Genomic DNA, 61,487 nt, shown 5'->3' on the forward strand with positions numbered 1-61,487 from the left:
CAGTTCAAACGAATTAAAGGTGAAGAGCATCTTCATCACTGAAGCTAAACATAGCAAGACCTCACCAGGTTGTATGTTGGGTGGCTGATGACCTTCGACCTTTGAGTTAAAGTCCTGTCTGTGACCACTTTCTGACTTTGACACGAGTCACTGTTTGGTTTGGTCATAAAATGATGTTATTCGGTTTAGGGAAGAAAACTCGTTCTGGTTAAACTGTGTCTTTTAAACTTTGGCCACTGGGTGGAGGTGGGTTACAAAGTGGCTTGCAGACTGTATGGAGGCTAATGCCTGAGTCACACTGCAGCAACAACAGGAGGTTGCTTGGTGATTGTATTCCTTATTTCATCGATTAGAACGAACGGCTCAATCTGAGTGACCTCTTTCAATCGTGAGGCGCACAGGTCAGCTTATGGAAGGTGTCGTGTGACAACAGTGGCAGTCAAACTCGGATTGACTGCAGTTACAAGTAACGCGATACTGTAATCCGATTACTTTTTTCAAGTAATGATTAAAGTAAGGGATTACTCTTGCAAAATAGATAAAACCAATTAGATTATGGTTACGCTGCATTACTGCATTACTAAACCATGATTTTGTCTGCCAGAGTGTTTCATGACAATGATGTAAGCGCGTGCGACGTTCGTGGTAACAGACGTGTGCAGATCAACAATGGATGATATATCGAGTGCGGGAGAGAGTGCGACCATGCAGTGTTTAAAAGCGTGGGAGTACTGACATTACTTTGAGTTTGATTCTGTAAAAAGTGACAAAAACATTAGCGTCTGCTGTTCACTGCGTGGGAAGAAAACTTTCTACAGCGAAAAATTAAACTTCAAATCTGAGCGAGCAACGAGCACGCTGCCACAGGCATGTGCCATTGGTAAATGGTAAATGGCCTGCATTTGTATAGCGCTTTACTCAGTCCCTAAGGACCCCAAAGCGCTTTACACTACATTCAGTCAGTCAGCTTTATTCTGTATTCAGGTCGTGTATCATGTTTTTAAAAGTAACTAAGTAAATAATTACTTTTGAGAATAAGTAATCAGTAAAGTTACGGGATTACTTTTTTGAAGAAGTAATCAGATTACTTTTTTCAAGTAACTTGACCAACACTGGTCTGCATCAATGAGGGCCACCCGTCTGCCACACATTACAGAAGGCGACTCGTCTGGTTCCAGGATGGATGGATGGATATCCATCAATCGATCTGCTCATCCTATTTAGAGTCGTGGGAGTGCTGAACTGTGTCTCACCAAAGAGTTTTTCCAGGTGGAAACGATCAGGGGGAAGACTGAGACAGGAAATAAAGCCATTACCAAATTAAAACAGGCACAAACGCAAACATAAACGTCCAAATTCACTCCCTGTCAGGTCATGGCAGGTTTATCTCAGCCCGTACTCTGAGTACATTCAGCTGATTGATAATTAAAGATCAAGAAAATCTTTTTTTCCCAGCCTATGACTAAACCAGTTAATCACCTGCCCAAGTATCAGGATTAATCTAACATCACAGCGAGGTTATTGTACGGCCATAATATATCTGTTTTCTCTGCTTACACGGCTGCTGTGCATTCATCCCGCCATGTTTGACTTCCTTCCTCCATGTCGGCATTTTTCCAATAAAACCTAAACTCATTAACTACCTTTTTAATTGAGAGGGAAAGAAAAGAGGAGGAAACTGGGAGAGAGAGTCTTTTTCTTCTCAAGAGCTCCTTACTTCTTTTCTTCCTGGCAACTTAATGGAGCTTAACGCAATTAAATTTAACATTTGCCAGTTTAATCCAGCAGTGTACCAGTCGCTTTTATTCTCCTCTCCATTTCCCACACTTCCACTTCCCTTTCTCTCCCTCTTCATCCGCTCTTGCTGCCTCTAACTTGGTACACCCTTCAGTCACTTCTTTCTTGTCCTCATCGGTCCATGACCTCACTGGTCTGTCAGGATATCCTCAGCTCATTGGTTGGGAAGAATTTCATTTCTTCAGCAGCAAACATGCTGATCAGAAGTGCCAGCTCAGTCCTTGGGGTTCACAGAGGAGGGGGTGATGGAGGAACAGCAGTCAGCGGGCGGCTCCATCCACAGTAAACATGGAAGCACTGCTGCAGGTCTTATTCAGCTGCTCAGTTTCTACCTGAGAACCAGCGTAATCCAGGGATTATAAACCAGGCAGGAAACCCAGCTATTGCTCTCGACTGCTGTCGGCTTTAACAAATATGAAAAAATACTCATTTCATTTTCTCTAATCAATACATGCAATCACTGAATTTTCTTTGTATCATCTCACAGTGATCAGCTTATTAAAGAAAAGTCTGTGTTCTGCTGTGATTTGCTAAAATACATACAGTAGAGAATAAACATGCATGTAAAACGTCTTTTGATTCAGTGGGTGTAAAAGGACACCGAAGCATCACTAAAGAGTCCAATCAGAGAACCAAAAACGAAGAAGTGCTGAAAAACATAAAAAAGGAAAAATACAAATGTCTGGGACTGTCACATACACATTCACTCATTTTAAAAATGACATTTTGAAGTCTTAACTTTAGCATTTAGCTGCTGCCAGGAATGACTTTTCACAAGAAAGGGGAGCGTTAAGTTCTCAGCTTAATTAACGCTCGCTAACATCCAAATGGTAGAATTTCACTCACCAAAACTGGAGCTCAGATTTCTCGGACGGTCTTTTAATTACAGCATGGCAGCTGTCAGCGGCCACACCTCTAATTAAGCCATTTAAACAATTTACTTATAAGCAGCATCTCCAGAACTGAGGCCCAAACCTTTTTTGTCTCAGGCTGTAAAAGTGTTCATTTTAACATGGGAGTCTATGGGGCCTGAGTCACTGCTGGACGTAGTGACTCAAAATACCAACCTTATTATTTAGGTGTGTATTTTACATTCCTGTGGAAAGCCTGAGGAACTTCTCATCTCCTCATCAGCTGTTACCTGCTGGGAATACTCGAGTATGTAAGAGTGTGCGAGGTCCCAGAGGACCTCAGGGTAACGTGCAGGAAGCTAAGGACCTGTCACACTCTGGCTAATGTTCATGACTCCACAGTCAGGAAGAACACTGAAGAACAACAGTGCTGAATGACACGCTGCGACGAGTAAGCCGTGCTCTCCATAAAGATCACCACTTTCCATCTGCAGTTTGCTGCAGGAGGATGCCGATGACAGAAAGCGCTGCATTCCTGCACGGCTGATATCACTGATAGAACATCGAACTTTGAATTACAGCAGCCGGTTCTGACAGAAGATGTGAGGACTTCTGTTTCTGAGCTGAATCTAGAGAAAGAGGCTATGCAGCAAAACCACAGCAGCCCAAAGAACGATAGTGTTTCCACTGACCTGCTTTTAAAATCTGACAATGTTTCTGCTCATTTATGTGCACAACAGAAAATTCTGATGAGTCTACATCATTTTATCTCGTGCATACATCAGATTCCTTATTTTAAATTATATTGTGCATGAGACATTGTTGTCTCTGTGATTACTGTAACTTTCTTGCTTTGCTTTTCTTATGTCACGACAATGCACAATTCCACATCATTATACAGTATTCATTAGTTTAGTATTCATTCTAAAGCCAATATTTTTTTAACTAATCCCACAATTCTCATTAGAGTTAATTTGGACTAAAGCTGACACTGATTGTTGGGAAGACTGCAGCTACTGTGCAAACCCCAAACCCCTCTGGGTGAGGAATAATATCAGAGTTGGGCTGAGAGAGATAATTTTCTGCACGTCATCCACCTCAATCAAGTGCTTAAAGACTGTAATCACAATAAGAGTAAATACACAGCAGAGTGCTGCCAATCAGGGTTTGATTAGAGCATTCACAAACAAGGTTAGCAGCAGATAAGGCGTTTAACTTTCTGTGTGAGCATGCATGCTTTTTCCTGGTGTTAATTATGACTAATATGATTTCCAACATTTCAGTGAATCTGTCTGCAGGTTTCATGTTTTCCATCCTCACTAACAGATGTTGGTTTATGAAAAATGAAGCATTGGGACTGAGGCTGACTGACAGCCACTTAACACCTCTGCAGACAGAATAATGTTCGCCTAGAATAATGTGACAGAATCACCGAAAAAGAACAATTTGCGTGCGCCGAATTAACCGTCCATCAAATTTCAGCTTCTATACAAACAAATGCTTTTGGCAAACACTCTTAGTCAAACATTTGTGGCTTTAAGGACATGTCTGAGAGAAAACTGTGGAGGAGGAAATGTTTTCAGGATTTTTATATAAATGTGACTCATCACAAACACTAGAAACACCCTGATTGTCTCTCATATTCAGAATCCCGTCTTCATTAGAGAACTCATGATAAACGATGAAGACTGCTGAGGTCAATACAGTTGGACCAGAGAGCAGCTGAAGGTCAGGTGAATCGGAGTTTAATTTCCCCATTCGACAGTAACGTCTCATTCACAGCCATTCAACAAAACTGTACACAGTAACCAAGAGCTCAGCATCATTCATGGGGAATGGTTGGAAAAGACTTGGCTCAATACGAGAGCTTTAAAAGATTCATACGATTCAAACTGATTTGGAGAACGAAACCAAACATTCTGCCAGTGAAGGCCAAAGATCTGTCCCTGAACTTTAATACAAGAATAACTTTGGGCATATTGACATTCAGCGTATTCAATGTCAGCAGTATGGGCTAGCACTGTCCAAGCCCACCCAGAAAGGTAAAGTCTGAAAGGAAGGTTAAAACTTCTTAACAGCCTAAAATAAGCCATGTTAGGGTTTGGTAATCTGACAGCCATCAACACAATGCCAAACTACAGACTAACTGTGTGTAACGCTCAAGCATCGAAGTTACACTAATGATAGAAATACCACAAAACTTTCCTTTCACCTGTGTATAAACTCTGCATGTAGGCCTTTGCCCCGATTCAGAATCACAGCCCAGCCTAGCCAATCAAAAACAACTATCAGCTCCACGATGGCTAAACACTTAGCGTTATTTACCTCCACAGGTGCTACCAACCTGACACTTTTACCCAGTTTGGAGTTTAACAAAACTGGCAGTCAGTCACAGAACAAAAGCCGTTCTGGTTTATGCAGAACGGCTTCAGATAAATCGAAGGTTTGAATCCTACTGAGACATGAAGCCAAGTGTACGATGGTGCTGCAGCGATATGTCCGGCGGGACAAACTTGGCTGGGAGATCAAAATCAAGTCAAAGTCAAAGTAAACTTTATTGTCATCTCTGCTATATACAGTACAGTATATAGAGAGACGAGACGACGAGGCTCCAGTTCCATTCAGTGCAAAACAACAACAATAAATATAGGAAGAGTAAGAAATAAATATGCACTTTAAGGTAAAAAGGATCAATAAGAGTCTAAATTTACAATTTGCAGTTGACGATTTAAAGTGACCTTGAAGTGGTTTAAGATGACCAGCGTAGCAGCTTTCCAGTTTACAGTATGACTGATTTAAAGTGACCAACATGAGCAGGATTCCTGAGAGTAGGACTGTCCAAAGAGCAGCATCTGTATTTACAAAGGCAGAGATATGTAGAGTGCAATAGAGTCAGTTAACGGTTTGTTTGTGTGGGTGTGTGTTTTGGGGGGGAGTGGGGGAGCCGGTAGTGAGTTCAGGAGTCTGATGGCTTGTGGGAAAAAGATGCTTTCTGTCCACTGCCTGAAGCATCAGTTTCATCTCATGCAAATCGTCAGTGACTTCTTCAGTATTTGATTATTCTTTAGAGGGCAGTGAGGAATGATGCAGGAAGGGAGCTGAATAACCTGAAGAACTATGAACACAGGTGAAACCAATCAGAGCAGCACACAAAGTCAAAGTCAAGATGTAATCCACATAGTCTCACACAGCATCTCTTCAGAATAAAGAAGTAGATTAGGAGAGAAGACAGATAAAACCAGAGGAATATGAAGGGACAGGAAAAACAGGAAATGCCAAACAACATCAAGTCTTGCCGCAGAGACACTAATCCCTGATATGAGCTCAGTTTCTCACAGAGCTGGACCTCCAGGCCACGATCTAAAGAAAAGAGTGACAATGGACGCAGTCCAGGGGTGCCCAAGGAGATGACCCTGAGGGGAAGATTGGATAAAAATAAAAGTTGTGCAGCTTTGAACAGCGACTCATGTTTGATTTCAAAGTAAAGGAAGGAAGGCTGACTTGTTCCAGAAGGTGATTTAAAGTAATTTTTCACACTGACACAGGATCTATTAAAATCTTTTGACTTGTTTTCTTCTGGCACAAATTTCACACGTTAACAGGAAGGACAACGAGGAGCTGCTGATCTCATCACAACAAAACGAGGACATCAGACGTTTTCCTCCTCTCAGTTTTTGTGCTCAGCTTTCTTGCAGCCGCCGGTGAGAGGTAATATCTTTGAAAAATTGCAGATGTAATACTTTCTGTGTAAATGACACCGATGGATCATGTAATTTGCCCATGGAGATTCATCAATGGAGATGAGAATGAAAAGATCCACGATTACCACTGAGCAGAGCCCTCCAACCACAAATACAGCCGGGATGATGTCTGTTAACGTCCACTGTGTGTGTGTGTGTGTGTGTGTGTGTGTGTGTGTGTGTGTGTGTGTGTGTGTGTGTGTGTGTGTGTGTGTCAGGGTAACAGGTAACATGATACTTGTGCATGCATGAATCTGATTTCAAATGCATGAGTGCCAGCATGTCTTTTTGTTTTTGCCTCTGAAAGTGCAGAAGATTATAATCATATCTGTAATTATCAGATATGCTGCAGGGAATAAAGTTATAATTACTGATGAAAACAAACAAACTCATTTCCAAACAAGTTGGTTTGTCATGCAAAATGTCACAAAAACAACAATGAAATCACTAAACTTGCACAAAGGCAGAAAAACTAAAACTAGATTTTTTGCAAAAGTAACACCAACACGTTTCAAAAAATTCAAGGACAACAAAAGACTGGATTGGTTGTTCAAAGCTAAGGAAACAGCTGCTGGAACATCTGCCAGTTAACAAGGTTAATTAGTGACATGACTAGGTAAAAAAAGAGCAGAGCACACAGGCTGAGAGCAGAAGGAAAGATCGAGGCGGCTTCTGTGCTTCAGGTAAATGGTTCAATAATTTAAGAACAATGTCAAGTTGCAAAGATTTTGGGGATTTCATCATCTACAATTAAAGATTCAGAGAATCCACAAAATTCTGTGCACATGTGAGACAAGACTGCACACCTTTGCAGCCCTGCATTACAAACACAGCTGATTCTGAGCTAAAAGCACTGCATGGGCTCAGGGACCCGACATGAAGCTCACACTCCACCATGCAAAGAAGAACAGAGGGACAAAATCCAGACACACCACCATCTTCTCTGAGCTCACTGGAAATCAGAGCCTTAGCTTCTCTTTAGATCCGGGATGCTGCGCCCTCCAGGCGTAAAGATGAGAGGGAAGATCTGCGAAGGCCTTATTAATGCTGGACCGGATTTACGGGCTTTGGAGGAACCTCTGCTGCCAGCTGCAGCACATGTGTTCGGGAACATCTTTTGTGTTTCTTTTATAGTAGTCTGTAGTAACAACGATAAACAGAAAAGTTGGATGTGAGTCCTGAAATGTGACTTGAACATTCTGATAATGTCTTTAACGTCTTTTGGTTTCATTTAAAAATGAGTTTTATTTTGAAAGTTTGTCTGTTGGTTCAGTTAATAACGCAGCAGCAGGAGAGGCCAACAGGAAGTGAAATCATGCACACTGACCAGGAACGCAGTTTCTCCTTCCACAGTCGATTGTGAAACAGAAACTAGATTTCACAGCTCACAACAGAGGCCCGTGAGCTTTCTTAAATAAGCTACTTTAGGTGTTAAAAACTAAATTGGGGCAGTAAAACGAGTCGTGCTGACTGCACCAGGAAAGCGGGACACTTGGGTCCATAAACATGACCAAACGGACTTTTCATGACTCTAACATGACATCACTTGGCTGCACGTTTACACATTAGCTGCCTTTTCTTCCTGTTTCTCGCCCTCCGTGTTCAATTCAGTCTTTTCCTTCTGTTTTCCACCTCTCCTCCTTCCTGCATCCTCCTCCATACTTCCTCCCCTCTGTTAGACCCCAACCCCCTCCTCCTCCTCTCCCCTCCCATCCCATCCCATCTGTAATGGTAATGCAATGTTCCTCATTCAGCTCATCAGCAGAGCAGCGCCCTCCCTGGTGCTCCGCCCCTCCTTCTCTGAGTGTTTAATTGCATTAGCATAGGCCCAGTTGTATGTGTGTGCACGTGAGAGCGTGCACGTGAGAGCAATCGGAGTCATTTAAGAAGCGGGGGTCCTCTTTTACCATAGATCTGTCTCTTCTAACTGAGAAGGATGCCTTCCTTCTCTCCTGTTTTTCCTCAGGTAGTGAAGCTTTGAGGACATAAATCAAATGGTTTTGGCAACAAGAGCCGTTCCATGTTCCAAGAATGAAGGAGGAAACTTTGTGATGGGGAGAGCGGAAGGTGGCAGATGGAGAGAGAAGCAGAGATTAAAAAATGAAAAAAGGAGGTGCCCGATGACCACATGAGGAAAAACACCTCGACTGCTACCTGTGACGTCTTTTACAGTCTGTCCTGTTTATTCCTGTGATGGAGGAACTCCCACAATACAGTTTATTTAAGGTGGCCTGCTGCTGCTTATCCACCACAGTGGAAAGTATACAGTCCTCATACCACTATATATTCCCATATTTCTATCAACATAGCTCAGAAGTAAGAAGTTTAGATCCAGTCATCATGGGCATGGATGTCGAGGTATTTTGGGCTTTTGATCGTTTCTTTGAAATGTTTTCAGGGTTCTTTGTTCAGCTCATCAGCAGAGCAGGCTGCTCGGGTACAGCATACATCTTTAATAAGTTTGAAAAACAAGAACTGAGTGCACAAGTCTGATTTCATTTTAGATTTTCTCCAAATCAGAAGTATACCTGCAGACTCAAACATATGCATGCGGTCTGGAAAGTACTGACAGCGCTTCACTCCTTCTACATTTTGTCATCTTACAGCCTTATTACAACGAGGATTAAAATCATTTTCACCAGAAAAATCTACACACGATATCCCGCAATGACAAAGTGAAACAGGTTTGCTGGAAATTCTTTATTTTTATATACTTTATTAAAAACAGAAAAATAAAATCTAACATGTACATGGGTACTCATAGCCTGTGCCATGACACTGCAAACTGAACTCAGCTGCATCCTGCTGCCACTGATCACCTGTCACATGTTTGATTGGAGTCCACCTGTGCTAAATTCAGTTGATTGGACATGATGTGGAAAGGCTCACACCTGTCTCTATCTGACAGTGCAGGTCAGACCACAAACCAAGCCATGAAGTCAGAGGATTGTATTGAAGCACAGATCTGGGGAAGGGTTTCTGCACCTGAAGGTCCCAACAAGCACAGTGGCCTCCGTCACCCACACATGGAGAAAGTCTGGAAGGTTCTGCAAAGGAGGATGGGAGAAACGAGGGGTATCATAGTCTGAAAAGCAGGAGTTTAATGTGATGCAGAGGAACAGAAACCAGCGCTGGTATCCTGAACGCTTGATCTGTTTCTGATGATTCACTGGAGAAAACTTCAAAAAGTGCATTCAGGGCAAACTTTGAAGGCTCATAGCAGCATGCAGGTGGCTGCTCAGAACAAGCTGGAGCAAAAGGCCCTCATTTTATTTACATTTGATACCAGGATCAGGTTCTAGTCCTGATTCCTTTTGTTGTTCCTCTGCATCACAGACATTACACTGTGAAGGACCCTGATGCTGAAGCCCAGTGTTATAAGAAACACTAGATTTGACACTCAGAGTGGGTGTAAAATTAAGATGGTTGCAGTGTTTAACATAAATGTGTTTTCCCACTTAAGTTTGAGGAATCAAAAAATACCCTGAATTAAAAAGCACTTAATGGGAACCCACCTTGGTGGTGTTCGAGAGCCTGTAGCTCTGAGGATGTTGATGAGACGAAGGGAAAATGCTGCACGGCGCCATTAAACACGATACTGTTAATACACAACCTGATTAAGTGGGTGAGGTGGCAGCACTGATTGATTTTTAATTTTCTATTTACCTTTCATAACTCCAACAGAGGCGATGCAACACTTTGAAATGTGCCTCTTTCCCAACTTTCCTTAAACTGTTGTTGCACCATCATAACAACACAGTAATGTAACATTTCCCTTCAGAAAAAAGGGAAAAAGCATCCCCTAACTATGGTTTCTGTCCTTTTACAGCCAGAATTACCACATAAGTCCAGGCGGCCTGTGTGACACCTGGGAAATAAAGGGTTAAATAAGTCCTTATCAAGGTTAAGCGCAGGATATAAGCGATTTTCAAAAACACATTTCAACAATTATGTTGTTTCGGTGCTATTTTCGGGTAAAAACTGGGTTTAAATGATTGACTAACCTCTTCGTAGTGTTTTAAACTTTTTTGGATCGGGGTTGTGCATCCATCCATGCAATCAAAAAGCATGTCTGTGATTGGAGCTTTACTCTGCTGATTCTGACAGTCGTGTAAGTTCAAGGATAAATATGCTTTTCTTAAAGCGTTGTTCACACAGCAGAGGGAATTCAGTTTTAACTTCTCCTTCAATCACGTTCTTTTTGGAAATAATTTGTCCCGCTTCGGTGACTGCGGTAAAAATAGCATTTTCAGATGATTTCCCTGAGCTGCCCAGGTCCAAACCGCTGCCTTTTATTCCGAGAATTTACTTTGATGTACAGCTCGGAGTCAGTAATTATATTTTAAACGCACACATCCAGCTTTCTGCTCAAGGACAGCTTTAAACACACTGCCTGTGACATTCCACTTAACACCGGTCTCTATAACCACTAATCCACGCCGGTGCTCATTACATCTGTAGTCATGCTTGTTCTGACTTTATTTTATTCGAAGCGAGCTCAGCTGTGGCTTTTGACACTTATTTCACGATCACATTATTCAGACTGTAGGCAGTAGCTAGATTGGGACTGCTGGGCAGATGAATCGGGAGGTATCAGAGATGTTTTGAAGCCACCTGAAGGGATCTGGCAAAGAGAGCGTTTCCCTGCAGGGGTCAATAAATAATCCCACAATTAGCGGAGCCACTCCATCTGATGGGAAGTCTAGACAACAGCCACACCTGAGGCAATTCAAATGATTTGCCAACATCTTAGCTGGAATGAAGGGAGATTCTGTTTCAATTACACCTGCACACATCTGAATATTTTGATTGGTTTTATTCTTCAATTTATTAGATTTTTTATTCCATTTCATTCCTGCTTTGTCTTTAGTTCAAACAAGTAAATCTGGACCATTTTGAGCAGAATGGATTCAGACAAGCTGCCAAATGTGAGTACAAACTTTAATTACATTTTTGTAATGACACGTTTCCCCTCCATGAAGGAACAGCTTGTTGTGATGAGGCCTCTGCACGCCTGGCTGATCCCAGGAACTGTTTGTTGCTCTTGCTTCCTGTATGGATTCATGAGGCAAGTTTGTCCTGGATCACAGGCCAGACCAACTGCAATTCAGAAAGAAAAGTCCCAGAAACATCACCTGCAGCAGAGGTACCAGGTGGGGTGCAGCCCTAAAGCACTGAGGGTCTTGTCGATGAGCTTCTGGTGACTCTATTAGACTTAGCCTAATAGACGTGCCCATGCTCCTGCAGGGGACTTAAGGGTGATGGGAGTTTGCCCAACGAGTCTGCATGTGTTTTGTGAACTTGAAGATGGACCTTGTCCTTCAGTGTCCAGTTGGTGGTGCTTCAGGGGTTGGAGTGACAGGCCCACTGTTGCAGGCTGTGAAAGCGTGGGCCACATTGCCAGCACTGAGTCAGACTTGGATTATGTTAATACTCCTCATGGATGTAATTTGTAGGTGAAGCCAAACGGTAAAAGGTTTCCAGTTTGGGCTCTCAGAATGGCGTCCTGTTATCTTCCACTATGATAGTGGGAAAGGACGAGCACCTCCTGGTAGACGTACGAACGTGAGCTCGCCACATCGAAAGCAGCGATTTGAGGCGCACTGGGCATCTGACTCGCTTCCTAGATTAGGTGTTTTGGGCATGTCCGACTATAAAAAGGCACCAAGGGGCGCATGAATGGGGAGAGGCAGGTGACCACTCCTTTAACACATGGCTCTCTAGCACGTCACTGTTGCCACGGAAACGCAGGCCACATTTGCCACTAAAAACAGACCTCTGATACAAATGTATTTAGGAGCAGCGAGTGAATCAAAAGTTTGACAACATTAAGCTCACACAGCCATGATGATGATGCTGGCACAGTTTCACATGGAGGCGGAGTCTGTTTACACACTGCGAAGAGCAAAGAGGCGGGGCCGTTACTGAGTCGGTGAGCTTTAAAGAAAACGTGTTTGTAGCGTCCAAAACAGCAGCTCTGTCCCTGTTATGACTATTAAAACCTTTACTGGGAAAAAATGAGCAGCAGTCCTTCATCGACGCACCGGATCAACCAACTCGGACGTGAAGAAACGCAAACTTTCATCCACCGCCGTTTATTTTACACGGAGAACAGTCTGCAGTTAGCTAAGGCTGTACATGTTTAAATTAACTGTAGCCGTTCCGGTTTACATGGAGGTGATGCCTGCAGCTAACAGGGTTGAGTATAAAGGGGGGCGTGGGGTGCTCTGGACCAGATTCATTTTAATGCTTATATCATTTTATAGATTGAAAGTGAAATAATATAAAATATTGTGTTAATTAAACTTTGTTGATATTCAAAAATAAAAAATACAAGCTTTTTTTCTCAAGCCAGTAGAAATGTACATGTTCATTAAAACTGAGAGTAAAGTTAGTTTTTTATGCCTTAGTTTAGATTTCACATATCTTATTTTATTGACTTTGACCTTTGACTGTACTTGAGATTTTTGTTATTTTTTTCATTTAAAAAATGTTTTCTTTAAATGTAATTTAATTATGGCATGTGAACTGTCTTTGGGGAGCAAATCATTTTAAATATTTATTATTGCCGATTAATAAGACAAATGTATTTCTTATCTGATTACTCGATTAATCGATGGAATAATTGATAGATTACTCGATTACTAAAATAATCGATAGCTGCAGCCCTAGAATGGATGGACAAAGTCTAATCATGAGAGCTCTTATCATTTAGGGCCATGATGTGATGAGAAACCTGACAGATGTTAAAGAGAAATAGTCTTATACAAGCCCGAACTCATTTTTGTCATTTTGACCATCAGTGCCATTTGTAATATCGTTTATTAACCAAGTTAAAGTCTGTCATGTGGAAAGAGCCCGTCGAGGTACTTTCCTTATCAAACGATCAAACATAACCAATTTAGAGGACAAAGTAAAGGTTATCTTCCATTGTTAAAGATATCTCATTGAAAAGTATAATAATTGTGGTAGAAAAGGGAAGCAGGAACACTTAGGCGCGTGGTTCAGAGGCTCAGACTTGATTGCATGAGCTGAAAACTAATTAAAGAGTTAAAATAACCTGAATGAAGAAAATCTGAAACTCCCTTCAGAGCTTCCAGACCTGAAAACCCTTTTGAAGAAAAGTTTCTGTGACTCAAGTCATCTCGCTTTTAGTTATTGCTGTACTTGTACACAGTGGAAAATTATAACTGAAACTGTCCCACAGTGTACATGGTGTAAATACTGAGGTTGACTTCAGTTTTATTTATACAGTGCCAAATCACAAAAACAGTTCCCTCAAAGACCTCAAGGACCGTACACTAACACAAGAAAACAGAGACAACCCCAACAACCAGACGTCCCCCTATCAACAAGTACTTTGGCAACAGGGGGAATAAAAAAGTAACTTTTAAGAGGAAACTGGTTCTGGTGGGGTAGTCATCTGCCACGACCAGTTGAGGGTGAGTGTATAAAGACAGGATAAAGACATGCTGTGGAAGAGAGACAGAGATTAATAACAAGTATGATTCAGTTCAGAGAGGTCTATTAACACATAGTGAGTGAAGAAGAAACACTCAATGCATCATGGGAATCCCCCAGCAGCCTACACCTAGCATAACTAAGGGAGGATTCAGGGTCACCTGGTCCAGCCCTAACTATATGCTTTAGCAAAAAGGAAAGTTTGAAGCCTAATCTTGAAAGTAGAGATAGTGTCTGTCTCCTGAATCCAAACTGGAAGCTGGTTCCACAGAAGAGGGGCCTGAAAACTGAAGGCTCTGCCTCCCATTCTACTTTTAAATACTCTAGGAACAACAAGTAGGCCTGCAGTGTGAGAGCGAAGTGCTCTAATAGGGTGATATGGTACTACAAGGTCATTAAGATCAGATGGGGCCTGATTATTTAAGACCTTGTATGTGAGGAGCAGGATTTTGAATTCTGGATTTAACAGGAAGCCAATGAAGGGAAGCCAAAACAGGAGAAATATGCTCTCTCTTTCTAGTCCCTGTCAGGACTCTTGCTGCAGCATTTTGGATCAGCTGAAGGCTTTTCAGGGAGTTTTTAGGACATCCTGATAATAATGAATTACAGTAGTCCAGCCTGGAAGTAATAAATGCATGAACTAGTTTTTCAGCATCACTCTGAGACAGGATGTTTCTAATTTTAGAGATGTTGCGCAAATGGAAGAAAGCAGTCTTACATATTTGTTTAATATGTGCGTTGAAGGACATGTCCTGGTCAAAAATGACTCCAAGGTTCCTCACAGCATTACTGGAGGCCAAGGTAATGCCATCCAATCACAACTCAATTTAAAACTTCTATATAATAAGCTCTCTAATCCTTCAAAAAAAGGCATTCAATTACATCAGCCAGCTAAAAATGATAAACTTCTTCATGGCTTGTTAAAAGAATTTTCTTTTCTGGCACTCTGAACTTTCCCAAAAAAGCTTCCAGGATGTGTAGATGTGACTTGTAGGTCCTGGTGAAGGAGAATGTGAAAGTCATGAATTTAAAATCCAACAGGTGGAAGAGACAACACACGGCTTTGCTGACTTTGAACTCATGCTAAACCCTTAAAACATCGCCTGTGCCGGCACGGTGGCATGCCGGTTAGAACTGTTGCCGCACAGCAAGAAGGTCCTGAGTTCAATTCCACCATCGGGCCGGGCTCTTTCTGTGTGGAGTTTGCATGTTCTCTCCATGTTTGCGTGGGTTCCCTCCGGGTACTCCGGCTTCCTCCCACAGTCCAAAGATATGCAGTTTGTGGGGATAGGTTAATTGATTAATCTAAATTGTCCATAGGTGTAAATGCCGGAGTGAATGTGAGCATCTGTCTCTGTGTGTTGGCCCTGCGACAGACTGGCGAGCTGTCCAGGGTGTACCCTGCCTCTTGCCCTATGACAGCTGGGATAGGCTCCAGCACCCCCGTGACTCTGATAAGCAGAAGCGAATGGATGGATGAATTTCTGAAAATGAGAAAATGTTGGAGATTTACAAGTGGACAACCCTGTTGCTTTTATTTTAAAAGTTCAGTCACTTGATCACATAGCTGCACCTTCACCATCATGAGCTGTACCTGGTGATGTCAGCACTCATCCTGCTCTGAAGCTGCAATGTGAGAAGGAGAGAACTTTAAGCAGAACCCACAACAGCTGAAGAACCCGTTCAAGCACTGCTACATCGAATTCACCGAGGATGTAAAGGAGAATAATGACTGGCATCGCTACCAAAACCTCACAATGGTGGATCTGATGCTACGTCCACACGTATCCGGGTATTTTTGAAAACGCAGATTTTTCTATGCGTTTGCACCTTTCGTCCACACGTAAACGGCGTTTTCGGTCACTGAAAACTGAGATTTTTAAAACCTCCTGTCAGGGTGGAGATTTTCGAAAACTCCGTTTTTGCATTTACGTGTGGACGAGGAAAACGGAGAAAACGCAGCGTCAAAGGTGTGCGCCTTTTTTGACATCACACTGTGCGCCACGTTATTGTTTCGGTGAAATGAATTTCTACAATACTGTTACTGTTAATTTTACTCTCTGCAGTGTTTAATTGCTTACATATAGACACACAGTTACTGTCCCTCCACACACAGGACTCGGTTCTGCTTCTATGCGCCATCTTTGTTTACTATTTCCCACCCAGGCTCCTAGACTTCTGATTGGCCAACATTTCTACACGGTTAGGAATATATCACCACCTGTTGCTTTGGCATGTTCCTGGCAGCGTTTTCCTTAATTTTTGCACTTACCTGTGGACAGGATTTTAAAAAAAACCCAAAAACCGAAAATTTCCATTTTCAAAATCCCCATGTACATGTGGACGTAGTCTGAGTTTTAGTCCACAGGATGACACAGTATTAAAGAAAGTGTGGGTGTACCTGCTTTAGTCTCGTGCACATGCAGGCCCCAAACTAATTCTGTACAAACACTGCAATCATTTATAAAAGAAAAAAGATCCATGCTGAACTTAGAACAGCGTCTACAAGATCATATTCATTCGGATCAGTTTCATATTTTCCACCACCATCCATGCAGTGACTGACAACCAGAGGTTCTGCCCGGCACCGCCAGCTTCACAGACTTGACTTTTGGCATCTTATGAAAGTATTTTTTCCCCAAAAACCTGAATATATTTTTCAGGCGCTGCTGCAGATGCACTCTGCTGTGAAGAATGGGCATCAGCATTTGGACTAATCTCCTCCAGACCACATCAAAGAGAAGACAGATAAAGTAGCAAAGAGGGTCTCTGAAGGTTTTCTGGAAGGAACTGGGGGGTTAATCTCAACCCGATGTTCATCAACGTAACTAGACCAATCGACTCAGGTTCCCTCTCTCTCAGAATTCCCCCAATAAAAGGTCCAGATGGACTTCAGTCTCTGTTCATGAGAACTGTCCTTAAAGCTAATCCTTGAGTTTATTAAAGAGTTTATTGAAATGTATTTGTAATCCTGTTCATGCCGTGCCGCATGCTGCAGTCTCAAAGTTTGAAGTGTAAACTCTTCAGCATGCCCAAAACTCCCTCACACCACTAGACACGAGCGCTGAAATGACTCTCTGTGTGGACTAATCCTCTCCTGGCTCCGTTAGTGTCCACGTTGGATTAGGTTAATCAACATGATGCACCTCCATCACGTCAGCCTCTCCCTCTTTGCTCCTTCCGTCGATTCGTTCTGCTTTTCTTTCCAAACCACGAAGTGGCCGTCTTTATTAACCTGCTGTCAGTGCGGCTTGTTGTCATGTAGACTAATCCCCCTGCAGTGCAGATAAGGGACCATCTTTCCTAAAGATCCAACAGATTGGTGCTTCATTTGTTTTCCTATTGACTGAGCTCATCGACAAAGCGTCCCGTTCTGTTTTTAGTTTCACTGATTCCTTTTCTCCTTTTTTTCTGCACAGCTCAGTTTCCTCTCAGCTTCTCTAAACTCCACTTTCTGTTACCTGAAACACATAAAAACAGTGGGGTTTGTGTTCTCTTAAGTAGAAAGTCAAATCCTGAATATTTTAAGTTGAAGCAGCAGAGCTAATGTGTGTGGGTCCATCAGAAAAACTGTATTACAGTAATCACATCACTGTGTCATTGTTCTGCTTTACAGAAACGCACACAGTTAGAGGGAAGCACGCACACACACACACACACACACACACACACACACACACACATCGCCTGTTTCACCATCTTTGTGGAAACCTGTCACTACAACACAGATGTGACATTTAATGTATTAATCTGCGTTTCAGGACACAGATTTTCCCTCGTCGTTTCCTTCACTGGCACCGGGACTCATAATCCTGTGTGAGCACAAGTTCTTACATATTTTAAAATACTGCTTAACAACAGCAGCTCCCATCTTTGGATCCTTTAACTGATTTGTGTGTTTGAGGTGCATTTCTGACTGCACCCTCTGTAAAGACCCAAATCTATTTAAAGGCAGACAGGCGGCATTAACAGCACAGGTCACGCTGCATGCTCCACATGTTTAATCACCGCTGTAGCACTGCTGGACTTTACTTGTGTTGTCCATTAGCAAGCAAACAAGCACAGAGATGAGCAAACATGTGCAGCTTCTTATGTTTTTATACTTGTGGAAACAGGAAGTAAAGAAGCTGCCAGTGTCAGAATGTAGAGTTTGCACCATGCAGGCTGACATCAGTGATGTCTGTTTGCATTTACTGCCAGTCCCGAGCTTCCTCCAGCTAAGAGTGGACTGTGTGACCCTGTACCTCACATATATCTTAAGATTTTACAAAAAGGGCACAAAAATGTACTTTTGTTTGTGATCAGCCAATAATCATTTTATGACCCCTGACCCCTACCCAGTGAGTCTCTGGGTGGGCTTACCCCAACATGAACTGGGCAGCTCCAAGAGGAAACGCTGGTTCTCCATTCATGTATTAACAATCAGGTATTTCTGCAGGTAGTGTGATGCTTTAATCACATTTTACTGGTCATACCTTTGTACTTTTACATGAAGCTGCACTTTATTCGATGGCTGGGGTCTCTGTCCTGGTCGTTGTGTCCTTGGGCAAGACACTTTACCCTACCGCCTACTGGTGTTGGCCAGAGGGGCCGATGGCGCGATATGGCAGCCTCGCCTCTGTCAGTCTGCCCCAGGGCAGCTGTGGCTACAACAGTAGCTTGCCTCCACCAGGGTGTGAATGTGAGAGTGAATGAATAGTGGCATTGTAAAGCGCTTTGGGTGCCTTGAAAAGCGCTATATGAAATCCAATCCATTATTATTATTATTATTATTAGCTCTTTCCCACCTCTATATTTATATGCAACAGGGCAGCTTTGCATTCCTAAATAAACCCTCTTATATCTTATAATGGCCATTGGCCATCAGACAGATCCCAGAGTAGAGCACTGTGTTTAGAGCAGTCTGCAGCTTTGGGCTCACAGGGAGCTCATTACTGGAAACTTTGGTCATGTTTAATATGAGCAATGAAATTGTCAGTGTGTAAACAGTTTTTTAATCAAACACACACACACACACACACACACACACACACACACACACACACACACACACACACACACACACACACACAGCACAAACCTCGTCTGTTTCCTCTTCTCTCTGTTGGTCTGGGATTATTTATTTCTGTGCAGCAGATGGGGAGAAAGGCATAACACCTTCATCACTGACAAAGATTTGCATTTCACCTGCACAATGAAAAGCCACGGTGTACCTGAGAGTTACAAAGATTTCTGCAGCATCGGTATCACTTTGTTCCAAAAAGTGACTGACAGTCAAAGTGTAAACAACACAAACCAAAGCCTCCGAGACTGACTTCAGATCTGTGCTCAGATAGTTTCTGTCGTTTGTGAGTCGGTGATAATTGACCTGGTCAGTCATTTTGGTAATGAACCACCATCTCTGTCCAACAAAGTGTCCACATCCTGAGACTGGAAAATTAGATCCTTTAATGCTCAGATCTCTAAACAGGGCAGTAATCGTGGTTGTAAAAAGACTTGTGGTCATATGGAGGTGAATGGGAAAACTGCGCTCTGCTGGAAGCTGTGTGAACACCTTCCTGATGAGTCTTTGGCCTCAGCTGTTTACTTCACATCACCCTGGATAAAAAAGGAAGTCAGCTTTATGCAGTTTGGTCAGTCAAAGTGTAACAAAGAAGGAGATATCCAGGGTATGCTTACTGGCCGAGGACATGTGATCGACAAGTCAGCAGCAAATGAGGGTGTTACCTCAATCAGACCACTCCCACATCGCCACATCTGGTTTTACATTTTCAACAGTGAAAGTACTCGTATCAGAAGATGGCCACACCCACCTCTTATACTGGTCACAGTTAACTAAAACTTTTAATCTTAAAAAAAAATAATCACATTTTAAAAGTTATAGGGTAAGGGGGGGGCGGTGGGTATGGTACACCCTGCACAGATCACCAGTCTGCCGCAGGACTAACACAGACGTATTCACACCTCTGGGCAGTTTAGCATCACCAGTTAACCTAAACCCGCTAACTGCGCGTCTTTGATTCCACCGTCTGGCCTTTCTGTGTGGAGTCTGCATCTTCTCCCTGTGTTTGTCTCCGACCCACAGCCCACAGTCAGGACCTTCAGGCTGTGAGGCGACAGTGCTAATCACCGCGCTGCAGCAGGCTCAGTCAAACAATCATCATTTTTGTTGAACTTTTTTTTTATCTCTAAAAGAAACTGCACTAACCAGACAAAGCGGTGGCATTTAACCCTTTAAGGCCAGTCGTATTTGATACGTTTTTGAGACTTCTACATCATCAGCGCGACTTTTTTTTACCCTCAAAATGATATAAATTGCATGACACATTTTTAATGACTAGATTGCAAAAATATGGCTGATGTAGCAAATGTGATACAAATTCAAACTCATATATGCAGATTAAAATGTGATATATTTTTATATTTTTTTTTCTAAAGTTTCAACAAACAGTCCATTATCAAAAAACTAAAGATTTCTGGCAGTTTTTTTATGGTTCAGTTTTAAAGATCTAACAATGACTTACTGATCGTTGATCCTGAATATCGCTATAAACGCTCAAATTTAATCGTTAGTCAGAATGAACTTCATTTGAAAAATAAAGCTGTCGACAAAGAAGAAGGTTCAACGAGTAAATGATCAAAGGAAACACTGTGATGGTCATTTGTTAGGACTCTTGCTTTGAATGCCCACAGAAGACTCTCTTTACATTGAAACAGGGCTGTAATGATAGATGCCTCAGCCTTGAGCTGAAGTTTGGGAATTGCTCCTCTGCAGCATTCATGTAACTCCTACCACAGCCTCAGAGAAAAAAGAGAAAGCGCTATAAAAAAAAAGAAGACATGGATTTCATAATTTGCCATTAAAATAATAAAAGAGAAATGAGCACAGAGGCTGAAGGAGAAAGGAGGAAAACATGCAGAGAGGCTGAGGTGCTTGTAAAAGTTAGACAGATAGGGAGAGAGTCCCCGGGGGTTTCTGCTGACATGCTGAATGACCACAGCGACGGCGAGAAGCAGATTGAATTCGCCAAAATAGCCTTTTTGCTGCAGTTCACTTCAACCCCCGGGTCAACCGTAAAAGCAGCCGTGCCGTGCAATATCTGGAAATTGATTTGCATTCAGGAAAAACCAGAGCTTCTTATCATCTCTCTCCCTGTGGGTCTGCACGGATGACAAGTTTAACAGAGGACACGGAGGGAGCGCTAAACGGAGTGGGGATTTCTTTCAGCCACGTTTGTGTGTTTTGATGTGAGGGGAAAACGGGCCGAGCGTGTCTTTAGATATGACGGCCTTCGCCGTCCGATAGGCCGCTGTCCTCTGGCGACCCGACCTAACGGCACCGCAGATTTACTGTCGCTGCTCTTTTACCACACATTTGATTTGAAACTCAGAGTCACACTTCCTGCCAGCCAACTTACACAACATCAGAGTGTTTTAGAGGGAATAACATGCAGGATTATAGGGAGCAGAGTGAGTCGGAACAGGGAGGCATCAATCCAACTTTATCCAGTTCTGATATGATAGATGTCTTAGCTGTGGGCATCCGCTGCTACGATTACTGAAGAAGACTGAAAATCAGACATCAGGCTCGACTCGAACATTTCATAACCTCACAGAGCTGTCGACGTGTCGGCCAGCTACATCTCACTTATTTCAATGTATTCCTGGGAAGATGGGCTTCTCTAAATGAGGAATGCGAGATCACATCGAATGGGATGAGCAGGGAAATGACCTGATGCGGTCTGAGTCTGTGAACCTTCACCATTTGGGGTCTGTTTTGCAGCGCAAGTAGACTCCAACACAAACACTGACCATCTGCCAGAAAACGATTCCCTGCAATCGGTTTAAACTGTTGCTGATGACCTGTTGGACTATAACCTGTCAAACAGTTGGAGGCAGAAGGAAGATTCTTGTCACAGTGCAGAAGATGTAACCAGTTTGACCCAAGAGGACAGCAGAAATTACAACAAATATACATCATAGCTCTACAAAGATATTTTAAATGGCCAATAATAATAATGCAGAGTCATAAAGATTCTTGTAAAACCAGTAATTTCAATACTTTATATATAAGCTTCATAAATCCTGTTGACTACGGTCTGTTTCGAACATCGTAAATCACCTTTTGGCACAAACACCGTTTCTCATCCATCTGATCCATTACAGAGTCTGTTAGTTCTGGGTCACTCTGTGAACACATTCCCACATGAAATGTAATCAGATTACAATTGGAATGTCTGCAGCATGTTTATTCCCTCTTTAGAGTCGTGAAGTTATTTTAGTTATAACTTTTCAACATCAAACTTTGTCCCTCAGTGTGACTGATTCCAGCCTGACTGATGATGGATCCGTTTGCTCAGTCATGTACAGTAAATGTTTCAGTCACACAGTTAGAAAGATGGAGATTATTCTGAGCTGATAATAAATCAGTGATGTCATCACGACTGATCGATTATCAAAGCGATGACGTGAAATACAAAAAACAGCAAACTAGCATCTAACTGGATTTCAAAGTTGTAAAAATATCAACTCTGACCTCTGATAGAGAGTCAGTCAGCTGATCCAGGTGTTGCTGGAGGGGAGGAGTCAGTGAGCAGGTAAAGCTTACAGAGTGTGTTACCTCGAAGTTTGAGCTAAACATGGAACTCGGCCCAGGTAATGACACTGCATTCAGGGGAAACTCCTGTTACTGTGAACTGTAAACACACAGAGATCTGACTGGACGAGCTGGATCACATGTTCAGTTTGTGATCAGATGAAATGGAATCATTGCGTGACCCTCATTAGAAAGAAAAACCTGCATGTGAGAGCAGGTGTTCAGATCCAGACCACATGTTAAAAGCAGGCGTAAATGAGGCCAGAAACACTTCAAATTATCACATGAAAGCAAACAAACCCTTTGAAAGGAGAGACTCCATCAGTGAGCGGTTCAGCTTACAGCGTTCAAAGGTCCGCCCACACAGGTGCTGCTGTGAGAGGCTGATTACAGCCTCACAGGGCTGCGATGAGGTGGCCACTCATGTTGGTTTGGTCACACCTTTGGGTGGCAGAAATAACTGTTTGTTATTACTGATGACCTCAGCGAGTCTGCAGGGCCGCTATTGGCTCTGTTCAGCCACAATGAGTAAAGCCAGCTGGTGGCTGCAGCACCTGCACTGATTTAACAGCGCAGCTCGGTCCTGCTCATCATGGGAAACGTTTCTGCATCACAAAAAGCAAATAAACTTTATTTATACTGCACGTTTCGTTCCACATATATACATATAGATAAGAACAAACCCAAGCCAATTAAAAAACAAATATGAAATGGTAACAGACAAATGTGAGCAAGTGAATGAATGACGTCGTCGTCAAGGACAGCGAGCAACAATGAAATCAAAGAACGAAGCAGCGCACAAGTCAAAGAAACTGAAACCTGGTGTTATAATTAAAACCAACAACAGTGAAAGACGATGAGAAGTCAAAGAAAAGGAAATAATAATTAAGATCAACAAAAGTTGAATCTCTAAAATTAAGCTCAATAAACAAGCAGAAATTAAATAAAACAATAACTAAACCAGGAAGTGACCTCAGAGAGGTCAGGTCAGAGACTGTATATTAAAGATGGACACAGTCATTAGTTTTGTATTCCACATTTTGAAACTTAAACACGATGTTTCTGGTGAGCGCCTGTGGCGTGTCCAGCGGGGTGGCCTGGGGGGGGCACAGGCCACCCCCCCAACCGGACTGGCCACCCCAGGTGCCACCCCGAAGCCAAAACAATAAAATCCAATGAAATATCAAATGTACGATTATGTTTTCACAGTGAAGCTCAGATATCCGAGTGTACGTGAATGCAGCATCGGCTTCTGCGCTATGAGCATCATGTTAGCAAAGGTAGGAGAGCCAAGCACGAAAGAGGCACCGCAGAAAACAGTTTTTCGGCGAAAGATTAACAGTTTAACATAGCTGGACTGGCCATCGAGCATGGCGGAGCTTCCACGGCGGCTAGCAGGTGGATGAGGGAAGGGGAGGCAGGAGGAGGAGAGACCCGAGGCAGCCGCCGGTCGGAGCGTCAGGTGAACTGAACTTCAAGTAAGAAGTTATGACCTGCAGTCTATCTGGGTCAGATATAAACCAAGTTTAGGTGGAGTTTATTTTCGTTGTGCTGACTTTTTACAGTCAGTTACAATAACTCGTACTGCGTACTAGCTAGCATGATGGAGTTTCTATACAGCTGGGTGGGTGCTGTGATGTTACTGATGGTGAACTTTATTTTATTCATAAGGTTAGTTAGTAGAGTTGCCAACGGCTCCTTAAAAATGGAATGGTCCCTCATTCAGAGAAAATATTACAGGTTTTGTATTGAGCTGAGAAGAGACGCAGTTTGTCCCGAACTTAAGCTAGAATGAAAAAGACACAAAGCTGGAGTTATTCTGTGTCTTTGCTGCACAGCTGCCTCTTCATCTCTCATTCTCTCTCCTCCCTCTCCTGTTGCTACTTCAATCATGAAACTGATCAATGATCAGCTGATCGGCTTTTCTCTCTTGTTTGTTTATTGCCCACTTTGCACCAAAACATATGTGCACTATATGTCAGTAAAAATACTATGCAAATATTGCTGTCCTTGAATGCTGAGTAAACACTGACAAAGCACTGATTGTATCTCTTGTACTTCATCAACGCAGTATCTAAAAACTTTGCACCGTAGTGGTTAAAACCTCATTCTAATAAGAGTCAAAAGCAAATTCAGTTATTAGGTTTACAGGGTTATTGAATGATGGTTAACTGTTGGTAGAATTTTTTTTAACATTATCTGCCAATTACATCTGCCACCCTTCTCCAAATCTGTGCCCCTACCTGGCCCCCCCAACAAAAATTTTCTAGACACGCCACTGGTGAGCCCCTGCACACATCTGTGGATGTTTGGCAAATCGACTGTGCCGGTGCCCAGCTCTGATTGGTGTGCTGATGTACAGCTCCTGGGTGAGACCACGCCCTTTATACAGTTTGGTTATTTTGTCTGTGAGGTTATGTGAGGTTAGGCTATCAGAGCTTCATGGCCTCGGCTCACCCTGAAGTGTCGATGCTCCTGTTTCATTGTTTCCTGTCACGTTTCTGTAGATAAACGCCACCTAATGACGAGAGATCGGTTCCTGTGGCTGCTTGGGTCTCGGGGGCTATGACCTGACCCCCAGACGGGTCATAACAAACTGTGCAGGTGCATCACACAGACACAGATACCTGCTGTAACAGCCAATCAGAATCCTAGAATTTCACTCACCGGTACTCGAGCTCAGCCTTCTTACATGGTCAGTTAGTACAACACAGCAGCAACCTGTCAGTCAAAGAGGCCACGCCATCAATGATGTGACCCTTAAGCATTAATATAATATAAACAGGTGACATCATTCTCCTCCTGTACTGTTTTAATGAGGGCAAATTATGTGGATGTGCACCATGTAGAGCTACTCTGACTCTGACTTCTACATTATTTCATCAGGTTTGCCTTGTGGTGACCGTTGTTGTGATTTGAGGCAATATAAATAAATTTGGATTGAATTGAATTGAAAATTAAGCCAGTAAATGTAAAGGCATCAAAGGTCAAAGGTCAAGCAGAGAGGGATGGGTTCCCACACAAATGCGTCGATACGACGACGCTCACCTCTGAGGTTTAAACAAACTGTGTTACTTTGGTTTCACTGATTTAAAGTTTGCTGTTAAACTTATTCAAAAGACAGAATTCATTCTACGTTTTTTTCTTACTATCATTAATACTCATGAACAGTCGAAGCCCCCCCACTGTGTTTGCCAGTCTTTCTGTTCGACTGCAGGTTTGCCCCACCTCCCAGCAGCTGTGGCCCCCCACTGTCTCTGAACAGCGGGGGGCAGACTGAGGAAAAGTGAAATGAAATAAGAATGAAAACAGCCCTCGTGAAGTGAAAACTACGGCAATGAAAGCTATACTTACTTTTAAAGTTTCATCCTCTGAGATGATTCTTCAACATACCAGCTGCGGGAGACGCATCACAAGTCGATCGCTTTGTGGTGATATAATAAGACCAAGCTGGACTGGGTGCAGAAATATGGTTGAGAACAGCATAAGATACTGACGCATGGAGGAAAACTGGTGAACAGACAACTCAGAGGCCCCTCCTTCATCAATCTGCAGCTGATGGTAGCAGCTGCACTCTTTGGATAGGGTCAGGGTTCAATGATAACAGTCCCTAAATCTGACGCTCAAAGGAAGCTAACAAATGAGATGCAGCATTAATGGAGTTCATCCAACCTTTAAAGCACAATTCCAGCTTCTTCTCTAAACTGGACTCCCGGTAACTCCCAACTCAACTCATGATTAATGAACAAACCTGCAGGCAACAGAAGACTCAGAGGGAGAGATGCCCACCACCGGGCTTCAAAAGCATGTTGTGAGCCTTCTCCGGCCAATCAGCTCTAGGGATGAACCAGAGGAGAGAGAAGGTTAACGATGGCAGACAACGGAAGGATAACAGATGTCATTTCCTTTGACTTTGGCTTCAGCTCACATAAGAGTGGTGGTTGCTTCACACAGTGACTGGATGATGGGCGGAGCTGAGGTAAGCTTCAAAGTGCTCAAGCGCCCAAATCAATGTGAGAGCCTTGTTTTTAACAGTGGAGTAGACTTTTGGATGTCCGCTGAACTTTCTGGGAAGATAACACACTGTATGCACAACACCGTCAGAGCCACCTCGGAGAAAGATGGCACCAGTTTCTGCATCACTTGGATCAACGACAGGTTTGAATGACATGACAGTGCAGCTGACAGCATTCATCACCTCTTTGATTTCCAGTTTCAATATCATGATCCTGTTCAATCAGCACTAGGAATAAATGCTCTCGTCACCTCCACACTCTTCACACTTCTATCTACATTATGGTAGAACAATTTGAATCCACCTCTGATGTTCCTGGACTGCCTTCCTTCTTATGTCTACCTTAGGGCTGGGTTTTGATTATCGATTTATCGATTAAAATTGATTCTCGTTTGGATAACGTGATATCGATTCATTAAAATCCTGAATTGATTTTTAAATATAAATGTATTTTGCCCGAAACGCCAGAATCTCTGGTTAAAGCTCACAAAATTTCAACAACCACCAAACAGCTTAAACAGAGAGAGAGCAGGTACACAGATTCTGCACAAAGACGTAAACACAAAGCTTGGACCCGCCGACGCATCAGAATCAGGCTATGTCCACACGTACACGGGTATTTTTGAAAACGGAGATTTTCCGTTTTCGTTTTAAAAAATAATCCCGTCCACACGTAAAGGCAGAAATGAAGGAAAACGCTGCTAGGAACATGCCAAAGCAGCAGGTGGCGCTATATTCCTAACCGTGTAGAAATGTTGGCCAATCAGAAGTCTAGAAGCCTCGGTGGGAAATAGTAAACAAAGCTGGGGCATAGAAGCAGAACCGAGTCGTATGTGTGGAGGGACAGTAACTGTGTGTGTATATGTAAGCATTTAAACACTGCAGAGAGGACAATTAACAGTAACAGTATTGTAGAAATTCATTTCATCGAAACAACAACGTGGCGCACACTGTGACGTCAAAAAAGGCGCACACCTTTGACGCTGCGTTTTCTCCGTTTTTCTCGTCCACACGTAAATGCAAAAACGGAGTTTTAGAAAATATCCACCCTGGCCGGAGTTTTTAGAAATCTCCGTTTTCACTGACCGAAAACGCCGTTTACGTGTGGACGAAAGGTGCAAACGCATAGAAAAATCTGCGTTTTCAAAAATACCCGGGTACGTGTGGACATAGCCTCAGAGAGATGTCGCCTTTCTCACCTGATGACACGGACACGGCCGGGGCTGAAAGCCGGCTGCTCAAGCAGAGTGAAGCTGACCCCACCCACTTGAAACGTAAAGGCAAATAGGCGGAGCGGTTAGTGCTACGTTTGTGCTGATTTGTGCAGGTAAAATTAGCGTTTGTGCTGCTACGGTTTCTGAGATATTCTGTTATGGTGTTACTGCTGAAAAATGTCTTTTTCAAATGACTTTTCGCTTTGTGTGTTCACTTGTTCAATAAAGTTCTGTTAAAAAAAACTCTTCTTATTGTATTTAATCAGCTAAATTTGTAATAAGTGTAGTTTTTTTTTTTACTTCAATTTCTTTACTTCAATCACTTTTCGTTCATAAAACTACGATGCAAATGCTTGAGGATTTATTTTTTTTAGAGTGGATTAAAAACTTTATTGAAAACTACATTTGAACATTTTACACTCCCATGAACACTTTAAGAACCGAACAAGTTAGCAGTCTTTTGCATCAAATACACATTTTTTGGCAGAAAAAAGTATTATTTGGCATAAAGTGTCTGAAGGATTCTTAGAACAGCTGTTACATCTGGTTTCTGAACAAGGTAAGCTTACATCTAAAATACTGAGGTTTTAGTTACTGAGTTAATACATGCTATAGCTAACTGTCTGGATCAAAGGGATTTTGTTTCAATGTTAAACATTTTCAAAAATACAGCAATTGCAAATTTGCAAATCCAAGAAAACTTAAAAAAAATGTTTCTAAAGCACTTTAAAAACATCCAGTACACTGGACTAAAGTGCTGTACAGTACATGTTAGTGGGTTAAACACTCAGACTCAAGTCAATAAAAATTCAATGGCTCCATCTTAAAATCAAGAATTCCACAAAATATCAAAGTGTAGATTGGTGGAGAACTTGGGGGAGGGGTTGCTCCTGGCTGTATATATAGGTCAGAAATCATGTTTTGCTCCATCATAATCATAGTGTGTTTTTTTATTTATTTAGATGCCTCAAAAGCCATCTGTAGACAAGATTTCCAATTTTGCAATTCTTTGCAATTCAAAAGAGGCCATAGTCCAAAATGGCAAAATAGCCACTCCAGCTGTCCCAGTCTGGAAAAAGCTGAGTCAGCAGCTGGAAGACAAGACGTCAGCAAAGGCCCTGTACACCTTTGTGAAGCTAAATAGACACAACATCTGGTCAGCTTTGGAAATCAGTGATCAGGAAAGTTATCTGGGAAGTAATAGTGAAGGAGCGTTAGATTCACGTTGCATTTCCCCTGGACAAGAAAACTGTCAAGCTTTTGAACTTGAAGTCCCTTCTGAGGACTGGGCTAAATTTATTCCTGAAAAGGTTGAATACAATGACAAGTTTTCTCCTACCCAAAAAAAGGGAATACACAATTTTGAAGCCTGGCACTTGGACTCATATCATCAACGATCTTATATGGAAGCAGATCAAAAATACATGTACACTTGTGTTCCGAAGAGCAATGGTCCATCCAACTGTCACCAATAATTATCTGGACATTAGAGGCGACTTTAAGGAGAGTCATGGCCAGTTAGAAATGTCATGTGACAGACAGACAGCAATTAATAGTCCAATGGTGCTCCAGTGTTTCATGAGAAATACAGATCTCTCCCTGCACACTGGCCAAGCGGTTCATGTCTGGAAACCTGCGTGAACAGATCGCTAAAGAGCTGTGTGAGGGCAGAATGGAACCAGCTGTATGGAGGTCAGCGCAGGCAGCAGATCTGACGGATGTTGGAGATCCTGAGCCAAGCCACCTTCCAAATTTGGCCACTCTGCGAAAAGCCAAACAAGAGAGAAAAGACTTGGAATTAGGGGATAAGGACCCCATTGCATCTCTGCAATTATTAAAATATAGTGTTCCTCACAGTGGTAGCATCCGAGATACTGGACTGGACAGATTTTTCTGTCACTACTGGAGTCAAACTCAGATGCATGTTTACAAGACATTGTCAAAAAAATCTCCCCCAACTGTGTGTTTTGATGCAACCGGTTCAGTTGTGAAAAAACTGCTGAGACCAAATCTGGCAAATCTGGTCATATCTTCCTTTATCAAGGTATTCTGACAGAAAACAATTGCCCCAGTGTCCCAGTGGTGCAAATGCTGTCAGAGAAACATGATGTTAATGCCATCGCAAACTGGTTGACAGGATGGATTCGTGCAGGTGCACCTGTGCCAAAGGAAGCTGTGAGGGACTTTACTCTGGGAGCTCTGGTCAAGGCTTTCACTCCTGATCCTGATCTGAAGTCCTACCTTGATGAATACTTTCATGTCCTTCTTGGAACCCAGTCTGCCAAACTCCCCCCCTGTTTTATCAGGGTTGATGTTGTCTACATGTAGGTGGCCTATGAAAGCTAACACTTTATTTTTTCTGAGACAGCTACATTAATAATAATGAACATATATAATTCAAAACAAAATCATAGAGGCAACCTGGGTATGTAAAACATAATAATAATTTAAGTATACAAGAATCACTTCACATGAAACTCAGTTTTCCACAGAAAAAAATAAAAAAAAATTTAGCCTACCTTGTGTACGTTTCTGCACTGGTAACAAAAGAAATATCGACCTTTGCGCTGACTAAACTGTGTTACTAAAGTGTAAACTAATAAAACTTAATATGCAGCAAGCCGAAAAGTGGACAGTCTTCTATAAAAGTGCAAAACTCCACAGCTGCTGAAAGTCACTGCCACAGACACTGGTGTTATACAGCGTAGGCCGGAAGAATTAAAATCGTTATATCTCAGAAACTGTAGCAGCACAAACGCTAATTGTACCTGCACAAATCAGCACAAACGTAGCACTAACTGCTCCGCCTATTTGCCTTTACGTTTCAAGTGGGTGGGGTCAGCTTCACTCTCACTGGTTCTGGCTTCGGCGCGTCAGCGCTCTGTGTTTACGCCCTTTTTACGCTGATTCTGAAGCTGCAGGTTTTATCCCAGGTCAGGTGAGGGGGTGAGTGGGAAGACCACTGCTGCGACATGGCCCTGGTTTGCCCTCATGGATGAGGTGTTAGGACAGAGGACATCTACTCCTGTATTAAAATCACGTCTACAGTGGTAAATATCAGAGTTTTAAGCTAGTAAGCTGTTTTCAAATACACACATCAAATATTACGGGGAAAAAATGAATACATGTATTTTTCACTGTACCTGAACATGGTTATGTCTTAGTCGCAACAAATCACTCGTCTGTGACGAACAAAGATGAGAGTAGCGAGTATGTTTTCCATTTCACTGACTGGGAAAAGTGGTAAGGGTGTCTACAGCTGGTGATGCAAATCTGAAGGCTAGACTGTCCCATTTCACAAGCCTCGCACTTCCAGCCTTTTCAGTCTTCGGAGGACGCGGCCCACATAGACCGTGAAGGCCGGATCTGTCCTTTGTGGATCTTTTCTGCCTCAGAGTAATCTCCTTTATCCAACATAACATAACATGTAACATAAATAGACTATGACAGGTTAGTTTAATCATTGATGCCCTTGTAGGATGCAGGTACTGAACTGGGACCCAGTGGTTGTTGGACGCTGTGCTCTTGGACAGGTGAAGACTGGAAACGAGGTGTCAGTGCCTCAGCCCCAGTGCTGTGTTACCCATCACAGCCACAGTTTACCATCCTTTAATGAATCAATGCACCACAAAGCAAAATGTGTCTCAGAGTGCTGGTCGTGAATATGGCAGTGAGTTTAGCGGGCTTGATCTGAATCCAGCTGAGCACCTTTGGGACGCAGAGATTAGCAGGATGAATGCACAGCAGAAAAATCTGCACAAACTCAGTTTTATTTAAACAGAACACTTAATGAGTCATCTCAGGGCACGTTACACTTTAAGGTAAAAGATTAAAGCAGTTGGCGACAGTTGGAGAAAAAAACTTCCTTTGATGTGATGAATCACGTCAACCCGGAGCCGAATCAGGAAGGTTTCCAACATCTCGTCAAGAACTGACAGCAGAGGGAGGCCTAAACCATTACTGATATGCTGTTCCTATTAAAGTGCATGCTGGGTGTAATGAGGATTTTGTGCTTTGTAGATATACATACATTTCTGAGGATGACTTGCCCTGTCACAAAGAAAAAACTGTAAGACGGGAAACACCAATCCACACTGCACAGATTTAGTATTTTCAGAATAAAGGCTGTGAAGTTTTCACGTTTGCCTTCTGGGACACATTGTAGGAGTGGAAGTTGTCACCTTTGTGACTTTAGAGAGATGGGAACTGGAGATTTGTCTTGGTGACAGGATCTCCTTTTTTCTTTGGCCTAACGCAGGGGTGGGCAATCTCAGTCCACGAGGGCTGGTGTCCCTGCAGGTTTTAGATCTCACCTTGGGTCAACACACCTGAATCACATGATTATTTCATTACCAGGCCTCCGGAGAACTTCAGGACATGTTGAGGAGCTAATTTAGCCATTTAAATCAGCTGTGTTGGTTCGAGGACACATCTAAAACCTGCAGGGACACCGGCCCTCATGGACTGAGATTGCCCACCCCTGGCCTAACGTGTTGCTTTGAAAAAAGGATAAAAACAAAAAGCTGCAGTTCTGCTAATGTCCACACGAGGCTGGCTACAAAAATGAGTCAATCCTGCTTGACAGCAGAAACTGAGATGTTGATTATACTTGATAACAGGCAGTGGGAGGTGACTGTCGCATGAGCAGAGAGGAAGAATTAGGTCCTGATCAAGCCGGAGCTCACCTCTCCCTGAGGTCCTCGCACAGATGGTTAAAAATGAGGAAAAATAGGGTGATTCATATGATTTTAGAGCATTGAAAAATGGTCTGGCAGGAGGTACAGAAGAGATGTAAAAGTTCTCAGTGTGGTCAATACTGAGAAGTACAGTACAGACACAGTATGCATCTATACGGCGTAATGTGGAAATAACGATATACAAACAAATTATCTGTTGGGCGGTCTGTAAGAAAACACGTCTGAAGAGATGAACTTTTTGAAAACGGCAATTTTCTCTCATATATCAGATTCAAGTGAAATTATTTATAGAGGACAGAGCCCACTTTTGGATGTACTTACAAGGATTTGACTGGATGGCAAAAGGTGGGAGAGGATTCTTTCCAACACTGAAGAATATACGAAACAGTCAAAATGAGATGAAGAAGAAAGAGTGGGACAGCCTGAAGATGTAAAGATGTTCCTGATCGTTACATGGAGTGTTTTGTATTAAGGCCTACACTTTGTCTTGAATAACAGACTAACTTCATATCTATTTGTCATCTTTGACACAGTAGGTAAACATATTAAGAGGTTTCATTTAAAAATGTTGTATAGTTTATTAGCTCTATAAACTCATTCCCTTAATCGATGTTTATATTCAGGGCTCTCGTGTGACATCATGAAATATTGCTCAGCAGCATGTTGCCTCCATTCATTCAGCTCTGTCAATTTCTTTAGTGCACTGTTGCTCCCGTTAGCATTAGCCTTATGCTGTTGATCAGACTGACTGGTTATTGTTTCCAGTTTGTTACTGGACTGAGACATCCTTCCTTCAGCTCTGCGACTCAAACACCAAAAACAAAAGTCCTGCTGATTATGTCCCAGCGCTGATTAGTTTCCTTATGATCTTATTGATTACATATTTATTTTATATTTGAATATTTGCCTTCAATTTAATGATAAATTATTTGACTTTAGTTCTTTCATGTTTATTTATTTGGGGCTTTTTAATAGATCTTTCATATTTTAGCCATAATCATGTTGTGATAAACATTTTTAACTGAAGACCAGGTGAAAAAAGTCTAATGTTAAAATAGAGTTACTGCAGTAATCTGATGGAGACGTTATTGGATTCTTTCTGTCTGCAAAGAGAACGTTGACAAGCTGCTAGCAATTAATAGGACAAATAAAAAAAATGATACAAATAATAAATTAAAGTTACTGTAAAACTGAAGCTATTAAATGTTTCTGTGGGACCAGAAGTTCAGACCTGATGAAGCTGATAATAAGTCCTCGATGTCCTTTTATTGAATATCTCAGATATGGATGAGGCAAAGCAAACAAAAACACGCACGACACGACTGCACGTTAAAATCCAGCCATTAAACAAGCTGTTCGACTGCAGTTTTTAAAGCGCTCATGCCTGAAGGTGGCAGAGGCTGCTGTGGGTGAAACCCTGCACCGGTCACAGGTCATCCTCACATAAAAAGCCATTTTAGTCACCGGCTAATCTAAACACGCACGTCTCAGGACCGTGGGAGGAATCCACAGAGGGATCCGCGGAGCCAGCTGGCAGGTTTAAACAAAAACCTTTGACGTCTCAGCACAACGCCACCTCTTCAATCCTCTCTGAAAGCAATTTCATTGTAAAGGAAGGTGGAGGAAATCCCCAGTCTGTACAAACACTACATCCAGCTATTAGGCAGGGCTCCGCAGTAATCTCAGACAAACAGGTCTATTACAAGCTTCTTACTGCAAACTTTCCTCTTTGTGTTGTTTTCCTTCTGATGGAGCACAAAGGGAAGTTCACTTTGAGGGATCCACGCTGGATTTGACTGGGGGTGTTTTACAGATCTTTGCAATATAGAGTTACGAGAACTTTGAAGATGTGAGACAAACTAAACAGTCTGAATTAGGCACTTTACAGCTGCAACAGCGCACCCAGGGCTCGACACAAGCTCGGGTTAATTTTACATGGCTGCCCTTGAATGTTTGTTAGCTCTGAAATCTGTTAGTTTCATCTACAGCACGCATCATAAACCGTATGATGCTGGCTATTCAAACGCAGCTCAACAGATCAAAACATCATTTCCATATGCTTTTAGAGCAAAATCCACTTCACACAAATTTAGCATGAATAGCTTGTCTGTCTATTATAAGTAGTATTATTAATAATAGCAGTAGTACTGCTAATGTTCTGGTCCAGCAAATATAGTTATATGGTGACGTTATCTTCCAGGTCAAAAGGTCGCTGTACGACAGTAAAAACTGAACCACAGATGGATGTAAAGTAGACAAGTCAGAGAACTACATCGAGTTGACAGAAAACAGGTGTCTGCAACTTTAATTTAGGAACCACGCTGTGGGCCTCTAAACGGAGCAAAATAAAATCCCCATACAGCGCTGACAGGTGTGGTGAGGCTTGCATGTGATTTACAAAAGTTACACTGTTGTGTCACGGTGTGCTGTGTGGCCGGCAGGCTGGGACCCAAACGCAGGACTCTCAGAGACCGGACTTAAACTCAAAACGCAACTTTTATTGCTGTAAAAACTCTTCATGGAAATGAAAACTTACAAAAACAAACCAAAAGCTAAAATGTGAAACCTAAACTAGACTGGAAACTAGATGCAAGGACACACAGGCTGAAATATGATGGGGGGGAAACAAAGAGAGGATACGACACAGAGAAAGGAAAACACAGGGCTTAAATACACTCTGGAGCAATCAGGGGATGGAAGACAGGAGGGAAACACAGCTGAGAGAAATTAGACTTAACTAGACAAGGAAGCAAAACTAGAAACACTGACATGAGACACGGACTCAAAACAGTGGGTCACTGATCCAGGACTGTACAGGACAAAATCAGGTGCAGTCAGTTCATTGTCAGGCACAAAACCATCAAAAATGCTTTTTATCCAAGTTAAATATTGGTGCAATTGAATGTCACAAACGTTGCAGTCTTGTCACTGCACTCTCTTGGCAAACATGAAAGTCCTTTTTTAAGTGAAAACTCAGTTTGTGCTGGTGCGATGTGCTAGTAAATCTGGATTTATGGGCAAAAGTGTTCAAAGAAAGAGTTTAGCCAAGAAAAAATGCAAAAGTCAGAGTGATGAAGAAAAGAGACAGAGTTATGGACGGGTCAGGTATATGGCAAAGAGGGAGAGGGCAAAACCAAAGGAAAAGGTTTATATCAAGTTGAATGTGAGGAACCAGCAGTGTCCAGCAGGTTGGAGATGGAAATGTACTAAGATGGTGGTAGGAGTACTCTGAGGAGCTGATGGATTTAGGAAAAGAGAGATGAGATTGGGTTTAGTGAAACAGGAAGTGCTAACAACGTTTCAATCACAAGTCAATGAGGAAGTGGTGGAAACTTTAACCTTGGGGCTTCAAAATGACCCTACACCACCCAACAGATGATGTCCTGTCCGTGTTTCTACAGTCTATGGGAGAGATGGAGGCAGATGATCCACTGTGCTGACCCCTGAACAGAACAGCTGAAAGAAAAACAAATCTGTTGGCCACACTTTTCAATCTTTGAATTCAGGTGTGAAGTTTCAGGTTTCTTGTGGTCTATTATTTGTGGTCTAAATATGGAGTAGTTTTATAAAACGCAGTAGTATTTTTCCTACAACTTGACCTTTCACTCTGACACCAGCAGGACACCTAACTTTAACCCTCACACTTATACAAACACCCCCCACCTGGGGGGTCAGCAGGTCTTTGGTGCGTCCCTCCCCCTCACAGGTGAGCCGGAACCAAGTGTGAAACACAAACTGTGATACAAACAGGTTTTTTATTAACTGCTCCACCACTCCTCCATCTAACCTACGAGTACTGTCAGCATCCTATATATCCAGTCTGCTCTGACAAAATACCAGGATTGACACGTTGAAATGAGAATGCAAGAATTACAATCAGTTACTAATAAAAAGGGTTTCACTTCCTAGTCAAATACATGTCTTTTAGTGGCAGAATAATAAAAGCATTCTCTATGACCTAAACTGTAAAGTAGAGATAGTGTCTGTCTCCTGAATCCAAACTGAAGCCTCTGCCTCCCCTTTGACTTTTAAATACAATCATTTAATTTCCACATATTGTTGAATGCACATTTTTCTTGAACATAACACAACATTTGGTGCAATAATCTGTTGAAGTTACAGTTTTCATTTTGGGGTCAAAATGACCTTTAAATGTTCCTTTTTGTGAGTGTGTGACGACGATGACCTCACATGTTCTCCATGCTCTACACGTCATACATGATGGACTGGGACAGATTTAAAGTGACATTATCGCGACATCAGTTTGATATGCTCATTTTGGAGTCTCTCATTTGCTACTGTTTGATTTCATTGATGCCAGCGTCATTATCATCCCTCCTTTCTGTGAGATAAGAAAGGCTGGCAGCCTCTGCTTCCAATATCTGAACAAGTCACACTACATAACACGAGTGTATTAAAATCTCTGTCATACGCTCTGACAGCGGCTGGATTTGGTAACAGCAGCAGTCGGATGAAACTAATAGGGAGATTTGTTTGCAGCGGCTCCGTTGTTGGCTCACTTTTTACATTTCAGTCTTTTTTAAAAATGATTTCTCTCTCTCTGTTTTTATCTGTAACCTGTAAAACTTTTTATAAATTAACTGAACAAAGCAGGCCTTTAACCAGACTCCATTTCAACAACACTGTCAGTAATTTAAGTGCAGTGTGATTTCTGAAAACAAAGAATTGTTTTAATAATCATTTTCAGTCCTGAGGTTAAACATGTAACCACAGCGTTTACTAAATAATATATTTTTAAATTAAATTAATCGTGCGACATCCTCAGCCTCATGTTGTGATCCAGTGAAAACTTAGAACAAAAATGGTTCAACATCCTGCTTCCACTTATTGTAGCTATTTGCCAGCTGTGGCATTTAGTTCTTTTTATTAATATTAAACAATCTCAGATTTCAACTAAATGCTGTCATTTAAATGAATAAATAAATACAGCACTACTACTACTAGTAATGCTATAAATACTAAATACCTGGGAAACGTCTGCTTTGACAGTGTTTGTTGCTTTCCTGCGGAGCGTCGTCTGCAGCGTGTCGGCCGTCTCACCCACGTGTGCAAACCTCCATACGGGGAAGGACGCGATCAACAGACTTCTGAGAGTATTACATACATGAAAGTGAAGAAAATGCTACAACTGAATGAAAATGAAGACAGAATAAAAGCTTAATCTGTTTTAATATTAAAGATCAGGTATTAATTCAATTCAATTCAAAGTTTATTTGTATAGCCCATTTAAAAACAACAGAGCTAACCAAAGTGCTTCACAATCAGTTAAGAACAAGAGAAAACAATAGAGAAATAAATACAGATAAATCAGAAGACAATGAATTAACATTAAAAACATAAAACAGGCCTGATGGTACTCAAACTGAACTCGAGTTAAAAGCCAAAGTAAAAGGAGTTTTAAGACGCGATTTCAAAGACTGAATAGACTCTGAAGTACGAATATCCTCTGGCAGATTATTCCAGAGTCTGCGTGCTGCTACTGCGAAGGTCCGATCTTAGAATAATTTATGGTATTAGCATGGTGTAGTGCAATGGTCAGCGTTGTGGTCTCCCAGCAGGGTTGGAGTCCAGCTGGAGCCTTTGTGTCTGTGTGGAGTGTCTCCAGCTTCCTCCCACAGTACAAAGACATCCATGTTAGGCAAACTGCACGGGGTTAGCTTAGTTAGTCATTCTAAATTAGCTGTTGGTTTGAATAAGAGCGTGAATGCTCTTCTGTCTCTGTGTGATAGCCCTGTGAGTGTACTCTGCTTTTTGGGTCAGGCTGCAGCCCCTCCATGAAGAAAATGGATAGATTGACAATATCATAGATTTAGCTTCCCCCCCACACACACAGCTGTATATGAGCCAGCTAAAAGCAGGTAAGCTAGTGTCATAGCATAACTTCGCTTCTTTGTACTTTTCCTTTGCACTGAAATCAGCCCGCAGGCTGTTGTAGGCAACTGCGAGACTCCAGAAAAATCGGATGTTGTTAGCATAAAAAGTTGCCTAGCACACGTTTAAAGTGCTGCGTGCGTCTCCGTGTGGATCCCATGTGTCGTCTCAGGAGGGAGATTAGTTTCTCATTTGGCTGGCCGGCTGACCTTCAACCACGTACGATCATAAAGAAGAGAAAACTAATCTCGAATGCTTTCATTTTGCATAGGAGGTGAAAACGTGACAAAAAAAGTTTAATTTTCGGTCACTGTGAGTCGAGGGGGCTGTTGAGTTTTCATTAAACCAGGTTCCAGACTGTGGTTTAATGTACAGCTTTGGATGAGAGACTTTAAGGAGCTCCATCTCTCCATCCAGTCTGCAGGGACACGCCACTTTTAATATCTTCCCCCCTCCCCAGCGCAGGAGCTGAGGTTTGTGTGTGCATCCTATGTTTGCATGTTTGTGTGTGCGTGTTCTCCCCATGCAGACGGCACTGTGTAAGATGTTCAGAGCTGAAGAGCATCTTTTCCTCTCCACGGGGGCAGACCTTACATATAATAACCTCGAACCTTTCAGTGCCGCCTTTTCGGCCTCTCTCCATCATGCGGCGAGGAACTCTCTCTGTCCCCCAGCGTGCAGCCGTCTGTCTCTCTGCTGCTGGCAGCTCAAAGCTGTCCCGTCATATTTCACTCTTTATGTCTCTCTATATTCAGTTGTTGATTGCTGTGTTTCGAGTGCAGATGGGTTCAAACCGGATTACTGTATGTCTCTCTGCCTTTGTGTTGCTCTCGCTGTGCGGTGCTTTTAACCATCAGGGAAGGAGGCAGCGAGAATTGGCCATGACGAGTGTTCGGCTTTGGTTGGTTATGTACTTCAATGTGTCAGGGACATCAAACGGCTCGAGATTTGAAGCGTGAAAGGCTGTGCTTATACATCAGAGGACAATGGTCTTTTTATATGTTTCTTTGCAGGTTTTCATCTTTCGGCACTTTGAAATAAATGTATAGAATATGAAAGTGCTTGTTCTTACGTCATCGCCTGATTGTCATAAATCGTTTCGTTTTAAAGCTAATTCACTAATAGGGAAGTCTCCCATATGTTTCTGTTCATTCAGTATTTTAGTTCAATAAAAGTTTTTTTTCTAGAACTGGCTGTGTTCAGAAACCAGTTCATAGTTCTTCCAGCTGGTAGAAACTTTGTCTGGTCCAGGGAGACTGGGACATCAGAGCTGAGGGGCTCGTCTGAGAGGCTTAGGCCTTGAAGCTCGGCCCAAACGAGCAGCAGTGACCTGTCGTGCCGAAGAATTCAGTATTTTTAGGTAGGTACCTTCATTTTTGTGAAGGTAACAAACCCAGACTTTAATTTTCTTGAGAACGTACAGTCGTCCAAACTCTACGAGTTCCAATAATTCAAAGTATAAAGAGTATTTTTATGCTGAGACTCGGGGTTTCCTTCACTTTGAAGAACCTCAAAGACTGACTTGGCAAATTACCCCTGTGAGAGATTAGCAGCACAACAGTGGAGCCTTTGTATTTACTGTTGTGTGACTCTGATGTTTGAATGGTCTTTCTTTAATGTGACAGTGTACAGAGTGTTTGACAGTTATTTATTTCACATTAAGAACGAAAGAATTTCTCCCCTCGACTTCCTTTGTTCGCTCCCTGTTGTTCAATAGTGCTGTCAAGCTCACTCACACTCTAACTTCCATCAATCTTACAGCAAAATGAAAATGTTTATCTCAAAGTCCTAATTTCATTCCAGACTTGCTCAGTAATCATTTTCTTTACATGTGAGGTGGACACAAAGCAGCTCAATCACAGAACGGCACGCTAACTGCTGTAGAAAGCAGTAAAGGTTAAAAAGAAAAAATATGATTTGATGAAAGCCGTGTTATTCATAAACCATAAAGGTCGTCTATGAGACCTGAACTGCCAACTGTCCCAAACATCACTGACTGATTCAGTGAACCAGACTAATTCCTGTTGTGCTTAAACATGCCCCCCCCATCTTTGCTGTTGTGATGCATCACTGCACGATGCGGTGGTTGTGTGCACTAGCTTCAGATTACATGGTGGTAACAGCCCCTTTCTTCACCTCCTTTATCATCAGGGTGACAGCCAAGGATTAAAGGCTTTTATCCGTAGTGCACAAGTGGTGCGCTGGTCAACACCGGTCGTTAAAATTAACCACTATTATCAGTTTTCTGGCGCGCTCAGGTTGTCCAAACCATGATCCTTTCCTAATCCTCACCCAGTGTTTTTGTTTGAATAATAAAAAACTGATGATGGGTCACTGCTAGTTTATAAGCCTGTAGTTTGTGTTGCAGAGGATAATTGACAGCGTTTGCAGTCACGGATTCTTAAAGTCTTACCACATGCTTTATGAGAAAATCTGGAGTTTTATTTTCTTTGGGCCGTTTTATCAGCTTTGGGTTTTGTTTTGAAGATGCTATGAGCATCTTGGTGATTTGAAACCAGACCTTTAAACTCCAATAAAAAGTCATCAACAGAAAATCCAGACTTTTTAATTAAGTTTTACCTGAGTGACTCATTATAGGCTTTCTGTGCTTTCACGTCACTTTGAAAATGAGCTTTTCCCACCACAGCAGTGCGCTCTGATCATTTAAACTCCTCGGTTGTGTTTTCCACAGGCCTCCGAGTCTCTCGCTGTTATAAGGATGCACTGGTTTAAAAAACAAAGGCCGTCACACAGGATGTCAGGAACGCTCCGTGCTTTGCACTTGATTTTGTTCTCGGCGACGACAGGCAGACATGGGCACGAAAATTAAACTTTGATGGATGGCTTAGTTTAGTGATTTCCAAACACAAACACGCTTGCAACTGCACACCTTTTGGACGATGGTTTCTTTACAAGACAAACTAAATCATCCAGTTTCTAACAGTGTAAAACAGAGCAGTGACACTGAGCTAGTCTGATGATTTCACTCCTTCAGAGATTTGTTTGTCTTCTGGTGTTACCGTCAAAATGATGGTCTGAGTGCTGCTTTTAGACTTCTCACACTTACCTTCATGGGTTATTTCACAGCTTCTTTTTGTTGATCTGATCGCATACGTGAAAAAACTCACCATCTTGCTTCTTTAAAGTCATCCCAGTAATTTGAGCTCCACACACAAAAAACAAAATAGTTCAAAAACAGAAACAGGAAGTAAGCAAGACACCAGGAGTTTACATGAAACTGACAGAGGGAAAAACAGAGATCGGTGGGGAACAAGGGACAGCAAACAGGTGATGACACTGACAGGAAGTCAAACATGGACGTTTATTAACCTGTATGAAAACTATAACGTTACTCTCAGCCAAACCGATTTACTCACGAATGAATAAAATACTGAAAAAAACAAACAATGACATTTTTAAGTTACCTAAGTAACTTATATATCATGTTTAACCTGAGTAGTGAAGACAGCGGGGGTCTGAAAATGATATGCCGGGAGTTGTGCCGTTCTCGCCGGCTCTAGTGACCCCTGACCTTCCGGCTAGCTATCGAGCTGGTGGGTAAACGTCGGAGCACTTTTGCAAATATGTGATGTCTTGATAAACTGAGCAGATATTTGAAGTTTACACAGCTACATTCTCGCCTGACAATTTGTTAAACGTTTATTTTGTGACCCAGAAAGATTAATAAGAGTAATATTAAAACTTAGTAGCGGACGCCATTGTTGGAAACTGGAGGTTTTTTTGGGGGAGTTTGGCTGGGCCGCGCTATGAATTATGGGATATGGTGGGCCATGAAGGACACACCCGACCCATCCTTAAAATTCAGGGAAATGAAGGACGCATTTGTCGGCTGCATTTGGAGGAGTCTACGAACTGGCACAGCCTTCATCGCCTGGCTGTTGACATAATTCGTCGAAGGATGCGGCCCCTGAATTTGGACATAGCTAATATGACATATGAGAACGAAACCATTTTCTTAATGTGATTCTTAAAACTGAGATTTGAGTCAAGAATCTTCCAAAGATATTTCAGCTCACTCACAATTTCAATCTTCTCACCTTTAATAAAGATTTCTGTAGACACACCTGTAGTCCTATATTAGGGGCAGACACGACTGGTTAAGCCACTCCGTGATCCTGCCAATGCAGCTGTTAATTTCTGTTAATATGACCGTATCATCTGCATACATCGGCATGTCAACACAATGACACACTTGTGGAAGGTCGTTGATGTAAAGTATTAATAACAGTGGGCCTAATACAGAACCTTGAGGAACACCCACAGAACACACAACACTATCAGACAATTCTTTACTTTGACACATTGTGACCCATCAGAGAGATAAAGACATCCAATTAATGGCTTTATGAGAAATTAGAGAGTTTTACTGACACATGTCATACCATACCATACTCCCCCAATGCAAAGCTGGAAACTATCAAAAAAGACAAAACCTCTTCCTCAGTATATGGTGTTGCTTCATTTTCCATCATATTTGCAGAAGATCTGGGAGATCTTGTGACTTTTGGTGACTTAGAGAAAGGCTAACCTGCGCTTGACTAAAATAAAAAGTCAGCTGATGCTTTCTTCACATGTGCAGCCAGACTTTATAAATGTGCCACATCCTGCAGAGCCTATAAAAATATGAGGCATTTTATCAGTATGATGATATGGGACAGGAGGAGAGGGGATAAAAATACTCTGGTAACCCCAGTACAGCCTCAGAGCCTCACAGCACTGCAGCATGGAGTCCATGCCATCGAATGCACTGTGCAGGGACCTGACATCGTGCTTTGCTTTAATTCCACATTGACTCAAGCTTGTGACTGTAATATCAGTTAGGATCTCCATGTGTGCTCAGGTTAATTTGTGCGACAAAGATTACCACAAGATCTAACCTATCGGGACGTCGGATTTTCTCTGGCGTGCTGAGTATGCAAAGACAAAATTTAGCACAGCTGAATAATAGTCTGCGTGTACGTGCTAAGGCCAGAGATGTGCCGCATGAGAGGGGGAAAAAACTGCAAAGAGGCAGTAAAGACAAGAAGACGGACAGATAATTATGGAGGGACACAGCGTGAGAGGCGTGCAGACACGCAGACAGGCAGAGGGATAAACACACACAGAAGATAAATGTTTCAAAGCTCGTTTATGTCTTCGGGGAGCTATGAATCTCCTCATCCAGCTGTTACATATTTTCTATGCTCCATTTGCAGTGGGTGGACATCCGCTGTGAACCTGCTGAACAGCCTCACAAGTATTCCTCCTCACCTAAAGCGACATCTGGGTTTGGAGAGAGGAGGAGTGGTGGGAGGAGATGGCAAGAAACACAGGATAGTCTTCACAGCTTTAATGTGACGGGAATTTGTCACGTATTTTAGGCTTCAGCTGTGAGTTGTTTTGCTGCACTTAAACCAGAGCAGCTTATAATAAATGACTTGTGAAAGGTCAGAGGTTTTCTGTCAGTTATTCTAATAAAGGTATTGTTATTTCTCCTTCATACAGGAAAGAATAAATGCAAAAATAAAACAGGTAAAACTGCTCTCACATATGAAAACAATCTTTAAAACACTGCATAAAAAACAAGAATAAAACGATGGAAAAATGACAACATAAAGATCGTTTTTGTTAAATAAAATCGGTGCATGAACAAGCAGTCAAGTGACAACTGAAACCTGCAGTTTCTCCAGTGGCCACCAGAGGCTCCACCAGCAAATCAGTCCACATAGATTCCCATGTTTAAACTTGACACAAGAAATAAACATGTTTATAACCTGTACGAGGGGACAATGCCTTTAAGTTGTATTAAGGCTCAAAGTTTCCACCACTGGGGGCGTGGCCTCCTTGACTGACAGGTGGATGGTGAAACAGGCGACTGTAGACGCTAGCTGTCTAATCTGGTAAATAATATGATGGTAAGTGACAAACTAACTAACAGTCTGTAAATGTGGGTGAGTAACCAAGCTAGCTAGCATTAGTTAATGAGTTTACTAACATGAAGCTGAGCTGTCCAATCCGGAAACCTGTGGATCACTGTGTCCATCTTTACATACACACTCACACATTATTCTAATTTTATGCATTTATCCTGTGGTTTTTGTTTACTGTGTTTTATTGTCTTCAAAATATGATTAAACAGTAAAAGTAACAAGCCATGTAATTTATTACTTTGTGCGGATAACGATCCCAACACAGATATAAAACAGTTACACACACACGCGCGCGCGTTTGTGTGTAACTGTTTAATGCAGGCTGTTGTTCTGTACAGCGCAGTTTCCACTGGTGCTTTACAGGATTTAGGTTTTCATGTTGAAACATCAGAGTCTGCTGTGCACAGAGCTTCATTAATATGCAGCTGAAGTTGAAATTGTTCAAAGTAACCTGAGTCTGTGATTGGCCACAGAAAAGTGTGTGTGTGTGTGTGCGTGTGCGTGTGTGTGTGTGTGTGTGTGTGCGTGCGTGTGTGTGTGTGTGTGTGTGTGTGTGTGTGTGTGTGTGTGTGTGTGCTCAGGGGAGTATGTGGGTGTGGTGCAGGCAGCCTAAGAAACAACCCCAATGCAGCACTAATGATTCATAAAGACCTGACCAACCCTGCTGGGAATCCACCACAGGTAGACTTCAAACACCAGAGAGGCAGAGCGGCGAGAACACACCCAGAGAAAGAAAGCAAGAAATGAACAAAGGGACAGATACTCAGCAGCACGTTACTGATGTGTTTTTGATGCTTTCAAATTGGGACTACGGGGAAGCAGTTTGTACATAATGAGGTGTGATTCTGGAGGACGCTGCACAGATGAGACTCAATCAAACTCTGTTTACCTCTGATTTTATATTCTCTGTGCAGGTGTTTTATTTGCATGAGGAGACACACACTCACTGAACAGCACGCTTCCACGTGCTAGGATGCCCATTTCAACACAGGCGATCAAATAAGATCAGATGTGAGTTATTGCCTTTCTACAAGTGCCTCACATGCAAGCTACATGCAGCTGTAGTACGCAGAGGACAGGTAAGCTGTACGGCACTGCAGCTGGATTATTATTGCTGGATGGACTATTGTAATCTGCAACAACATCATCTGTACTGTTAAAATATGAATAATACAGTCAGCTATTTACACGTCATGACTTTCCACCTGTAATCTCCAGTTTCTGCTTCGTCACTACTCTGCTGCTGGAATCAATATTATAATAACTAATTCAGAATAAATAATGTTTCAGCATCAGCCAGTGTTTCACACTCTTGTGGTTCAATTACAACTGGAAGGTGTCAGATTTACGCCTGTTTTCATTTAATGGCTGCTGTAGATCTGTGGCTGCGGCACTACAAATAAAAACAAAATCATAATTTAATGGCATTTTGTTGTCACAGGAGTGAGAAGGTGTAGTAGGGTCTTAAAAAGGAGACAGTTGATATGATGGAGACGCAATGTAACAAAAGATGTTCGAGATACTGTGTGCTTGAGTCCAGGTGCATCAGAATTGGACTCGAGCTGTTGTACCATGGTGTAGACAGGAAGAGAAAGAGTAGAGGTGATTCTGAAGGATGAGTGCACGACTAGTGTTGTGGAGGTGAAAGGAGAGTCTGACAGGATACGGTGACTCATGAGAGTAGAAGAAGGTGCACACAGGTGGACCTCATCTTGTGCAATCTGGAGGAGAGAGAAGACTCCAAGGAGGCATCAGGAGAGAATGGAGCCGGGCAGCATCAGATGGTGTTCAGCAGAATGGCTGAGGACAAGGAGACAAGGAATCAGGAAAGGCAAGAAAATAGTCAAAGGAAGAGTTTAGCAAAGAAAAAGGGAGCTAGTCAGGCAGACAAAGAAAAGTAGACACGAGTACAACACACACACACACACACACACACACACACACACACACACACACACACACACACACACACACATATATCATGTGTAAAATGTAGAAAATAAATATACAAAAGCATTTATAAACAACAAAAACAGTTACTTCCATAAATTGCATAGTCCCCATTTGCCAGAGTTGATGTGAATATCGATGTGAGGCTGGAGAAAGACTTTCTAGGCAAAGAGCTGGAAAGGATGTGCAGCAGGTTAGTATGATTAACCTGCCCGAAGCTCTCGGCCTGCTGTGGAAACAGGAAATCCAGGTGAGTTTTGTTTCTCATCGCCTGAGGCTGTCATTACTCTGTGAACTTTACCCAGAAATTGTTCCTCATTCCTCCCACCTGTTGCACAAAGTAACAGAGTATAAATCATCTGATTCTTCCTCCTGGGAAGGGAAACAGATAAACAAACACAGCTGCGGGTAGAGGAGGAGCAACAGCTGAAAGACGAGAAATTCAGCATCATATTCCAAAAGTAAAAGTTAAAGTGTGAGAGAGCAGCAGCAGGGCTGCAGTCGAGTCCTGTTCGTCTCCAAGAGAAGATTCATCAGGTTTCTCTCAGCAGCAGTGGTGAGTGCATCTGATCACACTTCCTGTTTCTGCACAAATCTTCACTCATTTCATGCTGACTCGTCACAGTCAGATCGGTTCAATAGAAATTTGCTGATTTAGCCACAGATGCACCGTAGAAACATCTGCTGTTTGAAACGGTCTCACTGCGGCACTGATCGGGACTTCGGACTGAAACTCTGTGCTTTGGACTTCAGCCTGACTCCAAACTTCCTGTTCTTTTTAGTGGAGCTGTATCTCTTTACTCAGTTGTTCCTGAAGTTTCCATAAATTCACTGAATTATTGTGACTGTTTGTCCAAGCTGAGTCTCTTTCTATTATTTTCAACAAATAGAATAGTTTTGGTGATCTGCACACCTCTCACTCTCACCTGCAGGCTTGGCAATTCATCCGTTTCAGCTGCTCGTCATTGTTAACAGAATAGAAATTCCATCACAGCAGAGCATCAGTTCTAAACTACTGATAGAAACATGTAAAAATTACAGTACTAACACTTGTTTCTTTCCTTTGAATCTGCCTCCATGTTCTCCCAGGGGCAGATCTGCTGGGGTGGCACGGGGCAGGTGCTGTCAGTAGCAACTGACTATGATTTTGCCAGAGCACACCTGTGTTTTAGGTTTCCACACAGGTGGTTGATTGTGACAGTAATGGCATGAAGGTCAGTGTTAGTAACCTTCTGGGGTCGAAGGACACACCAGCGCCTCCAAGTCACATGACTGATTTAAGCTGACGTAGCAACAAGATGCAGCCATGCTAAGTCTCCATTTGGACTTGTGTTGAAAGTTTGGACTCAAACACAGTATACTAGTTTTTACATTTTATTGATCGGCCACTAAAACCAGTTTTGATCAAAAATATACACCATGGATTTTCTGAATACTATCATCGCGTTTAGTGCGGGAAGAAACGGTAAAGAGAGCGTTTTATAAGGACAGTGCAAAGAAAAGGAAAAAAATACCACCACTTTCCTATTGGTGGAAAAATATACCACGTCGACCATTAAAAAGTTATATGGCAACACATGACATTTTGTTGTTTCGGAAGAGGAGGAAGTTTTGGGAATGACGGCGGTGAGAGGAGGGTGAGCGAGAGAGAGAGAGTCGACAGTGACAGTGAGTTTGAGATGTGAGAGATTTGTGTAGTTAGTGTGTAGTTAGTGTGTAGTTAGTGTGTAGTTAGTGTGTAGTGGGGTCGTTTGTTTTGCTTTGTGTGTCAGAACAATGAGGCGACTGCTGAATGTCACAGTTGCTGCCAAAACGCCACCAAAGGCATTTTATACATATTGAGCTAAACACCTGTTTATGATATAAGGGTTAAACATTACATAAAATCAAAATTCACATGTTTTTGTAACTGAAATGTTTAATAATGTGAGTTAAAGAAAATAAGAAAGTTACAGACCACCCCATTTGATATCCATGCCACCCTAAGAAAGTTTCTCTCCATCCGCTCCAGTCTCCTCCTATCACAGCATCCTCCTCTGTCACACCAGCCTCCGCATGTCCCTCTTCACTACATCCGTGAACCTCCTCTGTGGTCTTCCTCTTTTCCTTCTGCCTGGCAGCTCGTCATCCTTTGTCCCTCCTCTGCACATGTGCAAACCATCTCAGCCTTGATACTTTAAAGTTGAGCTGTTCACTCTGGTGGCCTCATTTTTGTCCATTGTGCTCACTGTCAATGAACACCACCTCCAGAACACACATCACAGCAGCCCTCACTGCCATCTTGTAAACCTCTGCCTGCACCCTGCTTGCACTCTGCTTCACCACCGCCTCAGGTATTTAAATTCATCACACCTTCACTTCTCACTCTGTATGTTCACCTTTCCAGCCGTCTCCCTCTCATTCACGCACATGTATGCTGTCTTCTGCTAATGATTTTCATTCCTCTTCTCTCCAGAGCATGCCTTCACCGCTGCAAGCTCTCCTCCACCTGTTCTCTACTCTCACTACAGATAACAGCGTCATCTGGAAACATCATCCACAGAGACTTCTGTCTGACCGTATGTGTCAGCCTGTCCATCACCACTGCAGGCAAGAAGGGGCTCAGACATGGATGGACATCATTCACTGATTAACATTTCCTCCTTACTAACCCTCCAGACTTCCCAACTCAATGACTGTCCTTCATCTCATCCTCGTCTCACATGGTCTCTTCGCTCATTAGTACATTTCCACCTCTATCCTTAAATACCCTTACCTGCTGCAGAATCCTTTCCAGGTCGTTGTCCTCTGCTATTATGCATCAGCCTGTGTTCGTCCCTCTTCTTGAATCAATTGTTCACCACAGCAATTTTCATCCATCCGTCTTCTTCTGCTTATCCAGGTTGCAGGGGCAGCAGCCCAGACCTCCCTCTCCCCAGCCACCTCCTCTAACTTGTCCGGGGGAACAACGAAGTGATCCCAGGCAAGCTGAGAGATCTAATCTCTCCAGCGTGTGCTGGGTCTGCCAATGAACAAATTTTCATTGTTTTTGCAAAATCCACTGCTATGCACTTTTGTATTTTTCTCAGTTAGACCAACCTACCTACCCAGCACCTCCTCATCACCTGTGTTCATCTACATGTCCACTGAAATCTGCTCCAGTCACCACTCCCTACCCTCTGGAGATACTCTCTACATCATCTACTTCATACAGTTTACTCAGTAATTCCTTTTTCTCTTGTGATATTTAAAATCCATCATCACCCCTTCAGTCTCCAGTTTCAAACTCATGCTCCTGTCTCTCCCACTTCCACAACACAGTTCACACACTCTTCACTCTATCGACATCATGGTAGCACTGTTTGAACACCTCAAACACACCTGGTCTCCAGTGCACACAAGGTCTTTGCAGCACAGCAGCACAGTTTCCATCACCCCCTGTTGGTGAACAGCACTGGACACGGGTCCTTACGGATCTGTTTCTTTCTCTATAAAAATAAAATTTATGCTGAATTTTGAATAAAATGTATCTCTTTTCTTTCTCCCTCAGAGTGCAGACATGGCTGCTGTCAGCAATCTGCGATCTGAAGCTCATTTTCTGTGCTCCATCTGTCTGGATGTGTTCACTGATCCAGTCACTACACCATGTGGTCACAACTTCTGCAAAGACTGCATCACTCAGCACTGGGACATGAGTCAGAGGTGTCAGTGTCCCATGTGTAAAGAGACTTTCTGCACAAGACCTAAGATAAGGGTCAACACCTTCATCTCTGAGATGGTTGTTCTGTTCAAATGTGAAGTTCAGCAGAAAGCCAGCAACAGCCGCTCAGAGCAACAAGCTGCCAAACCAGGAGAAGTTCCCTGTGACGTCTGCACTGGAACCAGACTGAAGGCCACAAAGTCCTGCCTGGTGTGTCAGACCTCCTACTGTCAGACTCACCTGGAGCCTCATCTGAAAGCTTCACGTCTGGAAAGACATCAGCTGGTGGAACCTGTGGAGAACCTGGAAGACAAGATGTGTAAGAAGCAGGATAAACATCTGGAGCTGTTCTGTAAGACCGACCAGACATGCGTCTCTGTGCTGCGTCTCTGTGCTCAGAGGAACAAACCACGAGTTTGTTCCTCTGAGAGAGGAATATGAAGGAAGGAAGGAAGAGCTGATGAAGACAGGCTCTGAGGTGGAGCAGCTCTCATGCTCTGAAGACCACCTCCAACTCAGCACAGACATGAAGAAGGAGCTGGTTGAGGTTAAGCTGAAGAGCATCCAGCAGTATGCAATGAATGTGACTCTTGATCCTGATACAGCAAATTCCTGGCTCGTCCTGTCCAATGATGGAAAACAAGTGTATCCCAGTAATGTGAAGAAGACTCTTCCAGACACCCTGGAGAGGTTTTCTCCGTGTATAATGGTTTTGGGAAAGCAGAGTTTCTCTTCAGGCAGATTTTACTTTGAGGTTCAGGTTAAAGGAAAGACTGAGTGGGATTTAGGAGTGACCACAGAGTCGGTAAAAAGAAAGGGTCAACTCATTTTGTGTCCTCAAAATGGTTTCTGGACTTTATGGCTGAGAAATGGAAATGAGTACAGAGCTCTCATTGGTTCACCACTGACCCTTTCTCTTCAGTCTGGTCCTGAGAAGGTGGGGGTGTTTGTGGATTATGAGGAGGGTCTGGTCTCCTTTTATGATGTAGATGCTGGAACTCTGATCTACTCCTTTACTGGCTGCTCCTTCACTGAGAAACTCTACCCATACTTCAGTCCTGGTCTTCATCACGATGGCAGAAACTCTGCACCTCTTATCATCTGTCCTGTCAATCAAACTCATTAAATCAACTGCTTTTCTTTGATTCGCAGATTGATTTTTATTGAGGGGGACAAATGAACATATTCAGTGTAACACATTTTACATGTTTTCTGTAGAATCTGACTCTAAATTAAACTCCGATTTCATTCTCATGGATTGTGTTCCAAACAGAAGAAATATTCCCACTAATCAAGACTCAAGCTGAAGACAAAATATCAGAGAATAAATTTCTAAAAGCTTCATTGAAGCTAGCTGATAGGTAGCTGACAGAGGTCAGTGCATCAACACATAGCAATGTGAATTCACTTTAAGGGCCATCGGCAGGTAACACGTGCGGTTACAAACAGACGTTTCAAGCACACACTCGGTAAACACTTCACTGAAGGGTCCAATGTTTCAGACATTCTGGTAAATTTTGATCATCTCTGGTGTCGAAAAGAGAATTATTCATTGGCTAATGACTCATGATGGAGGAGGTAACTGTTGCCAATGAGTGTAAGTTTTCATACTCATTACTGAGAATGTGTTGTGCATCTTCAAGTCCTAGCAAATGAAGCAATGAAGCAGCCAAGCTAAAGCAGCATCTCATCACACAGCTTCCAAAGACTTGGAACCTGATTTTGTTGATCAGCTATCACTGCGGTTATAATTACATAAGCATGACGTCATTTAGCCACTTCTAGCGACTTTTAGGACAGCCAACAGCGATTTTCCTTACTGAGGAGTTGGCAACACTGCACAGAGTGAACGAGTGAGATCTGTTTCCCTCTCCCTGACCTGTGGACCAATGGAACCCCTGACTTTCCCTCCCACCTGTATATATATTGCACCTAGTGTTTTGTGTAAATAAAGGAACCGTTAACTTGTGAATCCAGTCTGTGCCTGAGTGCGACCCGTTTGCCGTGACAGGTTAGTGATAAAATCACCTCTGGAGAAGAAGGATATAAGATGGAAGAACAGACATGTTCCCTCAACTAACTGAGTTTCTGAACAATAATAAGTTGTCTGTTGGTATTTTGAGGAACTTCACACCTCAAATCACTGTGTGAGCACTTCAGCTCATGCTTCTCTGATGCGATCTGCAACAGCTGCAACAGAACGCTGCCCAACAGGAAGGGCAGAAGAACGGCTCTTAGAATGATCCTGTGATAGAAACCTGAAGGCCAGAACGATTCACACGAGTGTCCCAAAGTAGCTGCTGAGGCTCTGCAGATATTGCTCCCCTTTCCTACCACTTACCTTTGTGAATCATCATTACCAACTCTGACTGTTGGAAATGGCACATTTACAAGTGGAAGATGATCTCAGAGTCTGAGACAGGCTCGTCCTTCTCGCTGATTTAGGGACTTGTTATTGTTGGTGATGACTGGATTGACTGTGTGTAATAAAGCCTAAAGCAAATGTTTATGATAAGGCAAGATTGCTAGGTTTTTCAGTTTTCTGCCAATAGTTTGAATAAAGACAATGTGTTTATTGTATAGAAATTGCACCAATAAAATACTATTTAAACTGCTATTCAAACAGAGTGGGTTCACTGGAATTGTTCCAGTCTTTTCACTGCTTTGGAAGCTTTCAGATTTTTTATTTGCAAAACACAAGTGCTGCGAGTTAAAATGTATCTGGAATACATTTAAATATTAATAAATAATAAATATTTCCTACAGTATCTGGGAGTATACAAGGCAGTTTAAAAAAATGTTATCAGCATGAGGATTACAAGGGGGTCCTTGGAAAAATGTTACCTCCTGTAAGGGGTCCCTTACCCCCAAAAGTTTGAGCGCCCCTGCTATAAACCACCTGGGGTTGCTATAACAACCCCAGGTGGTGCTCGATTGTAATGGAAAATGACTGAATTCGAGTCAGCATATAACATAGAAACAGTTTCTTCCCCAAAGCGATAACCACCCTGAACTCACACATGCACCGATAACACAGCCCCCCACTTCCCACTTCCTCTATGGACCACCACTATTTATACCAATTCCATGTGCAATAACTCAACTGTACATACATAACACTATTTATTACATATTGTTTACGGTTTGTAAATTGTACATTTTATATATATATACATCTTCTTCCTTATGTCGATACTGTCCATATGTATATAGTGCTGCAGAACTGTACCCCCCCCCCCAACATGTTTACACTGAGTAGGAGATGCTCTGTATCTCATTGTACAGCTGTATAATGACAATAAAGGCATTCTATTCTATTCTGAACACTTAACTTCACTAGAATGCTTTTTTGTCTGACCTTTTCTTAATAACAATACATTTACAACATTTCATTAAAGTGTTGTAACTAAGTTTAAGGGTATTATTCCTTCAGTGCCACGTGCCAACACAGTGCAGACCAGCTACCTAAAATCCCTCATTAATTGTGTTACAGCCTCACTACAAACTAATCCAGCTTCCTCCCACTGTACAAAGACATGCAGTTAGTGGGGTTAGGTTAACTGGTGTCAGGGGTTTGTGTGGTGGAGGCGTGGATGAGAGAAGGAGGACCCAAACGCTGGACTCACAGGTAGGTAGGTGAAGGTGGGTGTTTATTGTCGATGGAGTGAACAAACAGAACAGAAGTAGGAAACGGCTGGCTGGACGACTGACTGACTGACTGAAAGACTGAATGGCTGGCTGACTGAATGCAGGCGTAACCGACAACATAACATCACAATAACATCAATGACACGACAGAGAAGTGGTAAAACTGAGGAACTTAAATACACAGACTGGATGATGACGATAATTGGACACAGGCGAATACACAGCTGAACATAATGAAACAGGAAATGGCAGGAGTGGTGAAAACAGAACATGAACTGAAAACGCTGGGTCACCGACCCAGGAATCCTGACAACTGGTGATTCTAAATAACCCATAGAGTGTGTGAATGGTTGTCTGTCAGTGTGTGTTAGCCCTGGCTGTCAGTTATTCAACAGTTTGATATCATTTTTCATTTTGAGACAGACTGGCATCGTGTCCTGATTTTATATGTTCTTTGTATTATAGAGTCTTTAACTTACAATATAAAGCACCTTGAGGTAACTGTTGTTGTAATTTGGTGCTATAGACATAAAACTGAATCAAATCCAGGTCTTTATGTCTTTAAGACGTTCCTGGAGTTTAAGTATTGCTTGAGTATTGCACTGGGTCCTGTGGTTGGGGTTGTTGTTGGTATGTTGAGCCAGCAGCAGGAGAGCAGCAGCTCTGTGTGTGTTGTAACAGCAACCGTGAGTGTAAATAAAGGATGCTGCAAAGCACGAAAATGTCTCCAGGTCAGCCAACAGCGATGTTTCACAAGGATATTATGGTCAACAGTATCGAACGCTGCACTGAGGTCTAGCAGGACAAGCACAGAGATGAGTCCACTGTCAGAGGCCATAAGAAGATCATTTGTAACCTTCACTAAAGCTGTTTCTGTGCTGTGATGAGCTCTGAAACCTGACTGAAACTCTTCAAATAAGCCATTCCTCTGCAGATGATCTGTTAGCTGTTTGACAACTACTCTTTCAAGGATGTTTGATATGAAAGGAAGGTTGGAGATTGGCCTATAATTAGCTAAGACAGCTGGGTCTAGAGATGCTTTTTAAGTAAAGGTTTAACTACAGCCAGCTTGAAGGCCTGTGGTACATAGTCGATTATTAGAGATAGGTTGATCATATTTATGTAGGAATGACACATTGATGGCTTGGAGGAAGTAATTATTCCAGTTAATTCAGAAAAATCAGCCTTGGACTAAATGAAGAAATGGATAGGCTCAATACAGCAGGAACTCAGCGTAATTGGCAGTCCACAAATATAATCAAACAGTATATGAGCGACTTTGGTCTTTGCGATGCATGGCGCTCCCTCCACCCCAACAGTAAGGAATATTCTTTCTTCTCACATGTTCATCACTCCTACTCTCGTCTGGATTATTTTTTGGTCAGCAGCTCACTGCTGAGGGACATTTCAGACACTGAGATTCATCCTATAGCTGTCAGCGATCATGCTCCTGTATCTTTAACACTAATGCACAAGAATAATACTACGCCAAGTAAAAACTGGAGATTTAATACTTCACTGCTTAAAGATGAAGACTTTATTAAATATTTTAAAAAGAGTGGACTTCATATTTAGACTTTAATGACACTCCCGAACATCAGCTTCTGTTCTATGGGAAGCAGGAAAGCTGTGATGAGAGGTAAAATAATTTCTTTCTCATCACATAAAAAGAAAGAAGAAAACAAAAATATTCAGGAATTAGAAAAACCATCAAATCCCTAGAAGAAGCCTACGCGTACCACCAAGATCAGGAAACATTGAACAAAATACGCAAAACAAAACTAGAATTAAATGAGATAATTGATAAAAAAAACAAAATTCTTAGTACAAAGACTACGCTTACAAAATTATGAACATAGTAATAAATCCGGTCAATTTCTAGCAAACCAGCTAAAAATAAATAAAGAAAAACAACTATATGTGCTGTTCAAGATTCATCTGGGAACACAGTATATGACCCAAACAAATAAACAACATTTTCAGGGATTTCTATAAAACGTTGTATTCACCACAAATAAACCCATCTAAAAAGGAAATTGATCAGTTTTAGACAACATAACTCTCCCAAAATTATCAGACACTCAAGCAATGGCACTGGATTCGCCACTGACACCAGGTGAACTCCAGGAAGCCCTGATAAGTATGCCCAATAATAAGGCTCCAGGCCCAGATGGCTTTCCTGCAGAATTCTACAAAAGAATTCTGGACGATTCTAGCACCAGTTTTATACAGAACGTTGTTGGAAATCAAAGAAAATGGCAGACTTCCATCAAATATGAATTCTGCAAACATTAATCTCTTACTAAAACCAGGCAAAGACCCTGTATATCCCTCAAGCTATCGTCCAATATCCCTTATAAATGTAGACCTCAAAATAATCTGCAAAGCTCTCTCAAAGAGATTAGAGAAAATAACCCCCCTCTTAATTCATCCTGACCAAACTGGTTTCATAAAAGGTAGGCACTCATCAACAAATACACGTAGATTACTTAATTTGATAGACTACTCATACAGTAAAAACCTTGAAACTACAATATTTTCTTTAGATGCAGAAAAGCGTTTGACAGAGTTAACTGGAAATTTCTATTTGCAACTTTACACAAATTTGGTTTTGGATCCTCTTTCATCAACTGGTTAAAAATATTATATAATTCCCCAACAGCTTGTGTGAGAACAAATGACCAGACATCCTCCAGCTTCTGTCTCCTGAGGGCACCAGCAGGGATGCCCACTCTCCCTTCACTGTTTGCAATTTTTATCGAACCACTAGCAGCAGCAATTAGACAGAATTCAGTAATTAAGGGCATAAAATGCAAGAATGTAGAACATAAAATCAGCCTTTATGCGGATGATGTGTTACTCTTTCTCCAAAATTCACAAACCAATATCTCTGGGGTGATTGAACTGATAAACTCTTTTGCAAGAATATCAGATTACTCAATTAACTGGTCAAAATCTACAGTCCTTCCGATTAATTGCTCCTTCCATAATTCCTCTTCTACTCCACTGCAATCGGAAATATAAAATATTTAGGTATTAATGTATCTCCCAAGCTTGCAGATCTAACTAAATTAAACCATATCCCACTTTTAAAGAAGGTAGAAGGTGATCTGGCTAGGTGGAAATGTCTACCCATATCACTCATGGGAAGGGTTGCCGCATGATAAAAATGATGGTATTACCAAAAATAAATTATTTATTCTCAATGATCCCAACTAAACCGCCGCAAGATTGGTTCAGATCTCTAGATTCATATATGTCCAAATTCCTTTGGAAAAATAAGCCCCCACGTATAAGCTTAAAAACACTACAAAAGACCAAGGATAAAGGAGGATTAGAACTACCTAACTTTCAGCACTACTTCTTAGCCAACAGGCTTCAGTTTATCTCAGGATGGCAAAAACATACCCTCTTAGATGAACCTTGGCTAGATGTAGAACAAGCACTTTGCAATAATCTAGAGATTTCAGATCTACCATTTATCAGCTCAAACATCCAACGACATGAATGCTTCAAAAGCATCAACATCAGCTCTTCTCTGACAGCGTGGTGGGAGTTTCTGAAGTTGACAGAGTCTTCATTAATCCCATGCAAACGCACACCTATCTGGAACAACCCTGACATATTACAAAACAATAATATGATAAACTTTTCAGATTGGAGTAGTAAAGGAATCAAATACTTAGAACATATACTAGAAGGAACAGAATTTATTTCATTTGACAGACTAGTTACACAATATGGGATCAACAAGAAAAGATTTTTAGAATATCAACAAATTAAATCCATAATAAAAAGAGATTTAAACCGGGTCAAGTTGAACTACAAACGCCACCAAGTGTGGTTCAATTTCTTACTCTTAAAACCCCAAATTACTATCCAAAATATACAGAATGCTTTCTAAAACAGATGAATCAATATCACTTCCTATTGCAAAATGGGAAGCGGATTTATCAGTTAACTTTGACCAAAACTTCTGGTCTCAGATTTGCTTAAAAACCTTTCATCTAATTAGAAATCCCAGTCTTCAATTAATTCAATACAAAATACTACATAGAGTGCACTATACAGGCCATCGGATGTTCAAGATGGGCTTTACGTCTACCAACAACTGCTCACACTGCCAAACCAATTCACGGACAATTATATCCACGCTCTTTGGTTCTGTCCACCAGTTCAGAAGTTTTGGCGTGAGATATGTGAAGACTTATCAAAGTGTCTGAAATGTAACATTCCAACTTCCCTTTAGTATGTTTGTTGGGCAGCTTAGATAATGTCACTCCGAAAAGAATATAGCCCATATGGTTTTCACTGCCCTATGCATAGCCAAGAAAACAGTCCTCATGAACTGGAAAAATAAAAATAATCTTAATTCTAACCAATATAGAAATTATCTATTAGATTACATTAGTCTTGATACAGCCTCTGCCACCACATCAGATCAATTGCTCTGGGCTCCTTTGATCAGCTCCATCACCTAGTGGGGTGGGGGGTCTTAGTTTGGTCCCACCTTCACTGTTGTGATTGGTGTGGGGTAGGGACGGGCTTAGGGCATCAGGGGTTCCCGGGAGCATCTTCCTTGGGGGCTCAACCCGGGATAACGGTCATGGCCAATTAGGGGCTCTGTTGGCTCTTAGGTGACGGTTTCCTCGTGGCTGCGTGCAGCAGGGCTAGGGAGGGTCTGTGCTGACGGACGTGGGTTACTGACCTGGTAGCCTGGCTGCCCCTGGGTGGGTCCGGGATGGGCGTGAGGTTCTGGGGCACTCCGCCTCTGGGCTGGGGCCCTGGCCAGGCCTCAGGGGCTTGGGTCCTGGTTGGTGTGTTGCCGGGGTTGTGGGCGGGTGGGTGTATGGGGCCCAGTCCTGGCGCAGGGTGCCGCCTGTGCATCGAACCACCTGGGGGCTCTTCAACTGGTGGGGAGGTTGTCAAATCCTGCAGGAGATTTCCTCTCTTCAGGAACTCTCTCTGCAGGAGGGGAGATACAGGAGAGGTGGAGGAAGATCTCAGCCTGGGCGTCTATTGTCTTGTGTAGTCTGGAAGATGAGTGGATGATGGGGTGGGTGCAGTTTTCTCTGTGGTGGGGTCGGGTGGACTGTCCCGGGCTCTGTGGGGCTGGGCGGCGTTGCTGCACTGGGCCCCGGTCCGGATGGGCCTGGCCCCCCCTTTCCTGGCGGGTTGCAGAGTATGGGGTGCCTACTGGGGTCAGCGGGGAGCTGGCCCCAGGAGGGGTCACTGCCCTCCTTCCTTCCCTCCCATCTCCAGCTGCCTCCCCTCTTCCCGCTCCACCACAATCACCCACACATGCAGGGCCTTGGGGTAGGGGTGTGTCACCAGGGTGCAGAGGAGACATCCCCCCTCTGTCCCCTTCTGGCTGCCTCTGCCTCAATTTTATCCCACAACTTAGACATTCACATTACTCACACTCTCATTACACATACATATAGGATCTTGGGGTGGGCACGCTACACGGATTCCAAATTACCATCAGGGTGTACACCTCACCCCTGGCGCCGTTGCCCACCTCTCAATTTTAAATACACGAGACATTGAGGGCTAGCAGGAGGGGCTATACGCTTACCTGCTGCTCTGGCAGGTAGCTCCATGCCCTCCTGGGTTTTAAATGCACCTTAGAACACACATACATCAACACTACATAAGAGCGGGTGGAGGAGGTTTGAGTCTTTCCTACACCCCCGCTCTCTGCGGCCTGCTGGAGCGGGGGGGCTAGGAGGAGGAGTTGGCCGTCCGACTGGGGTCTGGAATGTGGGGCCTCCCTGCTGCTGCGGAGTCGGGGCAGTCTGCTTCTCCCACCGCAGGGAAAAGGGTAACATCACCTGGGTCTGGGCGCAGTTTCCCCTCCAGGGGCAAGGGTACCTAGACCCGGGGCTTAGAGTACGCTTGGGAGTGTGATTGTGTGTACAGCGTCTCTTTATGTCCGTCTCCACGTTGGGTGAGTGTTGAGTAATTGTATATGAGAGCATGAGGGTGGGAATAGATGTTTGTATCTGTGTGTGCCTGTTTGTCTGTGTCTTTATGTCAGGTTGGGTATCAGACGCCACCTCTCTGGGGACATCTCAGGCCCTCCAAGGTTTGAGGCCCATCTTCCCCACCACTTCCCCTGCCGGTGGCAGACGCCCTCAGACATCGGTGCGTTGGTGGTTCTTTGTGTCCGGGGTGGGCGCCCAGGTACCCACCGGCTCACTCCTTGGCGGCTGCTTATCGGGGCCTGGAGCCTGGGGCTCGCTCGGGCCACTGGGATGGGGTGCCTCGGCCTCTCAGCCCGGGGCTCGGTCACTCAGGCACAGCTGGCTGCCGGCGGAGCTCACGGGCACGTCACTGCAACCCCCGGCTTCTGCTCCCGCGGCTGCTGAGTGACCCCTCATCTGGGACTCTCCTCAGCTCTTTCTGGGATAGTGGCGCGGCTGCCCCTCTGTTGGTCTTCCTTGGTCTCTTGTGTTCTGGGGCCTCTGGATGTCTGGAGTTTTGATCTCCTCCATACCTGCTTCATGCCCTGGAGGACGGGGCAGTGGCCCCCACACCCTCTAGCAGATCATTACATGAAGGAACCTTTTAAAAAAACAAGCGTTCATGCTCACAGGTGCACACACGGGTGATCACACACACAAACTACACCCTTTTGGCTCCTACCTCAAAGCACACTGTGCGCTGTCGATCCACGTGCTGCACAATAATGTTTAATATTTAGTATTTACTGTCATATTCCCATATATCATTGTGATGTTGTTTATTACTCTCGTTTTCTTCTGCTTGCTTTCTTTTTTTTCTTTCTCAACAGGTGATCCAGGTGATCGATATATGTATTTTTGTCTGCTTATTCTGTTGGTTTTGGTTTTGCCCTTCTCCCCGTCCCTCTTCTCAGCTGTTTTCTTTCCCTCTTTCTTTCTCCCTTTCTTTCCACCAGTCAAGTCTGTCCCGTATTCAGCAAGTCAAAATAAAATAAACAATAAAGGTGAATCAAATGGACCATTACGGCAAGGCTGGGATGGTCCATTTGGTAAAGTAAATCCGTTGGGCATCTTTCTTCGCCTTTAGACAATAATTCTGATGGCAAAAGAACCAAACGGGACAGGTTTAAAAAAAAAAAAAAAAAAAAAAAAAAAAAAAAAAAAAAAGAAAAATCAGAGAGAAAAAGCAAAGAAATATCAATTTTACTGAAAATAGCTGTGTGTAATGATACATCTGTGAGATGGTGCTGAATAATTTTTTCTCTAATGGCTAAAATTTTATTTTCAGTTAATTCAGTTTTATTTATACAGCACCAAATCACAACAACAGTCGCCTCAAGGCGCTTTATATCATAAGGTAGACCCTACAATAATACAAAGTAAACTGATGAAGTCTACTCTCCACTGCTGTGTAATCAATTATTGTAAATGTAAATGTTATCAGGAAATGATCAGACAGCAGAGGGTTTTCAGGAAACACTGTTGAGTTGAGTCTGATAACAGATTCAATGCAATGTTGAGGCAATAACATTATATTTCTTTTTATCTGAACTGAGCAGATAAAAATCAGAGAAACTAGAGGGAAACTCTTCATAAGGGCCAGATGGACGATGGAACACAGCAATGAGGTGATAGAAGCGAGCTGAGTGTTTGAGGAGTGAAAACAGAAGTTAAAGTGATCCTGATTGTGTTTCAGTGGGATCAGTGGATGCTCACCAACAGCAGCGTGTTCATTCCTGGCTCAGGTGCCAACAAATCACTCAGCAGCATTTATACAACGTTTAAACAGCAAATATTCATGGAAACAATGTGTTATCATCCAAACAACATGTGTACAATGTCTGAAAAACAGTGCAGAAATAACCAAACAGACAGAAAGGATTAAAAATGAGTTTAGTGCAGTAACAGCTCGGTTTGAGCAGTTTAGTCACTTTTACTGAGTCATGTGACACACAGCTGCTGTTGGGATAGTTTCATTTATCAGAGTGCATGGATGTTTTTATACCTGCACAGGTGACTTCTCTAATTACTAAGACTCTCAGTCAGAAGGA

The 61,487-nt window shown here is 42.6% G+C and overlaps 1 protein-coding gene and 1 long non-coding RNA gene across 3 annotated transcripts; one reads left to right on the forward strand and one right to left on the reverse strand.

Annotated features, from left to right (window-relative positions):
- Nucleotides 1-18,950: 18,950 nt before the first annotated feature.
- On the reverse strand, nucleotides 18,951-26,399 carry LOC120440376. 2 transcript variants are annotated; one of them, XR_005613215.1, is made up of 4 exons: nucleotides 26,374-26,399; nucleotides 26,197-26,281; nucleotides 25,800-25,900; nucleotides 18,951-18,974 (listed from the first exon to the last, which is right to left on the reverse strand). It is a non-coding gene; the product is annotated as an uncharacterized LOC120440376 (long non-coding RNA). The 2 variants fall into 2 exon arrangements; XR_005613214.1 differs by lacking the exon at nucleotides 18,951-18,974 and adding an exon at nucleotides 19,095-19,447.
- Nucleotides 26,400-46,639: 20,240 nt separating this feature from the next.
- Nucleotides 46,640-51,119, forward strand: LOC120440384 (E3 ubiquitin/ISG15 ligase TRIM25-like). Its single transcript, XM_039612754.1, has 2 exons — nucleotides 46,640-46,699; nucleotides 49,673-51,119. The coding sequence occupies exon 2, from the start codon at nucleotides 49,682-49,684 to the stop codon at nucleotides 50,261-50,263; it is 582 nt and encodes a 193-aa protein (XP_039468688.1). The 5' UTR covers nucleotides 46,640-46,699; nucleotides 49,673-49,681; the 3' UTR covers nucleotides 50,264-51,119.
- The last annotated feature ends 10,368 nt before the right edge of the window (nucleotides 51,120-61,487 follow it).

This window comes from Oreochromis aureus, linkage group 5, assembly GCF_013358895.1.
Source record: "Oreochromis aureus strain Israel breed Guangdong linkage group 5, ZZ_aureus, whole genome shotgun sequence".
Taxonomy (NCBI): Eukaryota; Metazoa; Chordata; class Actinopteri; order Cichliformes; family Cichlidae; genus Oreochromis; species Oreochromis aureus.

Excerpts from the sequence above, each read along its gene's own strand:
- LOC120440384 (XM_039612754.1), top strand. The coding sequence starts at position 49,682 with ATGGCTGCTGTCAGCAATCTGCGATCTGAAGCTCATTTTCTGTGCTCC.